Raw genomic sequence first — 71,178 nt, 5'->3', positions numbered from 1 at the left:
GCTGTGGTTGGTTGGCGAGTTCGGTGGAGGGTCTGTGCATTTGCTATAGCAAATGCACCTTGTTGCATTTTAGCCTCGTCGTGTGTGTGTGTGTGTAAGCATCAAACGATTGTCAGAACCCTCTAACATAAAGCACACAACCCAAATACCCTTCAGGTGTAATACCATCTAACATTTTATCAGAGCGCCGGATTGACACGCCGCCATCATGACACTCTCGACACAAGCTTCATGATGGCGCCACGTTTCCTCCATCATCACCATATAGCCAAACTAGACGCTCCCCCGGTTTTGAGGCCTATACCGGTAAACCTGACTACGTGGTGGTTTTGAGGCTCAAACTACCAAATCGTCCTTCTGCACTTGATCACCACATGACCACGATATCGACAGGCAGTCAAAATATGGGTTTAATTATTACATAATCTAGAGAATTGTAATACGAGTTTTCCAGTACAAGCCCCTTGGGCTAAGTTGATACAAATAGATAACAAAGGTGGTAATTAAGCTTTAGGGCCATCCTTCATCTTGAGGAACAGTCCTTCGCAGGTAGACTTGAGTGAAGCACGGGCCACACTCTTCCTTCATCGTCAAGTGTTAATCTCCGAGTTGGATCTTGCAGCTACCAATCTACCCCAAGGAATAGGATAGGTTCACCTCACCATCTGTAAGAATGCTTTAAATGGACTATATGAGAAGTACAAAAATAATTCAAGGACAAGCTGGAGTGCATAAGCAGCAGTGCATCTTCATCCATAACAAAACTCGGGCTGTCATGGTATAATCCCGGGTTCCCAGACTACTCACACCATCCAAATCACCAAGTTTGATGAGGACATGGCATTTTTGGACATGACCATTGATTATAAGGTGAGATCGTTCCTACATGTGCATGGTAATTTCTAATATACTTCACTTGGTTCCACATGTACATGTTATTATTTAATTGTAGGTACAAATGCATCTCAAAGTGCAAGTCCATCAAAATTAAACATTTGGTTCGGCAACCCGATAGTACTTCATTGGGAAGGGGATAACTCTTTCATCTAGAGTGAGTTTGAGGTCAATGGGAACTTGATGGAAATATTATTTTATAAGCTTTCCAATGCATTTGATATCATCTCAATATCACGTCGGGAAGGTCTCCAAATCATCAAGATATGTTATTGCTGTTTCTGGTGGGTGCTACGACATCGTCGCGGGCATGTTATTCACACTTGTGACCCTGACCCAAGTTGGAGAACGCCCCAAATATGTGGAGAGGAGTTTGAAGATGCCCAAGAACGTCCTCCTCCATGGCCACCACCATAGGAGACCTGCAAGGCGGCCCAAGTCAAGTTGGAGGCCCATACCAAATCGACTTCGAGTCCGTTTCGGAATCCAGGAACAGCCCACACTAAAACGGACACCCAGTTCGCATACGGAGTCGGATTTGGGCGCACTTGGTATGGATAGAAATATAATTTGAAGAAGCTTCCAATGGCACCTGTCTCAGGACCAAATTCATCTGGAGTCAACGGGAATCGTCTGAGGAAGTTGATGTCCAGTTTCTGTTCTGGCGTTGCGACGCTATTTTTCGGTCTTTGGGCTGTGTATCGTGTTAGAGAAGGATTTTTCCACGACCCTAGGGTCTTCTTAGTCAGCAGCCGCTGCACTTTTAGGGTTTGGGTTTTGCTTAAGTTATTCTGTCAAGAACAGTTCGCCGCTAGATCGGTTTGTGAGACCCCAACTCATGAGTTTAATCATACATCTGCAATTTGGTTGCATTCTTCCTTATTCTTGCTTGTGTTCTTCGATTCGTAGGCAAGGATTAGCCTTCGTGGCAAGGTCAACCGGGCAGTGCACGGTTGATGACCAAGAGATGACGTGGTGCTTCAATTGCGGGCTCGGGTCTTGTTGATCGAAAGCCAGATCGCTTGTGCCGTGTTGTCGACAATAGTTATCCTCTTAACGGAAGATCGGGAGCCCCTTGTTCCCATCAAAGTTGGTGAGAGAACTTTCACTCCTCGGACCTCAGCTGTCCCAAGAAGGAAATATCCCCAAATCAAGTAACACTATTCTAATAAGAGTAACAGAAAGTGGTGTTGTCAGCGTCACAAGAACGGGGTATCCTTAACCCTGGACAAAATCCAGGCTAATGGGCCCAAGCCGTTGAGCAAGCACCAGGAGGATGGGGGGGGGGCAGTAGCACACAAGGGACGAAATCACCTGTCAACTGGAGGAAGAGGTGCTTCCTTCCCCTCGAAGGAAGCCGGCCGCAGATCATTTACGGATGCCGCGCTGCCGCTACTCCCGAGAAGGGCATGGTTATGGGAGAGCCGTGCCCGCAGACAGTGAAAGAGCCGGCTCGGGGGATAGCTCTCTGAGCCGCATCCCATCGACTGGTGGTGGATGGTGGGGGCGGGACCCGCTCCTGCCACCGCGCGCCATGTATGTCAACATCCTTCTTGATGACATTTTTATTGAAAAATATTCATTTGTTTTCTAAATCTTAACCAAACTTTTTAATTTTTGTTGTCGTACATGGGCACTAAGGGCGGGAATGTGCTGTCGCGGCCAGGGTTCAACTTTTCGTCGGAAACCAGTTTTCCGGTACTGGCCGGTAACGAAAAATTTCCGGAATTCCGGAATTTTCCGGATTTTCCGATCGAAAACGATTTGAAATTCAAATTTCGGTTTTCGACATTTTCCGACCGGATTTCGGTGTTTTCCGACTGGAAAATGTTGTTGGTGATCGGAAATTGTAAAATCAGTGAGGAAAAATTAAAAATTTTACAGCATTTCGTCTAATTTTGTATATATAACAGTTCACAAAGCATAATAAATATTTCACACACCAAATATTAATAGGATTCACCTAAAACATGTATGTCCAATTGTCCATACAAAACACACAATTTAAATCCAATATAATGCAATACCAAGTCCATTGTCCTAGTCATACAAGCCATAGGTTCATTGCAATAATACAATACCAAGTCCATTGTCCACGTTATACAAGCTGATCATATATAGGACATGTTTTGCTAAATAAACCCAACATGTGTAATAGTCACGTGTGGAATATATTATTTTTACGGAATCTATGTGTGTTTAGTCATGTGAGGGATACTTATTAAGAGTTTACATTTTTATTTCATATACGGATCTGTATGTGTTTAGTCATGTGAGGGATATATTGTTTTTACGGAATTTGAATGGATATTTCGTGTTTAAATTATATATACATGTGTAATAGTTCCTTTGCAATACCATATATACCAAAATATTTTTTTACATTGCTAAAACAATGTTTTCCGACCGGAAAGCACCGAAATCCGACCGGAAAGCAATGAAATCCGGTCGGAAAATCTAGTTTTTGTTTTTTATGAATTTTTCGACCGGACCGGCCTAACCGCCGGGCTCCGGTACCGGTTTACCGGTCCGGTTAGGCCGGTTACCGGTCGGAACCGGACAAATGTAATTTTGAATTCAAATTTCTTCGTGGAAGCGGTTCCGACCGGTATACCGGCTGGTTAGACCGGTTTACCGGCCGGTTTGGCCGGTATACCGGCCGGTTGTGCGCTCCGGTTCCCAGCGGCATACCGGTCGGTTACTCCGGTTTACCGGCCGGTTTTTCCGGTATACCGGTGGTTTCCTGCAGTTTTCCGATGCTTAAAAAATGGATCCCCGGTGTGAAATAAAAGGAAATTTCGGCATTAGCTATGCACATTTTAATGTAAATGACCCTACCAAAGCAATAATTTATAATCATGCATACAAATACAATAGTAATAAGCGTGCATACAAATACAGAGTCATACACTTATACACATGAAATGAAAGTTCAACGTAGGAATGGGAAGACCCCCATTTGGGACGCGGTTTGGTATTCGGCGGTGGACATCAAAGCGATACCTCGCACTCTAAGCAGCTCAGCCTTGTAGTGTTGCCAAGTTTGGCCCGTCCACGCCGATGTTGTCTGCCATTACTGAACTAACATAGTATAAAAATGGGGGTCTTCCCATTCGTACACCCATCTCGTCGGTGGCTGCATGCTGATGTCAGGAATGGGGTAGTGAAAAGAGTGCCTGGAATCGCTGTAGGAGGAAGAAGAGTGCTGTGGACTGTCATAGTCCGTCGGTCCACCTGTTCTCCTCTGCGAGTGCGGTATTCCATGGTCGGTGTCCTGAGTAGCATGTGTGAACTGAGTCTCCCCTGCAATCAATCAAATTTCATAATTAGTAGTCAATACTCATAGTCAGAAATATGTGTCTATTTATATGTGCAATGTATACCTGTGAAACGAACACCACGAGCACCACTACCAGCAGTAGCATGAGCACCACTACCACCACCACCAGCATCAGGATCAGCACCGTCACCATCATCACCATCATCGGCCGAGTTGCTATCCTCGGACTCCTGATACGGAGGACTACGCTCACCTTTGCCATCATCAGTCTCGGTGTCGCTGCTCACTGGTTTTGCTGTTCCTTTGCCTTTTCGACGCTTCGGGTCACCCTTCTTAGGCCCCTTCTGCAACTTTCTCTTCCCTAGGTGAGTGTCACCTATATTTTGACGTGCCCAATCGCTGATGGAATCATTCCCCGTAGCCTCACGTAGATCTGACACGTTTATTTGATCTCTGACAATATGGGACGGGAGAGGGATGTCGCCGTCATCATCATCCTCGTCCAGAACTGGAGCCCGGTTAGATCTACCATATTCCATCCATTCCCGCACCGGATTTTTCTCATCATAGAAAGAAAGATGGGCTAGCTGGTCAATGAAATCACCTTCTTCACGCATCAGTGGGCCGGAGACCTCCTCAAGTCGGAGACGAAGGTTGTAGTTGACATAGACAAGCTTATTAAGTTTCTTGTGCGACAACCGATTACGAACCTTTGTATGCAGCAAGGCAAAAGTACTCCAGTTCCGCTCGCATCCACTGGACGAACAACATTATGAAACAAGCCTCATGGCAAGGTACTGCAGTTTTGGAGTACTTGATCCGAACATCATCCACCAGGACGCTGCATGTGCAACCGAGTATGTAAGCAATATTTTCGAATAGAGAAAACAACAATTTCATACAGAATAACTCTTACATGGGGATGTCTTTGGGTCCATCGCCATCCGCATTGCCATATCACTGCTATACTCACCAATTTTCTGCCGAAACATGTCAAACTCCTGCAATGCCTGGACGGCGCTCTGGAGATCCGTCATGAGCTAAAATGTATCCTTAAGTCCACGAAACATTTGTTGAGTTGGATCCATCGTATATGCATACCTCGGATTTAGGACAGCAGCTGCAAAATATAAATCACTTGTCCTGATCAGTGAAGCGGAGGAACTTGTATATTGGTTGAACCGTGTCGATGATATATTTCAATGCATCCCACCACTCCATACTTGCAAAACTTGTGTTGCGGGGATTCTAGGGGTACCCACAGCCGGGTGGCGGAACGCACCCGCCTATTCCCAGTGAGGGAGTACTCGGGGAAGTACTAGGCGATGGGCTGGATCTACGCTGAGAAAGGGGCCTCAAGAACACACGATTTAGAGTGGTTCGGGCCGCCGGAGCGTAATACCCTACGTCCACTGGGAGATGTATTGTTCTTGGTTGTGTGTATGAACCTATCCTCTGCTGGCCTTGGCTCTTGCTCAGCCTGCCTCTTTTTCTAGCGGCGTCCCCCCCCCTTTTATAGATCAAGGGGGAGCGGATACATAGGGCGTTGGTGCCCCGACAGGTGGGCCCAACGTGACTGTGGCTACAGTAGTAGCGAATCTTTACTGCTGCTCTCCTGACTCAGGGGGGTCTTTTCTTGTCCTGTCAACTAGGCGCCCGCTGGAGTAGCGTAGCTTGCGGCGTGGCCTGCTGAGGCTATTATGTAGCGTCATAATGGGCGAAGCTGAGCCGTCGTATCCATCTGGCAGACGCAGTATGGGCGGCGCCAGCGGCTCCTCTGCCTTGGTAATACGCGATCAATAGTATCCCCTGGGTCAATGAAACGCCTCAGCTTCTGTCATATCAATGCAGACGTTCACCTACCGCAATAAATGCAATGGTGGGTGAACGTTGGTATGGAAACCCAACGGCCATGTCTTGCAGACACGTGGCGGCCCCGGACCACCCTGACGCGGGGGGGGGGGTCGATCTCTTCCCTTAGTGAGGGGTCCGGTTACTATACAGGGGGTCCGGGACTCCATGAGGGGTCCGGGACCCCATGAGGGGTCCGGGACCCTGCGGGGGTCCGGTCTCCTTGGGAGGTCCGGAGCCCCGGCTGCTTGCGCACGAGTTCCTGCCTCTTCCGAGACACGTGGTGTCTCCGGACCTCTCCCAACTGTGGAACGGTCCGGGCCGCTGCTGGGAGAACAGGACTCTGGACCGCAGGGGTCCGGCTGTTTGGATGTAGTTAAGTATAACTACAAGATTCTTGCCTGACACAGCTAGAGGGGGTACCCCAGTCCTGGGGTACCGACAGTGGCCCCCGGGCCCACCTCGGGTGAGGTACGAACCCGCAGGTGGGACCACCATCGTGATGAGTTCCTACGCAAGTTGATTGCGTTGGTGTGCTCATGGAGAGAGCGGGCATCCCGGACCCCTGAGGCCGGTATGCCTGTTTCCAGGTTCAGGTACTAGAGTGCTCTCCATTGGGCGACGAAGGTGTAGGCTTAGGGTACGGAACCAAGCTAAGCGGCTACACAAACATCGGATCGCTCAGGGAGTAAGCACCACTTCCCGGACCCGGCTCTTGTCGACCGTGGCGAGCGGTCTCCGCCGGAGCGGGCCACCGGAGTGGACTTGGAGCGACCGTGGCGAGCGGTCTGGAGCGGGCCACCGGAGTGGACTTGGAGCGACCGTGGCGAGCGGTCTCCGCCGGAGCGGGCCACCGGAGTGGACTTGGAGCGACCGTGGCGAGCGGTCTCCGCCGGAGCGGGCCACCGGAGTGGACTTGGAGCGACCGTGGCGAGCGGTCTCCGCCGGAGCGGGCCACCGGAGTGGACTTGGAGCGACCGTGGCGAGCGGTCTCCGCCGGAACGGGCCACCGGAGTGGACTTGGAGCGACCGTGGCGAGCGGTCTCCGCCGGAGCGGGCCACCGGAGTGGACTTGGAGCGACCGTGGCGAGCGGTCTCTGCCGGAGCGGGCCACCGGAGTGGACTTGGAGCGACCGTGGCGAGCGGTCTCCGCCGGAGCGGGCCACCGGAGTGGACTTGGAGCGACCGTTGCTGACAATCCGATGAAGCATGTTACCGGACCTCATAGTAAGGTGCAAAGAAACCAAGCCTTATACTAGAAGAGAGCCCGGGACCTCTAAAGACAGCAGTCTTGGATACTAGAGTACTTGTAACAGGGTAGTGAAGTACGTAAACTTAGGGTACATTACCAGGCTAAGCCACGCGGAGCTTCTCTACCCCAGGATACAAATACCACTTCCCCAGAGCAGGTCCCTAGGGGTCCGGACCGCCTTCCAGCTAGAAGGGGTGTCTTCTCCTGACCACAAGCCAGCAACTTAGCTTGGATTGTTAGCAACAAAGGTAAACTCCGTTCAAGAGGAAAGAATAGTTAAACCAAGGCGAATAAATGTAATCAGGGTGGAGCCTAGGTAAAACCGAGAAAGTAAATCTCCTTTATTATTGTGGTTGTCACGGTATACATCAGAGGTCGGGATTACGAGGTCGGACCTCCACCGCTCCGGACCGTTTTTTTGCCTGTTTGTGTGATAGGGCCAGAGGTCGGGTTTACAAGGTCGGACCTTGACCGCTCTGGACACACACGTAGGCGCCACGTTATTACAAAGGAGGAATTCTCTTAGTCTTTTCTTAGGAGTAACCTACGGCTGCATGCTATACAGCGTGTTCTTCGGAGGTGAAGGCGCCCTGGACGTGCCTGAACCGCATCATCCAGCATCACCTCGGGAGCTCGGGGGACCCCTTCTTGCCTAAGAGCTGTCACATGCTTACATGGCATGAGACAAATTCTTTGGCTTTGAATGGAAGAGGCCCCCTCCCCCTGCCGTCGTCGTTGCCGATGGAAACCAGAGCGCTTGCGCAGCAGATGGACCGGTGCGACGCGTGGAGAAGTGCGGTCGTTCGCCGGCTTGTCCTTGGTGCTAGCGCCAGGGGCCCCCGCGCGAGGAGGCGGGGTCCTGTCTGCAGCAACACCGAGCAACGTTGAGGTGGATCTCCGGCGCTGGAGACGGCAGGACGACACGGTCCACTTCCTCCGGGATGGCCGTCGGCTCCAGGCTCCATGTTGAGAGGAAGCCTTGAGCCGACACCATGCCACCGCAGAGGAGATGTGGCCGTTGCTTGAGAGAAAACCTTGAGCTGACGTAGGGGCAGCAGCGCCCAGCGGCGCCTCCGCTGTGCGCCGCTACGCCGGCTCCGAGGTGTCGCAGTGGTGACGCACAGCAGGCGTCGCTGTCGTGCGCCGCCGCACCGAGGGCGTTGCCGCGCCGGTGCCAAGACAGGTGGAGTGAGTGTGGCCCTGCCTTCCTTCATCCTCTTGTTCGTCGTTGCAGAGGATGAACACGGCCCCAGAAGCCTGAAGATCCAGTCAGCGCCTGTTCCTCCCCACGGACGGCGCCAAAATATTGCGGGGATTCTAGGGGTACCCACAGCCGGGTGGCGGAACGCACCCGCCTATTCCCAGTGAGGGAGTACTCGGGGAAGTACTAGGCGATGGGCTGGATCTATGCTGAGAAAGGGGCCTCAAGAACACACGATTTAGAGTGGTTCGGGCCGCCGGAGCGTAATACCCTACGTCCACTGGGAGATGTATTGTTCTTGGTTGTGTGTATGAACCTATCCTCTGCTGGCCTTGGCTCTTGCTCAGCCTGCCTCTTTTTCTAGCGGCGTCCCCCCCCCTTTTATAGATCAAGGGGGAGCGGATACATAGGGCGTTGGTGCCCCGACAGGTGGGCCCAACGTGACTGTGGCTACAGTAGTAGCGAATCTTTACTGCTGCTCTCCTGACTCAGGGGGGTCTTTTCTTGTCCTGTCAACTAGGCGCCCGTTGGAGTAGCGTAGCTTGCGGCGTGGCCTGCTGAGGCTATTATGTAGCGTCATAATGGGCGAAGCTGAGCCGTCGTATCCATCTGGCAGACGCAGTATGGGCGGCGCCAGCGGCTCCTCTGCCTTGGTAATACGCGATCAATAGTATCCCCTGGGTCAATGAAACGCCTCAGCTTCTGTCATATCAATGCAGACGTTCACCTACCGCAATAAATGCAATGGTGGGTGAACGTTGGTATGGAAACCCAACGGCCATGTCTTGCAGACACGTGGCGGCCCCGGACCACCCTGACGCGGGGGGGGTCGATCTCTTCCCTTAGTGAGGGGTCCGGTTACTATACAGGGGGTCCGGGACTCCATGAGGGGTCCGGGACCCCATGAGGGGTCCGGGACCCTGCGGGGGTCCGGTCTCCTTGGGAGGTCCGGAGCCCCGGCTGCTTGCGCACGAGTTCCTGCCTCTTCCGAGACACGTGGTGTCTCCGGACCTCTCCCAACTGTGGAACGGTCCGGGCCGCTGCTGGGAGAACAGGACTCTGGACCGCAGGGGTCCGGCTGTTTGGATGTAGTTAAGTATAACTACAAGATTCTTGCCTGACACAGCTAGAGGGGGTACCCCAGTCCTGGGGTACCGACAGTGGCCCCCGGGCCCACCTCGGGTGAGGTACGAACCCGCAGGTGGGACCACCATCGTGATGAGTTCCTACGCAAGTTGATTGCGTTGGTGTGCTCATGGAGAGAGCGGGCATCCCGGACCCCTGAGGCCGGTATGCCTGTTTCCAGGTTCAGGTACTAGAGTGCTCTCCATTGGGCGACGAAGGTGTAGGCTTAGGGTACGGAACCAAGCTAAGCGGCTACACAAACATCGGATCGCTCAGGGAGTAAGCACCACTTCCCGGACCCGGCTCTTGTCGACCGTGGCGAGCCTCCTCTCTGTCGAACCACTACCCCCTCCATGCTCATATGCACCTCCTCTCTGTTCCACCCCCCGTCGGAACTCTGGTTCCGCTCTCGATAGATCCATGGCACGCTGCACCTGAGCCTCCTCATCTTCTTCATCACCGGGATAGTTTCCCTCTGCTGCAGCCTTCTCCCGTCTCAACCTCTCTCGGGCCCGGTCAGCAATTGCCTTCTTTGCCGTATCCAACTCACGCTGAAAGAAGTCCCGCACATCAGGTGACACATTCCTGCAATGGATCACCTCTGCCCCGCGCCCAGCCAAATGTTGTTTCAATCTAGTCGCACCACCTCCTCCTTTCTGCGTACGACAATAGTTACATCGCCATCCGGGATAAAGATTTTCACCGTGTTCCCATACAACATCTATGCTTGCCATTGTCTATCTGCATACATGCACAACAAAAATATATCATCTAATATTCTTACTCCTACCTAAGTTATAGTGTCAAAAATCATCTAATACACCTAAATTAAATCTAGCTAAAACCTACTATATAGTGCAAAAAATCATGTAATACAAATAAATCTTCCCTAAATTCTAAATATACCTAAGTCATACACCTAAATCCTAAAACAAAACATCTAAATACACCTAAATCCTAGGAAAAAAATACCTTACCTGACCGCGGCTTACCGCCGCTAATTGGCGGTTTACCGCCTCTCCGGGCCGGTAAACCGGCCTCCTCGGGCGGCTAACCGGACGGGACCGGTAGATCTGCTATCGGTCCGGCTTACCGGTGGGGGAGACCGGTTAGCCGGGAGCTGAGGGCGGCTAGCCGGCGACGGGCGGCGGTCGGCGACTTCTGGCGGCGGACAGGACTCACTGAGGGGGGAGCGGACGAGGGAGACACGAGTGAGCCTTCTGGTTCTCGGACGCCAGGTTAAATGAACGCTGCAACGCGATGGGCCCTTAATGGGCCGCGGCTTTTTTTCTTTTTCTTTTTTATTTAACTTATAAATTCCGCAAACCATACTAAATAAACGAATTTTGGAGAAAATTTGACACCATTAGATTCATCGCACCTTGAAGTATTTTTAGGAATTTTTTGGGAATTTTTCATTTTTTTGAATTCAAATTTAAATTTTGAATTTGGACCGGTTTCATACCGGACCGAACCGGTAACGGGCCGGACCGGTTTGACCGGTAACCGGTCAAACCGGACCGGTTACCGACGGTTCGGTTAACCCTGGCCCTGAGCCGGGCGAGCAAAGGTAAGGTGGGCACTAAGAGCATCTCCAAGAGTTTGCCATATTTTACATGGCATATCTTGTGTTTTGCCAACTTCTAAAAAGATATGCCAAGTAAAAAAAGAGCTTATCTCCAACAGTTTGGCATAATTCACTTGCCAAATTCAGATCTAACTTACATCAGGAACCCTGAGAGAGAAACAAAATTATATTTATGCCCTTCCACCTCTTGAAAACTTAAATCAGGAACCCTTCTCTGTTATTTATTTCTTTTTTCACCCTCCCACCTGACTAGAAACCACGATGCCAACTGCGCGCCGCGCGCGTATATTTATGCTCTGGAGGCTGGTTTTTCCCAAGTTACCAAAAATTGCCAAGTCTTTTGCCAAACTGTTGGAGGAGTATTTTTGATGTTTTTGCCAAAAATCAAAGATGGCAACTCGATTTGCCAAACTGCTGGAGATGCTCTAAGAAGCAGTGCTTGGGGCAAAATGATCTTTTCCACCTAGTTAACACTATATTGCTGGGATGACGACGGAAATGGCATTGAAAGGATGAATCAAAAGTTTTATAGTACTGAAGGGATTTCCAAAAATTTTATGGCATGGAGGAAGACGCAACAATTTTTATGACATTATATTGGAGCAATTGGCTCTAGTTTGAATGTATCTATGTGTAAGAAGAAACTATGCAATCAATCATACATAGTTCAGGAAATTAATTAATATTTAGACAACAAAATTGAAATTTTCTAATAAATTTATGCTTAACCATTATGAAGTTTAGTTAAGGTTTAAAAACTCATTTTTCTAAAACACACCTACCATTGGCTATGCGCTTGAGTTTAAAGCGAGAAGGCGAAATAATCTATCTGAATTCTTTTACGGTGGTTGGGAGAGGTACCTCCCTAAATTAATTGCTTTTGAGAATTTTAATCTGCCAAGGGTACTATAGTCATTTGTCCACATCCAAAACCCTACCCCCACCAGAAAGCGCAGGCACATTCCCGTGCCGCCCCCACGTCCTCCGTGCCATAACCCCTGCTCATCTCCCTCTCCTTCGCCCTCGTCCTCGCAATTGCACGCGACGACGGGATCCACGCCCTCACTGTCAGCCTTCCCATCTGCGCGCCACTAGAGGACATCGCCGTCGGTAGCCTGCCTATCTGCACGGCTGCCTCGCTCGCCCACGCCCTCGCCGACTGGATCCACACCCTCTCCGTCGCCCTCGCCAGCCGCCGTCATAGGACGTCGCCGTCGGTAGCCTGCCTATCCGCAAGGCTGCCTCGTTCTCCCTCGCCGTCGCCCTCGCCGACTGGATCCACACCCTCGCCGTCGGCTTCCCCATCCACACGCCACCAGAGGACGTCGCCGTTGGTAGCCTGCCTGTTCGCAGGGCTGCCTCCCTGCCGTCGCCCTCTCTCCCTCGTTGTCGATAGCCCTACACAGAGGACATCGCCCAGGTGCCCTAGTCGGCTGTTGGCGCCTACCAGTGTCACCACCGAGAAAACAGCGATGACGCCCGCAGACGCCGATTTGGGGTGGCAGGTATTTCATGAACCACGAATAAATCCGCAAGCGCACGGAATACCGCTGTAGCATATTACCCAGGAGTATACTGGGTGTCATTTATATTTCCGCAGGGAAGGCGATGAATGAAGAGATATAGACTAGTTGATGAACTTTATCTAGATTGGATATTCGAATGCATAAACAGGGGTAAGATATATAACATGGTAGGAGGTAGTGTGACACACACAACTACCCTCAAGATAAATAAAAGAAAAAAGATGCTATCGGCCAGGAGCAAGGCAGTAGTTAAAGCTCGAGTCAACTGTGCTAGACTAGCTATATCTATGATATCTTATGGTTAGATCGTCAGAGATTAAACTACACAACAGTGTAACACCCTAATTTTAAATTTCAGTATTTATTAATAAATTAATTGGCTTTATTTAATTTTCTAAGGTTTATTGTGTTTAGTTGGCATTTAATCTAATTTTTGGTTCCTTGTTTAATTAAAATTTATCATAGGTTTAAATTTTTGTTGCATTCATGCTGGTGCATAATTTTTATTTGAGTGTGGTTTGGATTCAAATTCAAATTTGAATTCAAACTTTGTTTGGATTAGGTTTTGAATTGAGAGAGTAAATAGAAAATAGAAAGGAAAATTAGAAAACCCAGTCCGGCCCAAACCTTCAACCCAACCCAACCCGGCCGGCCCACCCCGGCCCAGCTAACTCTCCCTCTCTCTCGCCTCAGCCCGCGCGGAGCGCTCGCCCGCACCACCCGCTGCCACGCCGGGCCCACGCGTCAGACGCTCCTTCTACCTCGCGCAACCGCCGCGCCCATCACGCCGAGATCCCCGGCGAGTTCCCATCTGGGGCACGCCTGCCCAGGATCGCCCGCCTAGTTTAAAACGCGCCCCCCGCGGCCCCTGCTCCCTATCCCGCAAGCCATCGCCGCCCCCCAAAACCCTAACTAGCCGCGCCACGCCTCTGCTCCACCACCGAGCTCCATTCGCCGCCGCCACGCCACTCCGGCGGACCCCAACCCCACCGGAGCCACGCAGAGGCTTTGCCTCAACGCCGTGAAGCTCCCTGGAGCCTCCACACTCGTCCTAGATCCCTGCAGCGCCGGGATTTCGCCGGACCTCTCTCCGGTGAGTTTTCCCCCGCCCGCTCAATTTCTCGCCGCCGGCGCCGTTCGACCCGCGTTGACCCCTGCCCCAACTTTGCAGGAGTCCCACGAGCCGAACCGCAGGATCCCGAAGCCCGGAAGACCACCGCGCCGCCCTGTCCGCGAGCTCCACCCTGACCACGCCGCCGACCAACGTCGCCGCCGACCCTGCATCACGAATCCGCCGTCCCGAGTTTCTGGTGAGCCTCCCCGTGCTCCAATCTTGCCTCCAATCGTTTAGCGCTTCGAATTTATCCCTGGCACGGCGGGAACGACCGACTCCGGCGAGCCCGTCGCCGCAGCGCCGTCTCCACCGCCGAGCCCCACGCTCCGGCCATCCCCGGCCCACGCACGAGGTCCCAGTAGATCACACGTGTTTCCCTCATCCTTTTGCACCAGATCGCGACCCAAACGGGCCCCTGTAGCGGCCGAACGGCCAGCTCCGGCCGAGCGCCGCCGCGGAGCTCTGCTCCGGCGGTGTTCCGCCGCCGGCCGCGCGCCCTCTTGTCCCTGGCCACAGGATCAAGATCCAACGGCCTGAGTCAAGCCCGCCCGAAGTCAAAAAGAAAAGTTACCGGTCAGCGCCCGCGAATTTTCAAAAGAGCCCCTCCGTTTCTTTAGAATCAACCCGCGCTCCTTGCTAGTTCAAAAATATTTACAGATCGGCCCAAAACTTTGCACAGAACCCCCTAAGCTTTCTAGAAATCAAACCCGCCGTCCAAGGCCGCCGGTTTTGCGCGTTAGCCCCTGAAACTAAGGTTTAATTATGTTTAGGCCCTCGGTTTTAGCAGAAAAGTCCCTGGAACCCTGTTTTTATTACAAATAAGCCCCTGAACCTTGTTTTTAGCCTAGATTACGCGTTTTAACTCCGTTTTGGGCGTTCTTTATGTCCACGCGATCATTGTAACGCGTAGAATAGTTTTAGACTAGTTTAGTGTGTTGTTTTTATGTATTGTTGTACTGTTTATTAGTGTTAGCCTTTGTTTGCTTGTATGTTTATGTTGTGAACTGTTTTTGGCCATGTGATCGTGAGTAGACGTTGATCCATCTGAGGAGCCCCAGTATCAGTACCCGGAGCAGCAGCCGTCTTCTGAGCACTTTGAGCAGCAGCCAGAGCAGTACGAGGAAGGCAAGTATAACATGAACAACCCATCACTTTTAAATACAATTTCATACTGCATTTTAATACTGTATGCCTTTAAGGATTTCCTAGCCACTTTATATCCTTTATATATACCTTTGGGTTGCATTTTGGTTAGTTGTGCTAGGTTGCTGCGCTATAACACACTCTGGTCCTTTTAATTAATTTGATTAATGGTTTACTTGAACTTAATTCTGAGAGTGGCACTCTGTGTGGCTTGAGTGGCTCACTTCTCGTTAAAAGATGTTTTTTTTAGAAACATGGTTTAGGGGGCCAGCACGGTGCTTACTGCCTGGTTGGCCACTCTCCATAAGGACCGGTTCATAGAGCGACAACCTGGGACAACAGCGCTACCACAAGGCTAGAATGGGATAGACTTGGCGTAATAATTAGATCTTTTTGGTTTGGAGTAACTTACCTGCGGGGCAAGAGTAGTAAGCTTCAATGGTCCCTGCTCCTCCGGCTTGGTCTGTGCTTGGATTGCGCTCCTGTGCTTGTACCCCCGGAGGTGGGCCCCATCGTCGCCGACCTATCTCTCGCGGTTACGCCTTACCAACGAGATTCTTTTTAAAGGCCTCGTAGTGAGTCGCTGGCCATCTCACCTAAGGAAGTGTGATGAACAACTGGCGTAGCTCACGACTTGTGGGTAAAGATGTGCAACCTCTGCAGAGTGTAAAACTGGTATACTAGCCGTGCTCACGGTTATGAGCGGCCCAGATCCTCCTTTTGATTAGTGAAGTTATTTCCTTCCGACGAGGGAGGTGCTTCTCGGGGTTTACCTTGGTGGCTTGGTCTTGGTTTGGTTCTCAGTAGTATCATGTTTAAACTTGATTAATTACTATGTAACTGGGTTAATGGTAATTCATCAACTAGTAGTAAATAGCTTAAATAAAATCTTGCCAACACTTAAAAGCTAATGCAGTCGAGTTAGCCAGCCTAGAGCCTCATAGTTTGTGTTATACTTGTTGAGTACAAGTTGTGTACTCACCCTTGCCTCTTCTCTACTTTTTCCTCTTGGCTACGCTACTGCTGCTCAGTTCCTGCCGACTCGAGGGAGTTCGTCCAGCGCTACCAGGACTACGAGGACTTCTAGGTGCTTCGTCTCCCAGTCGACGTCCCTGTGGCGCCCTGCTTCAGCTTCAGAGAGCTTTATCGTATTTTGTACTTCGCTTCCGCTGTATCAGACATTTTGTCATTATTGTAATAAATAACATTCGTATTCGCTTTATTATATCTTTTTACGTGATATGTGCTATGATATACTGTTCATTCTGTTGTATATACGTGTGACTTGATCCTGGCACGTATATGATTGCTCGGTTTATGTTCTTTTATAAACCGGGTGTTACAGAGTGGTATCAAAGCCATATCGACTGTAGGACGAAGCCTAGATAGAACTGGTCGAGTTTTAGGACTTCTTCTCTCCAATCCTTGCCTGCTGAAATTATTTTACTATTATACCCCTTGACTTCTTTGACTTTTTACCCGTCTTGCCTTGATTTCTCCCTCTGAAGAATAGTTTCGTAGATTTTGGCCTGAATCAGTCATCTGACCACCATGAGTTAGCTAGGTGACCTATTTAATAATAATACGATAGCACGTTCTGCGACGCGTTGTGTTAGTCGAGTCTTTTGCTAAACTCGGCTAAGTCGTGAAAATTGTCTGCTTGTTATTATGCTACATGTTTGATTTGGATTTTTGAATGATTGCATAGCTTAGTAGTTTAAATTTGTTTAAAGAAAATCACTCAGATGTTAAAGTTAACTAATTAATAAAATGAGTTAGATCGTTGGGGGTAAAACAGTCAACTCTATCCTGTCCACTTTATCATGGCTGAGTCTTTTTCCGCTAAGAGTTATCATATCCATCTGAATTTATTCCTGCAATATCCTTACCCGTGAAATCTTTTGTTCAAATCAGATGGTGAACACCAGGAGCACCGGTTCAGGTTCTGGCCAGCAGCAGGGTCAGAACAACCAGGGTACTGGGATCCCGATGCCTCCACCCTTGACTCCGGAGCAGTACTTCCAGCTCCAGATGCAGATGATGGCTACCCTGAACAACACCGTTCAGGCTCTCCAGCACGCTCACACTCAGCCTCCGCCTCCTCCACCGCCGCAGCCTCGCGACAGGCGTGCTGAGTTCCTGAGGGGTCACCCGCCGACGTTCTCTCACACGTCCGACCCTCTTCAGGCTGACGACTGGCTCCGTGCAGTGGAGCGTCAGCTGGACATCGCCCAGTGCGATGATCGTGAGCGCGTCTTGTACGCAGCAGGACAGCTGCGAGGGGCAGCTTTGGACTGGTGGGAGTCCCACCCAGTTCACGACCGCGAGGCTCTCACCTGGCTCCAGTTCAGGGAGCGTTTCCGCAGCCACAACGTCCCCGCGGGCGTTATGAAGATGAAGCAGAAGGAGTTCCTTGCACTGAAGCAGGTAATCTTAAATATAATCATTCAGCGGTTTCTTTTGAGCTAATGCCCCTTGTTCTATCCTTATGAATCTTGAGTTAATCTTCCGATATCTATCTGTCTTTGTGAATTCAGGGGACTATGTCGGTCACGGAGTATCGTGATCGTTTTCTTCAGCTGGCACGCTACGCCCCTGCCGAGGTTGCGGATGACCGCAAGAAGCAGGAGCACTTCATGGAGGGTCTTGAGGACTACCTCCAGTACGCGCTGCTCAACCTCCGCTTCGACGACTTCAACCATCTGGTTGACAGTGCGCTCAACACTGAGCGTAAGCACCTGGAGATGGAGGACAAGAAGAGGAAGGTTGTCCCCGTTGCTTCCGGCAGCAACACTCGTCCACGACTCCAGCAGCCTCAGCCGTACCAGCAGCAGTACCGGCCTCCTCAGCAGTACCAGCAGAGGCCACCGCAGCAGTACCCGCCTCGACAGCAGCAGGCAGGTCAGGGCCCGAGGTTACCGGCACCTCCGGCTCGTGCTCCACCAGCACCGCAGGCTCCACGTCCGGCAGCTCCTACCGGACAGCAGGCTCAGGGACCTCCTCGCACCTGCTTTCACTGCGGCCAGCCGGGGCACTACGCCAACGCTTGCCCCCGGAAGGCGCAGGCGGGACAGCAGGGGCGCCCAGCTCAGCCCAGGGCGCCAGCACAGGGCAGGGTGAACCACGTGACGGCCGAGTCAGCGGCCGAGGCTCCCAACGTGGTTATTGGTACGTTCATGGTTAATTCATATCCAGCTACAGTGCTTTTTGATACTGGTGCTACGCATTCCTTCATTACTCAGTCTTTTGTCGAGCATCATGGTATTCATACTAGCACATTAAAGAGGTGCCTGTTAGTATCTTCACCGGGAGGACAGTTGAGGTCTCACACTTACTGCCCGAGAGTCAGTATTTCTTTGAGGGGAGTAGAGTTCTGTACTGATCTGATGGTGCTAGACACCAAGGGTATTGATGTCATTCTGGGAATGGAGACTCTGGCCAAATGGGGAGTTCGTATAGATTGTGCTCAGAGGACAGTCTTGTTATCAGCTTCCAGTGGCCAAGAGGTTGTTATCAGTGCAGTAGAGCCTTCTGGATTTCTTCATCAGATGGAGGCTAGACCCACGGACGGTATTCGCGTGGTGTCTGAATTCCCGGATGTCTTTCCGGATGATCTGCCAGGTATGCCGCCTGAACGCGCCATTGAGTTTTGTATTGATCTCTTGCCTGGCACAGCTCCTATTGCAAAGCGGCCCTACCGTATGGCGCCTATAGAGCATGAAGAAGTTAAGAAGACTATTGATGAGTTGCTAGCCAAGGGCTATATCCGTCGCAGCTTCTCTCCTTGGGCTTTTCCGTTGCTGTTAGTAGATAAGAAGGATGGCTCGAAGAGGATGTGTGTGGATTATCGGGAGCTGAATGCAGTTACTATCAAGAACAAGCATCCACTGCCCCGTATTGAGGATCTCTTCGATTTGCTTCGAGGTGCTCGTATATTCTCGAAGATTGATCTTCGTTCGGGTTATTTTCAGCTGAGGATCCGTCCTGGGGATATTCCGAAGACGGCATTCACCTGCAAGTACGGGCTATATGAGTATACAGTCATGTCCTTCGGCTTGACTAATGCCCCGGCTTTCTTCATGCATCTGATGAACATGGTCTTCATGGATTATCTGGATGTCTTCGTGGTGATTTTCATTGATGATATTCTGATCTTCTCTAAGACAGAAGAAGAGCATGAGGAGCATCTGAGACTCGTGTTGCAGAGATTGAGAGAGCATCAGCTGTATGCCAAGTTCAGCAAGTGCGAGTTCTGGATTGACGAGGTTCCATTCCTCGGTCATGTTATCTCTCAGGGAGGCATTGCTGTTGATCCGAGCAAGGTGAAGGATGTGCTCGAGTGGGAGACACCGCAGACAGTGAAGGAAGTCAGATCTTTCTTGGGCTTAGCTGGATATTATCGGAGGTTCATTGAGAATTTCTCCAAGATCGCAAAGCCTTTGACTTCTTTGCTAGAGAAGAATGTGGCTTTTGTATGGACTGATGAGCGTCAGATGGCCTTCGATGAGTTGAAGAAAAGGTTGACTACGGCGCCAGTCCTGACTCTGCCAGACCAGACGAAGAGGTTCACGGTATATTGTGATGCTTCGAAGGATGGTCTTGGGTGTGTTCTGATGCAGGAGGGCAGAGTGATTGCTTATGCTTCACGGCAGTTACGCCGGCATGAGCTGAATTATCCTACTCATGATCTTGAGTTAGCCGCAGTTGTGCATGCTCTGAAGATTTGGAGGCATTACTTGTATGGGCAGCGATGTGATATCTACACTGATCACAAGAGCCTCAAGTATATTTTCACGCAGAATGAGCTGAATATGCGGCAGAGAAGATGGCTAGAGTTGGTCAAGGATTATGATCTGGAGATTCACTACCATCCGGGCAAGGCCAATGTTGTAGCAGATGCTTTGAGCAGAAGGAGTTATGTCAACATGGCTGTTGCTTTCCAGATGTCTCCAGAGTTATGCGAGGAGTTCGAGCAGTTGAGTTTGGGCTTCTTGCATCATACTTCGAGTGCAGCATTCGAGGCAGTACTGACTCTAGAGTCAGAGATCAGGCAGCATCAGAAAGATGATGAGAAGCTGCAGGAGATTCGTGAGTTGCTCAAGAAGGGCAAGGCTCCTCATTTCAGAGAGGATGATCAGGGTACCTTGTGGTACAAGAACCGGATCTGCGTGCCTGATGTGCATGATCTTCGGAAGTTGATTCTGAGTGAGGCCCATGATACAGCTTATTCTATTCATCCGGGCAGCACAAAGATGTATTATGATCTGAAGGAACGTTTCTGGTGGTATGGGATGAAGCGTTCAGTGGCAGAGTACGTGGCTATTTGTGACACCTGTCAGCGTGTCAAGGCTGAGCATCAGAGGCCAGCAGGTCTGTTACAGCCTTTGAAGATTCCAGAGTGGAAATGGGAGGAAATCACGATGGACTTCATTGTTGGATTGCCTCGTACTCAGAAAGGGTACAACTCCATCTGGGTAGTAGTGGATCGTCTGACGAAGGTTGCTCACTTCATTCCAGTGAACACTACTTACTCCGGTGCTAGACTAGCAGAGTTGTACATCTCTCGGATTGTCTGCTTGCATGGTGTGCCCAAGAAGATCATATCTGACAGAGGGTCTCAGTTCACTTCTCGGTTCTGGGAGCAGCTTCATGACTCGTTGGATACGAAGCTGCGATTCAGTACGGCTTATCACCCTCAGACAGATGGACAGACAGAGAGAACCAACCAAGTGTTGGAGGATATGCTGAGAGCTTGTGCTATTCAGTATGGTACTAGTTGGGATAAGTGCCTGTCATTTGCTGAGTTTTCATATAACAACAGCTATCAGGCCAGTCTGAAGAAGTCACCATTTGAGGCATTGTATGGCAGAAAGTGCAGGACTCCTCTCTATTGGGATCAGATCGGTGAGAAGCAGCTCTTTGGTCCTGAGATCATAGATGATGCAGAGCAGATGGTTCAGGCTGTGCGAGAAAATCTGAGGATTGCACAGAGCAGGCAGAAGAGCTATGCAGATGGCAAACGGAGAGACCTGACTTTCAGTGTCGGTGATTATGTGTATCTGAAGGTGTCTCCGATGAGAGGAATCCGCAGATTTAATGTCAAAGGGAAGTTAGCACCTCGGTATGTGGGGCCATTCAAGGTGCTAGAGCGGAAAGGCGAAGTTGCTTATCGCCTGGAGTTACCTCTCAGCCTCTCAGGAATTCATGATGTCTTCCATATATCTCAGCTGAAGAGGTGTTTGCGAGTACCCGAGGAGCAGGCACCCCTGGATGGAGTAGATGTCCAGGAGGACCTGACTTATACTGAGCATCCGGTGAAGATTCTGGAGACATCAGAGAGGGTTACTCGGAACAAGCGCATCAAGATGTGCAGAGTTCAGTGGAGTCACCACAGTGAAGCTGAGGCTACTTGGGAGCGAGAAGATGAGCTGATGAAGACATATCCAGATCTCTTTGCTAGCCAGCCCAGCTAAATCTCGGGACGAGATTTCTTTAAGGGGGTAGGGTCTGTAACACCCTAATTTTAAATTTCAGTATTTATTAATAAATTAATTGGCTTTATTTAATTTTCTAAGGTTTATTGTGTTTAGTTGGCATTTAATCTAATTTTTGGTTCCTTGTTTAATTAAAATTTATCATAGGTTTAAATTTTTGTTGCATTCATGCTGGTGCATAATTTTTATTTGAGTGTGGTTTGGATTCAAATTCAAATTTGAATTCAAACTTTGTTTGGATTAGGTTTTGAATTGAGAGAGTAAATAGAAAATAGAAAGGAAAATTAGAAAACCCAGTCCGGCCCAAACCTTCAACCCAACCCAACCCGGCCGGCCCACCCCGGCCCAGCTAACTCTCCCTCTCTCTCGCCTCAGCCCGCGCGGAGCGCTCGCCCGCACCACCCGCTGCCACGCCGGGCCCACGCGTCAGACGCTCCTTCTACCTCGCGCAACCGCCGCGCCCATCACGCCGAGATCCCCGGCGAGTTCCCATCTGGGGCACGCCTGCCCAGGATCGCCCGCCTAGTTTAAAACGCGCCCCCGCGGCCCCTGCTCCCTATCCCGCAAGCCATCGCCGCCCCCAAAACCCTAACTAGCCGCGCCACGCCTCTGCTCCACCACCGAGCTCCATTCGCCGCCGCCACGCCACTCCGGCGGACCCCAACCCCACCGGAGCCACGCAGAGGCTTTGCCTCAACGCCGTGAAGCTCCCTGGAGCCTCCACACTCGTCCTAGATCCCTGCAGCGCCGGGATTTCGCCGGACCTCTCTCCGGTGAGTTTTCCCCCGCCCGCTCAATTTCTCGCCGCCGGCGCCGTTCGACCCGCGTTGACCCCTGCCCCAACTTTGCAGGAGTCCCACGAGCCGAACCGCAGGATCCCGAAGCCCGGAAGACCACCGCGCCGCCCTGTCCGCGAGCTCCACCCTGACCACGCCGCCGACCAACGTCGCCGCCGACCCTGCATCACGAATCCGCCGTCCCGAGTTTCTGGTGAGCCTCCCCGTGCTCCAATCTTGCCTCCAATCGTTTAGCGCTTCGAATTTATCCCTGGCACGGCGGGAACGACCGACTCCGGCGAGCCCGTCGCCGCAGCGCCGTCTCCACCGCCGAGCCCCACGCTCCGGCCATCCCCGGCCCACGCACGAGGTCCCAGTAGATCACACGTGTTTCCCTCATCCTTTTGCACCAGATCGCGACCCAAACGGGCCCCTGTAGCGGCCGAACGGCCAGCTCCGGCCGAGCGCCGCCGCGGAGCTCTGCTCCGGCGGTGTTCCGCCGCCGGCCGCGCGCCCTCTTGTCCCTGGCCACAGGATCAAGATCCAACGGCCTGAGTCAAGCCCGCCCGAAGTCAAAAAGAAAAGTTACCGGTCAGCGCCCGCGAATTTTCAAAAGAGCCCCTCCGTTTCTTTAGAATCAACCCGCGCTCCTTGCTAGTTCAAAAATATTTACAGATCGGCCCAAAACTTTGCACAGAACCCCCTAAGCTTTCTAGAAATCAAACCCGCCGTCCAAGGCCGCCGGTTTTGCGCGTTAGCCCCTGAAACTAAGGTTTAATTATGTTTAGGCCCTCGGTTTTAGCAGAAAAGTCCCTGGAACCCTGTTTTTATTACAAATAAGCCCCTGAACCTTGTTTTTAGCCTAGATTACGCGTTTTAACTCCGTTTTGGGCGTTCTTTATGTCCACGCGATCGTTGTAACGCGTAGAATAGTTTTAGACTAGTTTAGTGTGTTGTTTTTATGTATTGTTGTACTGTTTATTAGTGTTAGCCTTTGTTTGCTTGTATGTTTATGTTGTGAACTGTTTTTGGCCATGTGATCGTGAGTAGACGTTGATCCATCTGAGGAGCCCCAGTATCAGTACCCGGAGCAGCAGCCGTCTTCTGAGCACTTTGAGCAGCAGCCAGAGCAGTACGAGGAAGGCAAGTATAACATGAACAACCCATCACTTTTAAATACAATTTCATACTGCATTTTAATACTGTATGCCTTTAAGGATTTCCTAGCCACTTTATATCCTTTATATATACCTTTGGGTTGCATTTTGGTTAGTTGTGCTAGGTTGCTGCGCTATAACACACTCTGGTCCTTTTAATTAATTTGATTAATGGTTTACTTGAACTTAATTCTGAGAGTGGCACTCTGTGTGGCTTGAGTGGCTCACTTCTCGTTAAAAGATGTTTTTTTTAGAAACATGGTTTAGGGGGCCAGCACGGTGCTTACTGCCTGGTTGGCCACTCTCCATAAGGACCGGTTCATAGAGCGACAACCTGGGACAACAGCGCTACCACAAGGCTAGAATGGGATAGACTTGGCGTAATAATTAGATCTTTTTGGTTTGGAGTAACTTACCTGCGGGGCAAGAGTAGTAAGCTTCAATGGTCCCTGCTCCTCCGGCTTGGTCTGTGCTTGGATTGCGCTCCTGTGCTTGTACCCCCGGAGGTGGGCCCCATCGTCGCCGACCTATCTCTCGCGGTTACGCCTTACCAACGAGATTCTTTTTAAAGGCCTCGTAGTGAGTCGCTGGCCATCTCACCTAAGGAAGTGTGATGAACAACTGGCGTAGCTCACGACTTGTGGGTAAAGATGTGCAACCTCTGCAGAGTGTAAAACTGGTATACTAGCCGTGCTCACGGTTATGAGCGGCCCAGATCCTCCTTTTGATTAGTGAAGTTATCTCCTTCCGACGAGGGAGGTGCTTCTCGGGGTTTACCTTGGTGGCTTGGTCTTGGTTTGGTTCTCAGTAGTATCATGTTTAAACTTGATTAATTACTATGTAACTGGGTTAATGGTAATTCATCAACTAGTAGTAAATAGCTTAAATAAAATCTTGCCAACACTTAAAAGCTAATGCAGTCGAGTTAGCCAGCCTAGAGCCTCATAGTTTGTGTTATACTTGTTGAGTACAAGTTGTGTACTCACCCTTGCCTCTTCTCTACTTTTTCCTCTTGGCTACGCTACTGCTGCTCAGTTCCTGCCGACTCGAGGGAGTTCGTCCAGCGCTACCAGGACTACGAGGACTTCTAGGTGCTTCGTCTCCCAGTCGACGTCCCTGTGGCGCCCTGCTTCAGCTTCAGAGAGCTTTATCGTATTTTGTACTTCGCTTCCGCTGTATCAGACATTTTGTCATTATTGTAATAAATAACATTCGTATTCGCTTTATTATATCTTTTTACGTGATATGTGCTATGATATACTGTTCATTCTGTTGTATATACGTGTGACTTGATCCTGGCACGTATATGATTGCTCGGTTTATGTTCTTTTATAAACCGGGTGTTACAAACAGGGAGATCGTTATCGAAGTAACGAGAGAAGCCCGTACACCCCCGCGGCTTTATGCACCTCCTACCCCCCATACCGAACATGGAGGATTACTAGGGCTCGAACAGGGTTGTCACCACCTGCCGGCTACCTCTACAAACCGTAGGTATAGTTGACATCCAGCAACTCTTAGCTAATCTAGACACTATGTCTACACTAGTAAGCGATACTCTGGCATCCCGCATGGAGCCCCCACCCTCCGGATGGACAAATATCACACTAGAGCAAACATACGAATACTGGAGCAGTTGATAGAGTTCTAAGGCCGATATGTTAACCATCGCAAGCACAGTGCGATCATGCAATATAAACATCGAATGATAATGCAACCAGATCAACTGATCGCGAACACCTACGCCACGGGCAACCTAGAGGCGATCTTCATCAAGGGGATGAGGGTTTTCTTCCTACACCACGGCGGGGCTCTTCATGCACTGCTGCATGACCTAGAACAGGCTGCACGCGGCGGCCACAAGCCGGCGGCGTACATACTCGCCATGGTCCTGTGGCGAGCAAATAGTGGCGCCGAGGCCGACATCCGGGCCAAGCAGCTCCTAGCGTAGGTGGTGCATGACGACCCGGCGCTCGCCGTCTGCAACGATCACGGGGTTTCGCGTCCACGCGAGCACGCCTTCGACACGCTGTGTATGTACATGTGGCCCAACTTCCAGCAGCCGGCCCCCGTGTCTGGGGCAGTGCCTCGCGCAGCCGTTCACCATTGCGCATCCCCGCGCTGGGGATGGGTCCCTGGATGGTGCGGCGCACCCGCCGGCAACGATGGATGGCTCGACTGGTCCTACTTCTGCAGCGAGGAATGCTGGATCCGTAGCCTCTGCGACGACACCTTCCGCTGGCTCGGGGCTGATCCTTAGGATATAGAGCAACTCTAGTTGTTTTATTTGGTGCATTGTGACTTGAGTTGAATGCAGTTCTTTGTCCTGAATTACTCGACAATGTGACAAAGTGACTTGTTCTGTTACGGACTGGTCTTTTGTGCCTACTTGTGTGTTAGTGCCTGATGTTCTGTTTATTCTGTTACACAATTTGTTCTTCAGTACTAAGTTCCATTGTCGGTCTAGTTTTTCAACCATTAGGCTATTAGATGAAACCATTCTATAAGGTCCATATCATTTTCATGGGCTTGGCAGATATGCGGATGCAACTGTTTTCTCATGCACATATTTGACCGGTGATCACCAGACATACTCACCGGACTGTGCATCACCGGACGGACAAGAGATCCCATCCGGTGAAGGCAACGGTCTCACCGGTGAATGCTATCACGATCAATTACCATGGCACCATGAATTGAAGGAACGCTACAACAAGCACAGCAAGAGATTCAAAGTAAGACTTGCATTACAGCATTTCCCTGAATCACTGGAGATTAAAGTTCTTACATACTATGGCAACAAGTGGGTTTTGCTGCTCATGACATTTACAAGCCACCTAGCCACCGAACGAGTTGTCTTATTGTTGCATACAAATAAGTTTAGAAAATTAGGCAGCTTGGTCTTCCGACCAAAGTGCCGTTACTAGTCTAGTCGTTCCACCATACCATTCTATAAAGGGCCAGATCATTTTCATGGACTTGGCAGATATGCGGTTGCAACTGTTTTTAACATGCATAAATTCGACTGGTGATCACCGGACATAGTCACCGGTCCATAAATCACCGGATGTACCTGTGTCCCATCCGTTGAGGGCAACGGTCTCACCGGTGAAAGCTATCACGATCCATTACCATGGCACCATGAGTTCTATGAACACAACAACAAGCAAAGAAAGAGATGCAAAGTAAGACTCGCATTAGAGCGTTTACCTGAATCACTGGAGATTAAAGTTCTAACATACTATGGCTACATGTCGGTTTTGCTTCTCGGGAAATGTCCCAAACATCACAAGCCACCTAGCCACCGAAGGAGTTGTCTTATTGTTGCATATAAATAAGTTTAGAAAATCAGGCAGCTTGGTCTTCGGACCAAAATGCCGTTACTAGTCTAGACGTTCCACCATACTATTCTATAAGGGCCAGATCATTTTCATGGACTTGGCCGATATGCGGTTGCAACTGTTTTTAACATGCATAAATTCGACTGGTGATCACCGGACATAGTCACCGGTCCATAAATCACCGGACGTACCTGTGTCCCATCCGTTGAGGGCAACGGTCTCACCGGTGAAAGCTATCACGATCCATTACCATAGCACCATGAGTTCTATGAACACAACAACAAGCAAAGCAAGAGATGCAAAGTAAGACTCGCATTAGAGCGTTTACCTGAATCACTGGAGATTAAAGTTCTAACATACTATGGCTACATGTCGGTTTTGCTTCTCGGGAAATGTCCCAAACATCACAAGCCACCTAGCCACCGAAGGAGTTGTCTTATTGTTGCATATAAATAAGTTTAGAAAATCAGGCAGCTTGGTCTTCGGACCAAAATGCCGTTACTAGTCTAGACGTTCCACCATACTATTCTATAAGGGCCAGATCATTTTCATGGACTTGGCCGATATGCGGTTGCAACTGTTTTTAACATGCATAAATTCGACCTGTGAGCACCGGACGTTGTCACCAGTCCGTACAGCACCGGACGTAACTGTGTGTTGACAGCACTTAAGTACCAAATTTAGGCCGTCAATTCCTGCATAACCACATAAAATGTAAACATCAACATAGTGGTAGGGGTTTATTACTAACCATTTCCATGAGTGTTGGTAAATATTTGTATGCAGGTGAAATAAGGGTGAAAACACACTTCATGAGCAGGGAAACGCACTTCTCAGTTCAAGGCAAAAGGCGCAACCAATCAGAGTATGAGATTCATGCTGAAATGGATCAAAACAAGCCCAAATACCCAAGCAAACCAGTGAAGGATAAGCCATGCCCCATGTGATTAGGACAAGGGACACTAGGACAACCCAATTACCAAATTTGGGGGCGGTTGGAGCCCCGGGCAGGCCGGCCGACCCAGCCCATGGGCCCCACCGCCTCAGCCTTGACGCGTGGCAGCTCCTCATTGGCTCCCAAGGTCGGTTCCAAGGGGTAGAGCTGCAATCCTCGGCCCAAAGCACCATGGCTCCCTCCTATATATATGAGGGGAGGGGTTCCATTTGAGACACACCACCAAGTTGGAGTTCACATTCATCCAAGTGCTCTCTCAAGCCTTCTCTTGGTTTAGAAGTGTCTTAGAGTAGGGAGAGGGTAAAGGTACTTAGGAGGGGTGCCGGTCTTCGGCGTTCTTCTCCATTGTTGTACCTCTACGAGAGTGAGGGAGTAGTTCGGGAGAAGTGTCGGGTGTCGGCCCTCTGCTGCCAGCTTGTACCTCTACAGATGCTGCTACATTCTTCGGTATTTAGTAAGTATTCATGGTTTCTATCTCTAGTATTTTACTTGGTATAATTGATGCTAGTAGTGCTTATAGTTGAGTGAGATCAGTTCTCTTACTCGCGGGTTCGTTGCTCTGTATTCGTACAGAGTGCTGTAGTTTGTGTGGCAGAACCGCCAAAATTAATCCGGTTCAAGTGCATTAACCATCACCATTAAAGATGAAATTATTAACTCGCACTTCGAACGGAGAAATCTGACAGTCTGTTGGGTAAAATCCCAATAACACCACTACATTTCCGATCAAAACAACATACCTCACTCGAAGGTGAGCCCAGAGATTACAATAACCATAATTTTATAACACAACTTCAATAGTAAATGTTATTACAAACTGAGTTTTGAGAATTCAAACGAAGTACCTCAGAAGTTTGAAAATAGATAAATTCTTCAAAGTTATAAACAGCGAAAAAGAAAATGATAACTAGTGACGATGTATGACATCATGATGAAGCCCGTACATGACATCAATCTTACCAAGCATTCCAAAGATTACCTGAAAGCAAAGTTAAATGCAAGATTGAGTATGCTAATACTCAGCAAGGCTAACCCGACTAAGGGTATATAATATCCCTTTAACTAGACATGCAAGGCTTGTGAAAGTTCTAGGGTTTCTTTTGCTGAAAAGCAACAAAGAGTAGGTCCTTAATTTCAAGTTTTAGCTTTCAGATTCTAGTTTTATTTATCATTCTAGGTAAGCACCTATCTATACAAACATGGTAGAGAAATTAATTGCATTCAACAAAATTGAGTATCATCTTTGTTTCACTTCTTACTCTATGTGGCAAAGAGATTAAGCAGTCTCAATATCCGCAAGAAACAGACGATTCTGAATCAAATTTCCAACCTTGCAAGGGTAAACCTAACACACACGCTTGGAGCACTGATGAGTCACTCCCAAGCAACTGTTTGCTTCTCATTCCGGTTCATGGATGAGGGCCACTCTCCCCGACTACATAGAGCGTGACCCTCTCTGCAGCCGTGGTTGTTTTTGTGTTGCGCAACATAACTTACTTTCCATTATATTTTCTTTCCTATTTCTAAGAGAGAGTGGGGGGGTATGTCCATTTGTCAGGCCGAGGAGTTACTAGGCTTGCCAGTACCATATTTACGGCATGTGGCTAGTACGTTCAAACGCTTAACCACCGCTACCACACATTACGGCCTTATCAAAATTTAGCTACACAGGCAGGATATAACCATGAATCTCGTAACCAAATCCCGTCCGTAGTCCTTATAGTGATTGCGGAAAGTAATAAATCAACTCCTATAAGCTCACGAGTGACAGGCAATCACTTGGCTTTTACCGGTCCTATTAGCATAGCATCTATTTCGGACTTAGTTCTAGTGTTCAAACAATAGGTACCTAGAATTATGCATCTAAGGTTTTCATTCAACTCCAATACTTAAATGCACAAATAAAAAGTAACAATAAATTGCATAATTTAAAATAATAGGATTATGCTTCAGGGCTTACCTTTAGTGACGTCTATAGAGTTAGTAAGCTTTAGCTCTTCCGAATCTGGGTTCGGGACTTCAGTTAATTCCGCAACGTTGACCTGGGCTTCATGCAGTTCACTCTCTCGGCCTCTGGATTCATGTTTAGGTCTTCGTTATCTTTCGTAACATTGACTTGGGCTTCAAAATTATCCTAGTCTGGTTCCTGGATGAGTTCGTACGTTCCGTCGACTAGCGATATTATTTCTATATGCAATGCAGTAGTCGAAATTAGTGAAATGCTTAAGTATAGCTTTCCTTCACTAAAAAATTATTATCAAATAAAATAAACATTTAAGACCAAGCTTAAAAGTGTTACCTTACTGGGCAATCGTTTATAGAGTAAAAGAGAACATAAAAGACTTCATAAAATAAAGGGTTTTTATTTCAACAAAATAAACAATCTAAACTAGCATTTATGAATTAACCCTAGAACTCAAGAATAAATCAAAAACTCAAGCTAGACAGTACAAAAATTCTCCCAAAAATTACCATAAACTACTTATGATCAGTAGAGCTCCTGGTAAAAAGATGACCCTAAGAAATTAACAAGAACATGCTTTAATAAAATAAATAAGTGCATATGCTAGAAATAAACAAAGCACATGAAATAATAAGCAAAAGTCAAGCATTTGAACCACAAATTTCACACAAGACTATACATGGAAAAAGAATGCTAGGTTTCAAAAAGCAAGTATAACAAAGCTATGGTTAAAAAGATATAAATAAAACACTCATTTGCTAACAATTAAACTAGAGCACACAATATAAGGTTTCATACAAACTTTAGTAGCCAAAGTTATAGAGCTAATTAAGAGGAACACAACAAAATTAATTTGGAATTTTTCTGTTTTTTCTAGGATTTTTCAAAATTCACAAAGTTTAAAAGAAAAGGACTCTGACTATTTGCAGAAAGGACCCTAGAAACAATTTAATCACTGCAATCCAGTCCTCAGAGCCATTGTCAGCGGTGGAAGCTCCTGGCCGGCCAAATTCCGGCGAGGGAAGGCCACGGCAGGAAAAGTTGGGGAAAACAACTAGGAGCTCACCGGGCTTCGATTTGATGTAAGGACGGGAGTTGGAGGAGGTCCAGAGGTGGCTGCCCATGGTGGCCGACGAGCAGCGGCGGCACTGCTCGCCGTCAAGGGGGTTCTGGCGAGGGGGAGCGGAGGGGGTCGGGCCGAGACTCAGTGCGACGAGAGGAAGTTGGCTGTGCTACCAAAAGGGAAAAAGGGAGGCCGAAGGGGCGAGCTCGGCGGTGAGCCCGAGCTCAGCGCAGCAATGGCGAGCGGCGGTGGTGGATGGGTTGGATGCACAGGCCGACTGGAGTTTTTATAGGCCGAGCAGGGAGAGGACGAGTGTGGGAAAAAAGGGGATAAGCTTGCCAAGGCTGTGGGTAGCTCCCAGCGGCGGAGGCGGCCGTCCAGCGGCGGTCCGGCGAGCTGGCGGAACAAGGGCGGCATGGCGTATGTACAGGGGGCTAGCGAAGGCGATGGAGTGGCGGCGGGGTGCTCGTGGGCGACACATGGGGCTCCAAAGGCGGTGCCGAGCAGTTGGCCAGCGGGGAATCCAGCGGCGGTGGCCAAACGGCGGCGAGGGAGGGCGGCGCCCCTGTTTTCCAGTGGACAGAGGAGGAAGAAGGAGATCCAGGGGTGGTTTTGCAATTTCCAAAATCTCAGGGACCAAACTGTAAAGTAAAATTTCCCGCTGATCTAGGGCTCAAATGAAAAAATGTTCAACATGAAAGTTGTGTAGTTTTTTCAAGATCTACAACTTTCATGTTGTGCAAAAATTCACTAGATCAAAGGATTTGAAAATATTTTGAAATCCGCCAAATCTTTTAAAATGCAAAAGAATACAACTTAAGTTTTAAAATTGCAAGGGTAGCTTTAAGCATAAATACATCTTTTTATGAGGGTGAAAGTGAAAAACAAAATGTGCTTTTTAACCCCTAAAAAATTGTAAAATTTTGCCTTTTGCAAAACTATTTTGTAAAAAGGTCTTTGCACTTTTTCAAAATTACAAAAATACCCTTGCTATAGAAATCATGGTTTAAAATTTTTAAATAAACACTAACACAAAAACAATATTTTTAACTGGGTGATTCTAGTCCATAAAACCTGGACTGTCACAGTTTGCTACGACTCGAGATATGTAGTTAGACTGTAGTAGTAATCAATAGCATAGACGTGGTGTCTAGGCTAAGGGTTATCCTTTGTTTACCTTATATCCCACGGTTTGTTAGAGGTAGGCCGTAGGTGGTGACAGCCCTATTGGTACTTCACAATCCTCCATGTTCGGATATAGCGTAGAGCTGTTGGCCGGAGTCGACTGGCAGACCAATTGTAAGCCGGTGCCCGAAGCGAGTATTGTGCCCGAGAGATCGACCTTTAACTCAGCAGTAGCACTATCTTAGGAATCTTCTCTACCCTTCTACCTATCTTGGTGTGTCCTTGGACTGATTAGAATAGGAGTTAGTGCACACACGTTCCCTGTGGATTCGATAACCTTTGGAATACTCTGAGATGAAAGCTACAACGGTATCCGTGCGCTTGCGGATTTATTCGTGACGCTAAAATACCCAACACTGTGTCTCTGTCCGGTGATCTCAACGGTCTCACCGGTGCAAGCTATCATGATCCACTACCATGGCACCATGAATTCTAGGAATGCAACAACAAGCACACAGCAGGCGATGCTATGGCTATAAGTTGGCTTATTATTGCATACAAATAAATTCAGAAAAGTAGGCTATTAGATTTAAGTTATGTTACAAGTTTAGTTCTCCCACCATCTTGTTATTAGATGAAACCAACCAATATGGGACAGACAATTTCATGTACTTGGCGGATATGCGGTTCCAACTGTTTTTACCTTGCAAAAAATCTGTCCGGTGATCACCTGACATGTTTACCGGACTATTACTCACTCTCTGTCCGGTCACTGCAACGGTCTCACCGGTGAGAGCTATCATGAAGCACTACCATGGGGAACCATGAATTCTGGGAATGCAACAACAAGCACATCAGCATGGACCTGTGACTTTATCTGCTGGTCTCACCGGTGTCACCTGCGCAAAGGTGTCATGATCTAGCATAGCACCATGAATTTTAGAAATAAGTCTACATGATGATGACATCTACATGATGATAGCTTCTGCTATACATATTTGGTAACTGATGTTTTCCACTGCATTTTGCAAACCAATTCTTTTAGCATTGAAACAGGCTGCAAGTTGAGCCAACATTTACATCAAAAGATCTGGCACTAAGCCACTAACACAAAAGAGCCACACAAGCTCATTCTCTAACAGAACAAGTCACAATGTCGAATACATCAGAACAAATAATAGTCCTAACAAAGCAAAAAGTACAATGCACATACTAAAACAACTGAAGTAGTTGTTCGCCTTGATCTCCAGTTGCTCCTTTACTTCCATCTTGTTCTTCAATTCATCCTTCTCCTTTTCTAGTTGCACTATCATCTGCCTAAGCTCTCCATTTTCCTCCGAAACCCTCTGAACCTGCTCCTCCTCCTCTGCTTTCTCCTTCCTCAATCCAGACTAGGTAGCCTGATGATCACTCAAACTGGGTAGCCTGCATCACGAAGATCACACAACAAACTCCGCTCATACTGGGTAGCCTGATGATCAATCCAGACATAATTGCCGCAATCCCCAGGCTTCTACACTCAAATTGCACAGCAAATCAGAAAATCAATCGCATAGCAGATCAAAACCAAGGGAAAAATGAAAAGAAAGGATACCAATCCTGAAGGGCATCTGCAGTACCTCTGGCCAGGGGTGTCGTCGCTCCATGATGTCCAGCACGGTGCCTTCCTATTGTAGGGGCACTTCACCACCGGGGAGTAGTCATACGGACCTACTCGGTACGGCACCGGTGCCGTGAACCTCTTCGTGCCCCCGCCTCCTCTTCCTCGGGATGATGACGAGGACCATCGTGACAAGCGCGAGCTTGACGACGCCATGGCCGCAACCTCCCTCACCGGACGACGCCATGGCCGCAACCTCCCTCACCGGACGGCGCCCCCTTCGATGACAAGAATCCTAGGTCCACCACGAACCCTAGGGCCGACCTAGGGATCAACCGCCACGAACCCTAGGGCCGGCCTAGGGATCAACCTTAGTGGGCTTGAACTTTATTAGATCAAACATTCAATCAAAACTGTACTACCAAAACATTATCCCAGTCAATATAGATTGACCACTTTACCCCTGATACAAAAAATTAATCCCAGAATGGAAATTACCCCTTTTATTATTTTTCTCACAGGCTCCACAAGAAAAGGACGTACCTGCTGCATACTGGCCCACCATTTAGTAAGCACCAAGTGCATACTAGTTACCTCTCTTTTGGGTACCTCTAGGTACCTCCTCACTTATCAGCCGTCCGATCGAGCGACGTGAGCCATCCGTTTTACCCCCAACCATTTGAAATTGATTGAATCTATATAGCAGTATCAAATAGTCCTACTACCATGGCGTTGACCCAGTCCCATACTCCCAAATTCCAAATCCTCCACTCTTATCATTCCCATTCAACGAGTGCGCCCCAGACCCTAGGCAACAAGGGGCACCAGATTTATACCAAAGAAAATTTCATTTACGCGGCAGAATCAAAATTTCTCTAGCCATGGTGCCATTGTCACCTTCCCATCTTCCCCTCTTTTTAGGTGTTCAGTTCCCTTGGCACCATCCATTCGCCAGCTCATTCTCTTCCCTCAAAAAATTAGGTTCGCTTCCAGCGGTGAGCAGGGGGGCGACTCCATCAGTGTCGTGTGGTACCACGAGAGCAGCGAATGACATTGATTCGGCCATCACCAAGATGGCTCCTGGGGTATGCCTGGCGGTAGATTTGTAGGTGAAGGGGGGATTTCAGAGCCAAGAACTAGATGGTTGCGAGATGACGATAGGGTTTAGACAGGTTCGGGCCGCTCGGGAGCGTAATACCCTACGTTCTATGTTGTGTGTATTGTATGAGCTTGACGATGAATGATTGGATGGGATGATGTGTTTTCTATGGGTCTCCTCACGGCGCCTTTATAGGCCAGGTGCCATGGGTTACAAGTAAGGGAGGATATCTACTCGGGTTGTTACATGGAATCAGTTCAGTTGAGATCCCTGGATATCCGGAATTGATATCCGCGCCTTGATCATGATCCTCGGAGGAACCTTCCAACGTCCAGCCAAGTGCCTGTCCGCCGGGTAGTCGTGCTGAGTGGTCCTGGCCGAGTAGGTTCCCAGTCAGAAGATAACTACTCGGCTGGGAGGTACCCGGGTGTACCTCCGTCAAGCCCCCGAGTGCTGAAGAGCTTGAGCCGAATCTTGATGGTTGACTTGTGCAAAGTTCTTCGGGACTCATGATGATTGCTGACTCCCTTTAGTCTTCAATAGGATGCGCCCCTGAGCGCACCCGTTGGGTGCAGCCCCCGAGCCTCAGAAGGTTTTGAAGAAGCTTTTTGAGGGTCAATAAAGAAGCCTTGTTTGTCTGAATTCCCGAGTTGCCTAAGCACTCAGTATGCAATGTTGCCTTGTTATTTTCCCAGTCATTCGTCAGACCGGGTCCACCCGACCCTGGAGTCATGGTGCCCAGCCACCGAGCAGAGTGGCCGGCGGAGTCGCGGGGACACACCGAGTGGTTGCGGCTCCCAGCCCTCGAGTAGGGTGGCTGGCGGAGTCACGTAGACACGCCGAGTAGTCACAGCGCCCAGCCCCCAAGCAGGGTGGCTGGCGGAGTCGCAGAGACATGCCGAGTAGTTGCGGCGCCCAGCCCCCGAGCAGGGTGGCTGGCGGAGTCGCGTAGACACACCGAGTGGTTGCGGCACCCAGCCCCCGAACAGGGTGCCTCGTGGAGTCGCGGAGACATGCCGAGTCGTCACGGCGCCCAGCCCCCGAGCAGGGTGGCTGGTGGTGTCACGGAGACACGCTGAGTAGTTGCGGCGCCCAGCCCCCAAGTAGGGTGGCTAGCGGAGTCGCGGAGACACGTCGAGTGGTGGCGGCGCCCAGGTAGTTTGTATTTTTACTGTTGGTCTTTACTGCAATGGGCATAAAGTTACCGTTGGGGCCCGCTCCTTACCGAGTACGACTCGGGCAGTATCGGAAAAGTCGATTCGAATTTCGTGTGATCTTTGGGGTTGCCATTGCATGTGCGCCTGATCCTCTTTAAAAGGGGAAGGGCCTGGCCCACGGAGGGCTACCCGTTCCCTTGCCTTCCTGTTCTCGCCTCCTTGCCTTCTCACTGTCAGTCTTCCTCTCTGTGATTCCGTAGATCCACTCCACTCGCCGCCACCCGAAATGGCCTGCGATTCGCCGAAGTCATCCTCCTCTGCGTCGGGGAGAGCCGGCGGGATGCCACTGCCCTCTGAAGCATGGGCGCCGAGCACCCTCCGGGAGGAGGATATCCAAGATCTGGTGGAGCGCTGCCTCCTACCCAAGAAGGCGATCTCGGGGTGGATGTGCTGCTACGGGGAGGACTTCCCGACGGAGGACCAGACGGAGATGGTTTTCTTCCAGTCCTTCTACGAGAGCCTTGCCCGCGGGGGCCTTCTTCCGCGGGCTCCTTTTCTTCTACGGGCTTGAGGTAACACATCTCAAGCCAAACTCAATCGGCGTAGATCGCGATCTTTATCCACCTGTGCGAGGCGTTCCTGGGAATCGCCCAACACTTCAACCTATGGCGGGCCCTGTACCATCTGAGAAGGTACCCGTTCACCGCCCGCTACAATGTAGCGGGCGGTGCCGCCTTCTCTCTGTGCCAGGGCCAATCGTACCAGGCCCTGGAGCTCCGTTATAGCAACAAGGGATGGGAGAAGGAGTGGTTCGTGGTGTCGAACCCGGTTCCCTGTCTGCCCGCCCACACCAGCCGCGCATCGGAGTCTCGTGCGTGCTGGGAAGAACTGCCGACCGAGGAGGAGATGGTCCAAGTGAATTTTTTTCTCTATGAGATCAACGGCCTGTCAGGTGCCGTGGTGGCCCTGTCCTTCAGTAAGCGGCTGGTGCAGCCGATTCAGGACAGGGTGCACCCCGGCTTCGAGTACTGGGGTTGCCAGGACCCAACCCGGGGGCAGAACCGAAAGGTCTTCTGGGAAGAAGCTTCGAACCGGGTCGCCCGCATGATGCAGGGGGTGATCCGTGACAGAGGGTGCCCCAAGGCACATTGCTTGAAGCGGCCGACCAGAGCCATAAGTTTCCTTCGTCTTTCTGTGTTATTCTGCTTTTTATTCCAAGTTGTTCTGTTTTCGCCTTGGAGTTGTTTTTGCCCTGCTTTCCGTATGCAGCGCACCCGTTGGGTTGTAATCAACTCGGAATGTCTTCTTGCTTGCAGGCCAAAGTCCAAGAATTCTAGTCTCCCGCCCCCTGCCAGAGGGGGATGCAGGGAAGGATGCCGCCGCCCTGGCCAATCTGAAGGAGCCGGGGGCGGCCGATCTGGAAGCGTTGTCGGACTCGTCTGTTGGGGGCAATTCGGATGTTGAAGTTGTGGGGGCCACAGCCCCTCCTAACCCATCCGCGCTGGGACAGAGAAGGAGGAGGCGGGCCATCCATAAGATTTCGGCCTCCAAGGCTGGCATGAGGGGTGCCCTGCCCAAGGGGGGCCCCGCCGCCGCCTCGGGGTCGGGCAGCGAAGAGCCGGGGGCGGAGGACGCCCCCGAACTATTAGGAGAAGGCGCCGGTGCCGGCGCCGACCGCGCGGAAGGAGAGGCGGTGCTGGGGCTGACGCGCATGGGAAGCATCGGGTCTCCTCTGCTCGTGCCCCGGGCACAGCTGCCCGCCGCGCCGTTGAAGATGTCCTTCGTCGGGCGCCGTAGCGGAGGCTAAGTGAAGCTGCAGTTGCGATCTCTGTTGTTTTGCTTTGAATCTTGAATTGCGTCTTGATGCTGCGAAAATTCGCAGGAAGAGGAAGGTGGGGCAGTCCGCTGATGAGACCCGCGGGATCGAGGCGGCCATGTCTCCTCCATCAGAGGGGAGCCCACCACGGATACGAGTTCGCCGGGAGGCGGCACGAGGTGAAGAAGAAGGGGCCGACGAGGCCGGGCGGTCCGCAGCTGACAAGGCCGCACCGATGGAGGTGGTAGAGATGCTGCACTGCATCGCCGCCAAGTCCGCCATCAGAGAACCCATGCCAGGAGCTATTTCCTTATGGCCAGGATCCCGTCCTGCCTGGGGCCGACCGCACGGAGCAGCATGAGGCCGGGTGGGAGGCATATGCCGAGCTGGCGAAGGAGCTCCTCACCATTGCGTGCCATGCAAAGGAGTTGGCCGAGGTGAGTCGTCACACTCCGGCCGTGTTGTTTCCCATGTGATCTGGGCTTCCTTGCTGATTGCCTTGTTCTTGTTAGGCGCTGTCCGGCCTAAGCCAGCGGGCTGCCGAGAGGATACGGGGGGTGCCGATCGTGGATGGCCGTCTCGAGCAGCTCAAGTCTCGGCTGGCCAAGCTGGAAGTGCAGAACTGCCTGCTGGTGAAGCAGCTGGCGGAGACCGAGAAAGCCCTCACGGACGAGAAGCGGGGTAAGGAACGTGCCACACTTTACGCCGACTCCTTTGTGTTCTGGCTAATCGGTACACTTTCAGGGCAGGAGAAGGAGGTCCGCACCCTGAAGCGCGACCTGGCCGCCTGTGAGAAGGCCAATACCGACCTGCAGAAGGGTCAGGAGGCCACAGAGGCAAGGGAGGATGCCACCGAGGGCAAACTACGCCTGGAGCACCAAGCGCACGAAGGTATGGTTCAGAAACCACCCAGTTTTCCTTTGAAATGAACTCACGTGGAGTTGAAGTGAGACCTTGCTGGTAGGTGCGGAGACTCAGCTGGCTGAGGTAGTCGCAGCCCTGGGGCGGCTCACCGGGAAGGTGAATGCCGTCCTCACCGCCTTTGAGCTGGAAGGCACGGCCGCGGCGGAGGAGCTGGAGGCGCAGCTAGAGGCGGCGCTGTTGACATGAGAGTTTACATTTCTTACACGCATCCTTATCCAATAAAGTCCCTAAACTACACTTTACCTTTTAGAATATGCAAGTTGTGTTTTCAAGCTAAAATGCAGGTTACAAGCACACTTTGGCCCGACATAAAATCACAAAAATTATCAGAGCACCGATGCAGGCTCAGATGGACCAAAAGTGATGCAAGAACCTAATTCAGACAAGCCAAGACAGGCCAAGAACACCGTGGACCAGACAAGGAGGCCCAAGACAGCCTACTGGACAAAGCTGGGGTCGGTTGGCCCACCTGGCCCATGGGCCCCACCGCCTCAACTTCGCCACATGTTGCCTCTCCACTGGTTGCTGAAGTCGATTGCAGTAGTCTCACCCCGTGGCTCCCTGCTATAAATACAAGGGGGTAGAGATTAGAACACACACACACACCACACCACACCTCACATCTCTCCTCTCTTGCATTCCTTGCATAGTCTTTAGGCTTAGTGGAGTTTAGGAGAAGTCTAGGAGTCATCGAGTCGCCGGAGTTGCTCGAGAGTTCTAGTATGGATTCATCTCTAGCTCTCTCTTGTAATATTCTGTCATTTGTAATAGAGTTAGACTATGGTTACCGATATCTGCTTGAAGTATATTCTGAGTTATCAGGTATATGCTTCTTGTCATGGTTGCGTTATTATTCAATGCATGCATTGTATGATCGCCCTGTGCTGGAGATGGTTAGTCTTATGTTCTTAGAACTCTATCAACTACTCCAGTATTCATATGATTGCTCCAGTATCCGGAGGGTGGGGGCTCCGCACGGGACACTAGAGTATCCCTTACTAGTGTAGATATGGTGTCTAGATTAGCTAATTGTTGCTGGATGTCAACTATACCCACGGTTTGTAGAGGTAGCCGGCAGGTGGTGACAGCCATGTCCGAGCTCGAGTAATCCTCCACGTTCGGTACGGGAGATAGGAGGTACATAAAGTCGCCGGGGTATACGGGCTCCTCCAGTTGCTTCGATAGCGATCTACCTGTTGTGTAGTTTAATATCTGACGAGCTAACTAATGAGAAAGTGTAGATATAGCTAGCCTAGCACAACTGACTGGAGCTCTGACTTCTACCTTGCTCCTGGCATGAAGCATCTTTTATCTTTCTTTTATCTTTTATTTATCCAAGAGGGTAGTTTGTGTGTGTGTCACACTACCTCCTACCATGTTATTATCTTACCCCTATTTATGTATGAGAATATCCAATCTAGTTAGAGTTCACCAACTAATCTATATATCTTCTCACTCACCGCCTTCCCTGCGGAAATATAAATGACACCCCGGTATACTCCCGGGTAAAATGCTACAGCGGTGTTCCATGCACTTGCAGATTTATTCATGGTTCATAAAATACTGCCACCCCAAATTAGCGTCTGCGGGCATCATCGCTAGTGACGTTGGTAGGCGCCAACAGGCACGCGGGCGGCTGAAGGTCTTCGCCCGGAAGGTTGCCGAGGATGCGTCCCAGTACACCCTGGGACTTGTGAAGTCCCACTACCAGAAGGCCAACCTGGAGCCGGTGGGTGACGGGATGGCGCCGGAGACCTCGGACCTTGCCTGGTCTGACTACCTCATCGACGCCCGGCCGATCGCGGAGCGCGTGGCGGCCGACCTCGACCTATGAATGTAGAAACTAGAGAAAAATAGTCAGCAGATGGCCAATGAACAATATTTATTTTGTATGTAAATAAATTTGCATGTGTTTGTGTTTGATTCCGCAATCCGAGAAGTTGACGAGTTGGCCAAGTAGTTAGGAAAGACGACCCTGTGATGTACCTTTAATTGCCGGCTTGAGAGCTGGTCATCAAGCGCGCGAGCAGTAAGAGGTGACACCGGGTGGTTCCAGGATTAGCAGGGTTGTGCTCGCAACAGCTGGTTGCATTGGGGGTGTCTGCGCTGAGCAGACCTGGGCGGATCGGGCTGGCTGAGCCCAACCCCTGAGTGTGGCAGGCGAGTCGATCTGACCGACGTGCAGCCCCCGAGTGCGCTGAACAAATCGGGGAGAAGAAGGAGAAGCAAGTACAAGTAACTGAAAAACTTTGAACTTTATTAATTACTGATGAGTTGCTTTATTTATCATTCTTCTACGGATAGAAGCGACGAAGGTGCTCGATGTTCCATGGGTTGCCCACATCCGTTCCATCTTTGCGCTGCAGCCTGTAGGTTACTAGGATGACTACGCTGCTCACGATGAAGGGGCCTTCCCATGGGGAAGTTAGCTTGCCTCCGGGGGACTGGACCTGTCGGAGTACCAGGTCGCCGACGTTAAAGTCGCACTGCTGGACATTTTTGTCGTGATAACGATGGAGCTGCTGCTCCTACCGGGCATGCTGGAGGGCTGCTGTTAGACGGTACTCCTCAGCTGAGTCGAGATCTGTTCGCCGAGTTGTTTCGGCCTCGCCTTGGTCGTATTTCTGGGTGTGCGGAGCACCAAAGGCGATATCTGTCAGGAGGATGGCCTTAGAACCGTAGACCATGAAGAAGGGGGAGTAGCCGGTGGCCCAACTTCTCTGCGTGCGCAGCCCCCATACTACTCTGGGTAGTTCTTGGATCCATTTGGAGCTGTATTTTTTCGATCGGGTCGAAAATTTTTGCTTTGAGCCCCTGAAGGATCAAGCCGTTGGCGCGTTCCACCTGGCCGTTGCATCGTGGGTGAGCCACAAAGGCATAGTATATGGCTATGTAGCTTTCCTGGCAGAAGTCCCAGAATTCTGATCCGGTGAAGGAGGAGCCCAAGTCTGTGATAATCCGGTTGGGCACTCCGAACCTGTGCGTTATATCTTTGAAGAACTCAACTGCCTTGGCTACTGACGTGGATGAGACCGGCTTCACCTCGATCCACTTGGTTAATTTGTCGATGGCAACAAATATATGAGTGTAGCCGCCTTGTGCCGCCTTAAGTGATCCCACCGAGTCGAGTCCCCAACAGGCGAATGGCCAGGCTGGAGGGATCGTGCTGCTGCTTTGAGAAGAACTGACACCCTTGGCATCGTCTGATGATGACCTGGGCATCGGCCTGTAGAAGACTGATCTGAAGGCTTTGCCAACCAGGGTTGATGCTCCCGCGTGGTTTTCGCAGATTCCCGAGCGGATCTCACCGAGGAGTCAGACTCCATCTTGCTGGGAGATGCACATGGAAAGTGTTCCCCAGGAGGCCGAGTGCCTGAATAACTCGGTTCCGATGACGACATAGTTTGCGGCTCGGCGGGCGAGTCGCTCGTGCACCTTGTTGTTGATGATGAAGTCGAGTACCGGGGCTCGCCAATCTGGATCGGTGACTAGTACTTCCTGGCCTAGGGCTGGCGCTAGGTCAGGCTTGGTGGGAGGTTCCTCCTCGATCTTGACAGTGGGGGAGTTGAGAGCCTGCACGAAGACTCCAGCTGGGATGAGTGCCCGCTTGGAGCCCAGTTTGAAGAGTACGTCGGCTGCCACGTTGTAGTCCCGGAGGACGTGGTGGAATTCCAGGCCGTAGAAGTGGGCCTCTAGCTTGCGTATCTCCTTGCAGTAGGCGTCCATCTTCTCCTGAGTGCAGTCCCAATCCTTGTTTACTTGCTGGATGACGACTTTGGAGTCGCCGTAGGTGATGAGACTTTTGATGCCAAGGGAGGCCGCGATCCTGAGACCGTGGATGAGGGCCTCGTACTCGGCCGCATTGTTGGTGGCCTTGAAGAGTAGCTGTAGGACATACTTTAGTTGCTCACCTCTCGGGGAGATGAAGAGGATGCCTGCACCGGCGCCGTCGAGGTTGAGGGCACCGTCAAAGTACATGATCCAATGCTCGGGTCATTCATCGGGTGGAGGATCCTGGATCTCTGTCCACTCGGCGATGAAGTCGGCCAGGGCTTGTGACTTGATGGTGGAGCGAGAGAGGAACTCGATGGACAGGGCCCCTAGTTCCACCAACCACTTGACGACCCGGCCGTTGGCGTCTCTATTCTGGAATATGTTGCCGAGTGGGAAGGAGGAGACCACCTTGACGTTGTGTGCATGGAAGTAGGGGCGCAGCTTCCTTGACGTGATGACGATCGCGTAGAGGAGTTTCTGCACCTGGGGATAGCGCAGCTTGGACTCACCGAGTACTTAAATAATAAAGTAGACGGGTCACTGTACGTTGTAGACATGGCCTGGCTCGTCTTGTTCGACGACAAGGGCTGTGCTGACCACGTGCGTGGTTGCCGCGATGTAGAGGAGTAGCGTCTCCCCATCTTCTGGAGCTGTGAGGATGGGCGGAGTTGTGAGGAATTCTTTGAGCTGCTAAAAAGCTACGATAGCTTCCTCGTTCCACTCGAACTTGTCCGACTTCCTGAGAAGTTTGAAGAAGGGCAGGCCTTTGTCGCCGAGCCGGCTGATGAGCCGCTCAGGGCCGCCATGCACCCTGTAAGCTTCATCAGATCCTTCTTGCACCTGGGTGGCTTCATGAACCTGGTAGCGTTGATTGTCGTCGGGTTAGCTTCGATGCCCCGGCTGCTTACGATGAAGCCGAGTAGCTTCCCGGACAGAATGCCAAACACGCACTTGGTGGGGTTTAGCTTCCATTTGAATCTCCTGAGATTTTCAACTGTTTCTTGGAGGTCGGCAATGAACTGATCATTGGACCTTGTTTTGATGACAATGTCATCCATGTAGGCCTCGGCGTTGCGCTCGATCTGCCCCTAGAGGCATTTCTGGATGGCCTTCTGGTGGGTAGCACCTGCGTTCTTGAGGCCGAACATCATGGTGTTGTAGCAGTACGCCCTGAAGGGCATAATGAAGGAGGTCTTCACTTGATCCGACTTCTTCAGGGCAATCTGATGGTAGCCTGAGTAGCAATCAAGAAAAGAGAGGAGTGCGCACCGGGTTGTTGAGTCAACCACCTGGTCGATGCGCGGGAGAGGGAAAGGATCTTTAGGGCAGTGGCTGTTGAGATCTGTATAGTCAACACACATTTGCCATTCGCCATTTTTCTTTTTTACAAGGACTGGTTTTGCCAGCCATTCTGGATGTGTGACTTCTCGGATAAAACCAGTAGCTAGGAGCCGGGTTACTTCTAGCCTAATAGCCTCCTTTCGATCTTGAGCGAAGCGACGCAGCTGTTGCTTGACGGGCCGTGCCTTCTCGTTGAGATCCAAGGAGTGCTCAGCCTCCTCCCTCAGTATGCCTGGCATGTCGGAGGGCTTCCATACAAAGATGTCCCAGTTGGCGCAGAGGAAGGAGGTGAGCGCGAGTTCCTATGTGGAGTCGAGGTCGGCCCCGATCGAGGCGGTCTTGTCGGGGGTGGTTGTCACTGAGGACAATCGCCTTCGTCTGGCTGTCAGGGTGTAGTTGGGACCCTGACGCCGAGTCATTGGAAGGTATCTAGAGCTGATCCTTCGCGAGGGCCTTTGCCGCCTGTGCGACCAAAGCCTAGCTGCTGCTCCTCTCCATGGCTTCGACGGTGTTGATGTTCTCCGTCTCATGGGAGTGAGACGTCTGAATGTCGCCGCGGATGGAGAGGACTCCGTTCGGAGCCGGCATCTTCAGGGGAAGATACGTGTGGTTCGGGATCACTATGAACTTGGCGAGAGCTGGTCTCCCAAGTATGGCGTGGTAGGAGGTCTCGAATGGTGCCACCACGAAGATGATGGACTACGTGTGGTAGTTGTCCCGAATGCCGAAGGTGACCGGGAGGGTGACCTTGCCGACCAGAGTCAAGCCGGCACCCAGGATGATGCCGTAGAAGGCCTGGTCCGATGGGACCAGCTTGGTCATGTCGAAGCCCATGTCCTCTAGTGTCTTGATGAAGATGATGTCGAGGGCGCTACCCCCGTCGATGAGCACCCTGGCCAGACGGATCTGGCAGATCACTGGGTTGACCACGAGTGGGTAAGGACCCGGCCTGGGCAGGTGTACCCACTTGTCGGGTCGGTCAAAGGTGATCGGGATCTCCGACCAGAGGAGGGGCTCGACTGGGTGCCGGAACACCGAGTTGACATCGCGATTGTGTAGCATGATGCTGCGTCGGCAGGACGGTGCACTGGAGCCTCCGAAGATGATGTTGACCACCCTGCTCCTCCTGGAAGGTGCCGGGTGATCTATTGCCTTGTTGATTGTCCTCGTCTCGCCTGGGCATGCGGTTCCTGTGGCCGCGGCCACGGGAGCTTCTGGAGCTACCCGGCCTTTCACGGTCATTGAGCCTAGGTCGCTTAGGCTCTTCTGGGGCGACGCTGTTGGAGAGGGCGTGGCACTCACGCGCCGTGTGGTTGGCATTCTTGTGCCAGGGACATTTGGCGTCAAGGAGCCTGTCGAGCTCCTCCTGTTCAAGGGAGCTGCGCTGCTGGGGCCGATTGGCGACGGCGATGGTGTTGTCGGGGCCGCGCTTGCGCTCGTGAGCCTTCGACGACCCGGGGCGGTCGTGGTTCTTGCTGCGTCGTGGAGGACGATCGCTGCCTGGACGTGCCGAGTCGTCGTCCCTTTGGCGAGGACGGTCAACGGGATCGTGGCGGTCCTTGTGGCGATGGTGTGTGCGCTCGGCGTCCTCCATGTCGGCGTATTTGTTGACGACGGCCATCATGTCGGAGACGGTCTTGGGATTGTTCTCGAACATCTTCCTCCATAGTTCAATACTATGGAGGCCTTGGTGGAAGTGGTAGATCACATCCCTGTCATCAACCTCCGTAATCATTTTACGGTTAGCAAAGTACCTTTTGATGTAGTCACGCAAGGGCTCGGAGGGGAGCTGCGTGACGCTGCCCAGATCCCATCTGGTTTTGGGACCCGAGCAGTGACGAAGGTACATCCGGGTACCTCCCAGCCGAGTAGTTATCTCCCGACTGGGTACCTACTCGGCCAAGACCACTCTGCATGACTATCCGGTGGACAGGCACTCGGCTGGACATCGGAAAGTTCCTCCGAGGATCAGGATAAAGGCGCAGATATGTATTCCGAATATTTAGGGATCTCAACCGACCTGATTCCATGTAACAACCCGAGTAGATATCTTCCCTTACTTGTAACCCACGACACCTGGCCTATAAAGGCGCCGTGAGGAGACCCATAGAATGCATCTCATCTTTAATCATCAAGCTCATACAATACACACAACACAGGATGTAGGGTATTACGCTCCCGAGCGGCCCGAACCTGTCTAAACCCTAGCGTCATCTTGCAACCATCTAGTTCTTGGCTCCGGAATCCCCCCTTCACCTACAAATCAACCGCCGGGCATACCCCTGGTGGACTTGCCGGATAAGCAATCCGACAGTTGGCGCGCCAGGTAGGGGTGATTTCTCAGGAGTCCTTATAGCGAGCCCAATGGCATCAAGATCTGGCGTCTTCTTCTCCCCCAACGTCAGCATCCAGATGGAGGCCGCCGCCGGATTCACCTTTGCCTTCAGTAGTTTCCCGAAAACTACTGTTCCTTGAAACCCACCCTCCAGCCCCTCGATCACCGAGAGCAGCAACTCCACCAGCGTCAGATCCAATCTGACGGCTCAAAGCTCCATCGCCTGTCGAGTTTTCGAACTCGACATCAACGACCCTCCGATCGTTCGCCCCAGGGCAACGCGTCGTCCAGTCATCTCCAATACCGATCTAATCTCCAGAATAGATCATGTTACCAAGTCCCTTGCCAAGTGCATGCAACTCAGCGAGAGTGTGCTGGGTCGTTCAAATGACCCGGCTATCCTTCCGTTTGGGCTCCACAACAACTCCGCAGTTTACTCAGATCAGGTCCGAGTACGTATGGGCAATCAGCGCATCACCGAGCTGGATCAGTCCGACTCGAACCAGATCCAATCTGATCTGCCCTCATCTCCCGAGGCTGGGTATCAGGCTGCTGTCTTTACCCTCCCGCCCAACCGCAGTAACCCCGACGGCCAACGCCAGATCTCAGTCGTCTCGCTGGACTCCGACTCCTTCACCGGCGAGGACGATCAACAGCGGGCACAACGTCTTCACCGCAACGGCCTCCACGCTGATCGTCGGGCCAACGAGGCAGTCATCTTGCAGGCAGAGGAAGATCTCGAAAATGCTGAGCGTCACAACCCCAGGGTTGGATGGAGGCGTCCATCTCCACCAAGGCCCAGGAACCTCGAAAATGAGTTCATCCTGGATTACGACGGCCATCAAGTCTTCGCCACACCATTCGCCAACATGGCCGCCGTCCTCCAGGTATTCTAAGGATTACCCCAAACTCCCGAGATTGCAAAAGCTCGCGCTCGTATCCATGTTGTAGCAACCCAGGCTCAGGGCTTGAGAAGGGAGTACTCTAACCGCCGGGTGCAATCAAGCTCCAACCGCTCGGTGCGTCCCCATCGCCGCGATGAGGAGGTTGACCAGCCAGACCTCCACGATCGCCTCGGCCGCCGAGATCTTCGACCCCGCATCGACAACTATCATCGTGAACAGGACAACACCGAACGGGAACGACGTCGCCGCTATGACGACGAGCATGGTGCACCCAGCCCAAACCGCAACAACCGTGATCGCTGACCCAGCGACGACGACTACGACCTAGCAGATGACTTGTTCGGCTTCTCCGCCTTCTCTGACAGGTTGCGAGCAATCCAGTGGCCCGCAACCTTCAAGCCGGTAGGCATCGAAAAGTTTGATGGTGAATCCGACCCCAAGACATGGCTGCGCACTTATACCATCGCCGTCCGAGCCGCGAATGGCAACAACGACATCATGGCGGCATACTTCCCGATAATGATGAGCCAGCAAGCGCAGAACTGGCTCGAGTCCCTTCCCGACGGCTCGATAATAGCTGGCAGGACCTCTGCACCGCCTTCGTCCAGAACTACCAAGCAGCCTGCCCGGGCCCCAAAACCAGATGGGATCTGGGCAGCGTCACGCAACTTCCTTCCGAGTCCTTGCGTGACTATATCAAAAGGCCGCCATAGCATCGAACTATAGAGGAAGATGTTTGAAAGCAACCCCAAGACTGTCTCTGACATGATGGCCATCGTCAACAAACACGCCAACATGGTGCACGCTGAGCGTGCACACCGCCGCCACAAGGACCGCCGCAAGCCCACTGATCGTCCCCTCCATAGGGACGACGACCCGGCTCGCCCTGGCGGAGATCGCCCTCCATGACATAGCAAGAACCGCGACCGCGCCAAGTCGTCCAAGGCCCGCGATCACAAGCGCGGCCCCGACAACACCGTGGCCGTCGCCGACTGACCCCAGCAGTGCACCTCCCTCAACCAGGAGGAGCTCGACAGTCTCCTTGATGCCAAATGTCCCTAGCACAAGGATGCCAACCACATGGCGCGCGAGTGCCGCGCCTTCTCCAACAGCGTCGCTCCAGAGGAGCCCAAGTGACCCAGGCTCGATGATCGCGAAAGGCCGAGTAGTTCCAGAAGCTCTCGTGGCCGCGGCCGCAGGAACCGCTCGCCCAGGCAAGACGAGGAGAACCAGCAGGGCAACAGGTCACCCGGCACCTTCCAGGAGGAGCAACGAGTGGTCAATATCATCTTCGGAGGCTCCAGCGCGCTGTCCTGCAAGCGCAGCATCAAGCTGCACAACCGCGATGCCAACTCGGTGTTCAGGCACCCGGTCTAGCCCCTCCGCTGGTCAGAAATCCCTATCACATTCGACTGACGTGACCACTGGGTCCACCTGCCTAGGCTGGGTGCCTACCCACTCGTGGTCAACCCAGTGATTCGCCAGATCCATCTGGCCAGGGTACTCATCGAGGGGGCAGCACCCTCAACATCATCTTCGCCACGACTCTGGAGGACATGGGCTTCGATATGACTAAGCTGCTTACTTCATACCAGGCCTTCTACGGCATCATCCCAGGTGCTGGATGTTGACGGTCACTAACGACCAATTTCGACCGTCAACTCCTGCACAAAAAGGGACTAAAATGTGGAATAAATGCTAGGATAGATTTATTTACTAACGGATTCCACAGGTGATGTTCTAGAATGTGTGCAGGTGATTTCCAGCTGATTTTGCAGTATAATGGTATGGTTTAATCCAAGACACGATGTTCCGGCAAATCAGGACGTGACACGTGTCAGAATATGGAGTATAGGGCCCACCAGAGCAAGAAAACAACATGATAAAAGATAAACCCCATGTCATTGACAAGTGGGCCCAGGAAGCGACCCACAGGCCAAAATGCAAGGTCGGTGGGCCCACTGGGAGGCCGGCCGACCAAGTAGGCCGGCCGACCTACCTGTGGGCCCCACCGCCTCAAGTCAGACACGTGGAGGCTTGGCATTGGATGAGGAGGTCGGTTCCAGCTGCTGCACCCCGTGGCTCCCTCCTATAAATACAAGGGGGGGTAGAGGAATGAAGACAAACACACAACACACATCTCACCCTCTCAACTCACCCTTCCTCCCTTGGAGCTTGAGGCCCTCATCCTAGATGCTTAGGTAGACTAGGAGGTGTAGAAGAAGAGGAGGAGAGTGAGGAGGAGTCAGGGGAAGTGCCGGGTTTGTCGGCACTCTTCTCTGCTTGTACCTCGACGGATGCTTATTCGGTTGTAAGTGTTCGAGACTTTCTTTGTTTGTTTATTTGGAATTAGAGTTTAGATCGCAAGTTATCATATCTGCCTTATATTAGTTGATGTGTATGTTAGCGAGTAGCATTTGATCTTAGCTTAAGACCCCGGATAGAAAAGGGTAGTCTTGGCCAGGGCTAAGGTTAGTAGGAAAAGGCGTAGACATGGTGTCTAGGCTGGACTATACCACTCAGTTGTCTGATAGTCCCACAGTTTGTAGAGGTAGCCGGCAGGTGGTGACAGCCCTGTTCGAGCCTTCTAGTAATCCTCCACGTTCGGACATTGGATGGAGCATCATTTAGGAGCTATCGGTTTGTATAAGCTGGTCGACACCTTTAGCTCGAAGTATAACGGCGACGTGATCTCTTCTTGTAGGCACAAATTCTAGATATAGAAAGTCCTCTCTTCTATCTTCTCCACACCGGCGTGTGTGTCCTTGGATGAACCTAAACTTGTAGATAGCGTACTCACATTCCCTATTGGATACGATACCCTGGAATACACTTGGGTGAAAGCTACAGCGGTATCTGTGCGCTTGCGGATTTTATTCGTGACGTTGCAAAATACCAACACTGGCTCAACTCCGGTTGGCACAGTCACCCTCCCCGTCACCTTCGACACCCGGGACAACTACCGCACGGAGTCCATCATCTTCCAGGTGGCCCCGTTCGAGACTTCCTACCATGCTATACTAGGGAGACCAGCGCTCGCCAAGTTCATAGCGATCCACAACCATACATATCTTCTCCTGAAGATGCCGGCTCCAAATGGAGTCCTCTCCATCTGCGGTGACGTCCAGACGTCTCACTCCTGCGAGACGGAGAACATCAACACCGTCGAGGCCTTGGAGAGAAGCAACAACCAAGCCATGGTCGCTCAGGCGGCAAAGGCCCTCATAATGGACCAGCTCCAAAAGCCGTCTGGCAACTCGGTGCCAAGTCCCAGCTGCACCCAGATAGCCAGACGAAGGTGATCGTCCTCAGCGACAACCACCCCGACAAGACAACACTGATCGGGGCCGATCTCGACTCCGCATAGGAACTCGCGCTCAACTCTTTCCATCGCACCAACAGGGACATCTTCGCATGGAAGCCCTCCTACATGCCAGGCGTACCAAGGGAAGAGGCTGAGCACTCCTTGGATCTCAACGAGAAGGCACGACCCATCAAGCAACGGTTGCGCTGCTTCACTCAAGATCGAAAGGAGGCTATTAGGGTAGAGGTAACCCGGCTCCTAGCCGCTGGTTTCATCCGGGAAGTCACACATCTAGAATGGCTGGCAAACCCAGTCCTTGTAAAAAAGAAAAATGGCGAATGGAGAATGTGTGTTGATTACACGGATCTCAACAAGCACTGCCCGAAGGACCCCTTTCCTCTCCCGCGCATTGACCAGGTCGTCGACTCAACAGCTGGGTACGCGCTCCTCTCTTTTCTTGATTGCTACTCAGGATACCATCAGATTGCCCTAAAGAAGTCGGATCAAGAGAAGACATCGTTCATCACGCCCTTTGGGGCATATTGCTACAACACCATGACGTTCGGCCTCAAGAACGCAGGTGCCACCTACCAGAAGGCCATCCAGAAATGCCTCCAGGGGCAGATCGGGCGCAATGTCAAGGCTTACGTGGATGACGTCGTCATCAAAACTAGGCCAATGATCAGTTCATTGCAGACCTACAGGAAACATTTGAAAACCTCAGGAGATTCAAATGGAAGCTAAACCCCACCAAGTGCGTCTTCGGCATCCCAACGGGCAAGCTACTCAGCTTCATCATAAGCAGTCGGGGAATCGAAGCCAATCCAATGAAGATCAATGCTATCAAATTCATGAAGCCACCCAGGTGCAAGAAGGATCTGATGAAGCTCACAGGGTGTATGGCCGCCTTGAGTCGGTTCATCAGCCGACTCGGTGACAGAGGCCTGCCCTTCTTTAAACTTCACAAGAAGTCGGACAAGTTCGAGTGGAACGAGGAAGCTGCCGCAGCCTTTCAATAGCACAATGATTTCCTCACAACTCCCCGTCCTAACAGCTCCAGAAGACGGGGAGATGTTACTCCTCTACATTGCGCCAACTACGCACGTGGTCAGCACCGCCTTGGTAGTCGAACGGGATGAGCCAGGCCACATCTACAAAGTACAACGACCTGTCTACTTCATTAGTGAAGTACACGGCGAGTCCAAGCTGCGCTACCCCCAGGTGCAGAAACTTCTTTACGTGATCCTCATCACGTCAAGGATGCTGCGCCACTACTTCCAGGCACACAACGTCAAGGTGATCTCCTCCTTTCCCCTCGGCGACATACTCCACAACAGAGATGCCAACGGCCAAGTTGTCAAGTGGTTGGTGGAGCTGGGAGCCCTGTCCATGGAGTTCCACCCTCGCTCCACCATCAAGTCATAAGCCCTGGCCGACTTCATTGCCGAGTGGACAGAGATTCAGGACCCTCCACCTGAACAGCGACCCGAGAACTGGGTCATGTACTTCGACGGCGCCCTCAACCTCGACAGCGCCTGGGCAGGCATCCTGTTCATCTCCTCAAGGGGTGAGCAGCAAAAGTATGTCCTGCAGCTACTCTTCAAGGCCACAACCAATGCGGTCGAGTACGAGGCCCACATCCAAGGTCTCAGGATCGCGGCCTCACTCGGCATTAAGAGGCTACTCGCCTACGGCGACTCCAAAGTCGTCATCCAACAAGTCAACAAGGATTGGGACTGCACTCAGGAGAAGATGGATGCCTACTACAAGGAGATACGTAAGCTCGAGGCCCACTTCTACGTCCTGGAATTCCATCACGTCCTCCAGGACTACAACGTGGCAGCCGACGTACTCTCTAAGCTGGGCTCCAAGTGGGCACTCGTCCCAGCCGGTGTCTTCGTGCATTCTCTCAATTCCCCTACTGTCAAAATCGAGGAGGAACCTCCCACCAAGCCTGACCTAGCGCCAGCCCTCGGCCAGGAAGTACTAGTCGCCGATCCAAATTGGCGAGCCCCGATACTCGACTTCATCATCAACAACAAGTCCTACCCGAAGGACAAGGAGCATGAGCGACTCGCCCGCCGTGCCACAAGCTATGTCGTTATCGGAACCGAGCTGTTCAGGCACTCGACCTCTTCAGGAACCCTTTCCAAGTGCATCTCCCAGCCAGACGGAGTCCGACTCCTTGGCGAGATCCACTCGAGAATTTGCAGAAACCATGCAGGAACATCAACCATGGTTGGTAAAGCCTTCAGATCAGGCTTCTACTGGCCGAAGGCCCTGGCCGATGCCTAGGGCATCATCAGACGATGCCCTGGATGCCAGTTCTTCTCAAAGTAGCAACACATCCTGGCTCAGGCTCTGCGGACGATCCCTCCATCCTGGCCATTCGCCTGTTGGGGACTCGACTCGGTAGGACCAATCAAGGTAGCACAAGGCGGCTACACTCATATATTCATTGCCATCGACAAATTCACCAAGTGAATCGAGGTCAAGCCAGTCTCATCCACGTCAGCAGCTAAGGCAGCCGAGTTCATCGAAGAAATAACGCACAGATTCGGAGTGCCCAATCGGATCATCATAGATCTGGGCACCTCCATCACTGGATCAGAATTCTGGGACTTCTGCTAGGAGAGCTGCATCGATGTGTACTACGCCTCCGTGGCTCATCCCAGGTGCAATGGCTAGGAGGAGCGTGCCAACAGCTTGATCCTCCAGGGGCTCAAAGCCTGGATTTTCGACCCGATCGAAAAGTACAGCTCCAAGTGGATCCAAGAACTACCCGGAGTAGTATGGGGGCTGCGCTCGCAGAGAAGTCGGGCCACCGGCTACTCCCCCTTCTTCATGGTCTACGGTTCTGAGGCTATCCTTCCGACGGATATTGCCTTTGGTGCCCCGTACACCCAGAACTACGACGAAGACGAGGTCGACACAACTCGGTGAACAGACCTCAACTCGGTCGAGGAGCACCGTCTAACGGCAACCCTCCAGCACGCTCGGTACGAACAACAGCTACGTTGTTATCACGACAAAAATGTCTAGCAGCCCCACTTCAATGTCGGCGACCTGGTATTCCGACGGGTCCAGTCCCCCGGAGGCAAGCTAACTCCCCCATGGGAGGGACCTTTCATCGTGAGCAGTGTTGTTGTCCCAGGAACCTACAAACTGCAGCGCGAGGACGGAACAGACGTGGGCAATCCATGGAACATTGAACACCTTCGTCGCTTCTATCTGTAGAAGAAAAAAAAACAAAGCTATGTACCTTACTCATCTGTCATTAATAAAGTATAAAGTCTTCAATTACTTGTAGTTATTTCTCCCTCATCCCGACCTGTTCAGCACACTCGGGGGCTGTGCATCGGTCAGTCTGACTCGTCCTTTACACTCGGGGGCTGGGCTCGGCCAGTCCGATCCACCTAAGTCTGTCCAGTGCAGACACCCCCAATGTAACCAGTCGTTGCGGGCACAACCCTGCTAGTCATGGAACCACCCCGCGTCACCTACTGCCCGCGCGCTTGATGACCAGCTCTCAACCCAGCAAGTAAAGGCACATCGCAGGGTCATCTCATCCTAACTACCTGGCCAACTCAGCAACGACTTGGATTACAGACCCAACACAAGAACATGAAAATTTATCTACATACAAAATAAATATTATTTTTTGGCCACCTACTGACCATTTTTCCTCAGCTTCTATAATCACAGGTTCAGGTCGGCCGCCACGTGCTCCGCGATCGGCCGGGAGTCGGCGAGGAAGTCGGCCCAGGTGAGGACCGAGGTCTCCGGCGCCATCCCGTCACCCACCGGCTCGAAGTTGGCCTCCAGGAAGTGGGACTTCACGAGTCCCAGGGTGTACTGGGATGCATCCTCGGAGACCCCCCTGTCGAAGATGCCGAGCCGCCCGCGCGCCGCTTCCAGCCGTGCCTCCAGCTCCTCCGCGGCGGCCGTGCCTTCCGGCTCAAAGGCGGCGAGGACGGCGCTCACCTTGCCGGTAAGCTGCCCTAGGGTCGCGATCGCCGCAGCCAGCCGAGCCTCCGCACTTGATAGCACGATTTCATTTCAACTCCCTGTGAGTTCGTCCCAAAAGTAAACGGAGTGGTTCCAGGACCATACCTTTGCGTGCCTGGCACTCCAGGCGGAGCTTGCCTTCCGTGGCACCTTCCCTGGCCTCCGCGACATCCCGAGCTTTCTGCAGCTCAGAGTTGGCCTTCTCACAGGCCGCTAGGTCACGCTTCAGAGTGCGGACCTCCTTCTCCAGCCCTGAGAGGGTATCGATCAGCCTGAATACAAACGAGTCAGCATAAAGCGTGGTACGCTCCTGTACCGGCGGGTGCGCACGTCAAGGTTGGGGTCGCGGACTCACGGAGCACGAGCTCCACGAGAAGTCGAATCAAGACGTCTCTTTCACCTCGCGAAAGAAAGGAGCCGAGGGGCGACGCCGCCGCCGCCACCATTTGCGGCCCCCGTTCCCTCGCCTCTGGCCTCGCTGTCGGTGGTGACGAGGAGCGGGGGTCCGTCTTTTCAATAGATCGTCTGTCTTCGTAGGGTCTTAGTCGAGTCCACCTAGGTCTAGAGTTTGCTCGCCGTCTATGTTCGGCAGTGGAGTCAGGTTTTGCCAGAGTAGTGTGGCTCCTCTGCGGCTTGCTTTTCCTGGCGACGCCGGCGATTCAGAAGCCACGGTGGCGCAGCGGAATAATTTCTCCCAGCCTCTTCTGTTCTCCGATGGTGATCTACTCCGACATCAACGGAGAGGCTCGGGAGACCTGTCCAGGAGTCGAGGGCTGGCACATCATCGTCTTCTTCAGGTGATGATGTTGTTGATCCTGTTAATCTCGAGGAAGATGATCTTTGGTGAAAATCTGACCTTTGCTCGGATTGCCGGCGGTGGAATCGAAGGATGCGTCGTGGGTACGGGAGTTAGCCAATGCGCCTGGGAGGCAGTATACTCAGCTGATTCTCCTAGAAGTAAGCCCTCCTCTACGGCCTCCACCTTGTGGAGATTGGCTCTGGTGCCCGACGACGATTGGAAACGGCTTTGGCGGCGGTGACGAACGAATCTCTGAAGTCTTCGAGGAAGATGAACAGGAGCTTTGGACTTCTTTGTAATTTTCCGTTTCTTTAGGATCCTGTTTGTGAAATGGCTGGTGTAATACGCTAAGATCAATACATTTTCCTTCTCAAAAAAAAAGCGTGGTACGCTCCTTACCCCGCTTCTCTTCCGCGAGGGCCTTCCCCGTCTCCGCCCGCTGCTTCTCCAGCAGGCGATTCTGCGCCTCCAACTCGGCTAGCCGGGACTCGAGCTACTCGAGTCGGCCGTCCGCGGTCGGCGCCCCCCCCCCCCCCCCCCCCCCCCCCGCATCCTCTCGGCGGCCTGCTGGCTCAGGCCGGCAAGTGCCTAACAAGAACAGGGCAGCCAGCTTAAAGTCCAGCACAACATGAACAACTACATAGGTAAGGGATGTCATCCTACCTCGGCCAATTCCGCCACGACCTGGAGTTCCTCTGCCAACTTGGCTGGATCATCCCCCTCGGCTTCCTGCTGCTTTACCACGATGGCTCCGGGCAGGGCAGGATTCTGGAGAGCGGGAAACAACTCCTGGCTCGGGTTCTCCTGTGGCGGATACGACGGCGGCACAGGTGGCGCCTCCGCCACCCCCACTGGTGCGGCCTTCACGGCCGCAAATCGCTCGGTATCCCCCGCCTCCGCCTCGCTCAACACCTCCCAGCGAACATGGGACTGTGGCGGGCTCTCCACCGATGGAGGAGATGTAGACGCCTCAACCCGGCATGCCTCATCAGCAGACTCCCCTGCCTTCCTCGTCCTACGAAGCCAACAAATTTCGTAGCGTCAAGCCTAAAATTGTGATCCACAACAAAATGGATCGCAACTGCAACCACACTAACCCTCCGCTACGGCGAGCGGTAAAAGACAGCTTATAGCGGCGCGGCGGGCTGTTGCGGTTAGGGCATGAACAGAGGAGACCCGATCTCCCCTATGCGCGTCATCCCCGCTGCCGCTTCCCCTTCTGTGCGCCCAGCACCGGTGCCGTCTCCGGACAATTTTGGGGCATCTTCTGCCCCCGTCTCATCGCTACCCGACCTCGAGGTGGCAGCAGAGCCCCCCTTGGGCAGGGTACCCCTCAAGCCGGCCTTGGAGGCCGAGATCTTTCGGACAGCACGCCTTCTCCGCCTCGACGCAGACGGAGGGATGGTGCCACCTACAAGTTCAACGTTCGAGTCACCTGCAACGGACGAATCGGACGACACCTTTAGATCTGCTGCCTCCGGCTTCTTCAGATCGGACGGGGCGGCCGCGTCCTTCCCCGCATCCCCCTCAGGCAGAGGAGCGGGAGACCAGAATTCCAGAACTTTAGCCTGCATGCATGAAGACATTCATAGTTGGTTACAACCCAATGGGTGCGCTGCATATGGAGAAGCAGGGCAAAAACAACTCCAAGGCAAAGACAGAACAACTCAGAACGGAAAATAGAACAGTACGGAAAAGCGAAGAAGACTTACGGCTCTGGTCGGTCGCTTCAAGCAGTGTGCCTTCGGGCACCCACGGTCACGTATCGGCCCCAGCATCATTCGGGCAACCCGGTTCGCAGCTTTGTCCTGGGGAACCTTTCGGTTTTGCCCCCGGGATGGGTCCTGACGACCCCAGTACTCAAAGCCGGGGTGCACCTTGTCCTGAATCGGCTGAACCAGCCATTTATTGAAGGACAGGGCCACCACGGTGCCTGTCAGCCCCTGGGTCGATAGGCTGGCGATCTCGTTGAGGAGGAGGTTCACATGTACCATCTCCTCCATGGTACGGGTGGGCAGACAAGGAGCCGGGTTCGACACCACGAACCACTCCTTATGCTACCCCTTGTTGCTGTCACGTAGCTCCAGGGCCAGGTACGATCGGTCCTGGCGCAGCGAAAATGCGGCGCCGCCCACCACATCGCGGCGAGCAGCGGACGAGTACCCCGTCAGATGGTACAGGGCCGCCACAGGTTGAAATGCGGGGCAATTCCCAGGAATGCCTCGCACAAGTGAATAAAGATCGCAGTCTGTGCGATGGAGTTCGGCTTGAGATGAGTTACCTCAAGCCCGTAGAAGAAAAGAAGCCGGCGGAAGAAGGCCCCACGGGCAAGGCGAAACCCTTCTCGTAGAAGGACCGGAAGACTACCGTTTCCGTCCAGTCCTCCGTCGAGAAGTCCTCCCCGAAGCAGCATTTCCACCCCGAGATCTCCTTCTCGGGGAGGAGCCCACGCTCTACCAGGTCCTGGATGTCCTCCTCTTGGAGGGTGCTCGGCGCCCACGCCTCTGAGGGCGGTGGCACGTCGGCAGCGCTCCCCGATGCCGAGGAGGACGACTTCGATGATTTGCTGGCCATTTCAGGTGGCGGCGGGCGAATCGGATCTATGCGAATGCGAAGAGGGCGACTAGCGGTGGGAAGGCGAAAAGGCAACAGCAAGAAGGCAAGGGAATGGCTGACCCTCTGTGGGCTGGGCCCTTCCCCTTATAAGGAAAATCAGACATGCGTGCAACGACAACCCCGAAGATCGCGCGGAATTTGAATCGGCTTTCCAGAAACTGCCTAAGTTGTACTCAGCAAGGAGCGGGCCCCCCAATGGTAACTTTCTGCCCATTGCAGTAAAGACCAAACAGTAAAAATACAGACTACCTGGGCGCCGCTACCACTCGGCGTGTCTCCGCGACTCCGCCAGCGAACCTGCTTGGGGGCTGGGCACTGCTACCACTCAGCGTGTCTCCGCAACTCTGCCAGCGACCCTGCTCGGGGGTTGGGCACCGCTACCACTCGGCGCGTCTCCGCGACTCCGTCAGTGACCCTGCTCAGGGGCTGGGCACCGGTACCACTCGGCGTGTCTCCACGACTCCGCCAGCGACCCTGCTCGGGGGCTGGGTGCTGCTACCACTCGGCGCGTCTCCACGACTCCGCCAGCGACCCTGCTCGGGGGCTGGGCGCCGCTACCACTCGGCGTGTCTCCTCGACTCCGCCAGCGACCCTTGATAAGGACATCCTCCACTATTACCCGCTGGCAAAGATGCAACAAAAAAATGGGCCAAGTGGCCCGGTTGTAGTCGGGCGGCGACCGTGTGAACCTCATAATCCCACCTTGCTTAGCTTGGGTGGAGGAAGCCACCTTAAAAGGGAGAGCCACCTTTCCCTAATCCGACTAGTCTTTTAGGGAGATTGGGCCTTTCCCCGAGTGGGTGCGCCGGAGTGCAGTGCTAAGATTACCGAGGCACAACAAGAGGCCCTTGTGGCGTTGTAGGCCGAATCGGTGCGTCGTAATTTCGGATGCCAGTGCTAAAATTGTGGGATTCGGGGAATTCAGATCGGTGTGTCGGGCTTTTCATCCAACCCCACCTGGGCCAGATGCATCATTTGGTATCAGAGTTGGGCCCTTGTTTAAGGGGGTGAGAATGATGAGGACATCCTCCACTATTACCCGCTAGCAAAGATGCAACAAAAAAATGGGCCAAGTGGCCCGGTTGTAGTCGGGCGGCGACCGTGTGAGCCTCATAATCCCACCCTGCTTAGCTTGGGAGGAAGAAGCCACCTTAAAAGGGAGAGCCATCCTTCCCCTATCAGACTAGTCTTTTAGGGAGATTGGACCTTTCCCCGAGTGGGTGTGCCGGAGTGCGGTGCTAAGATTGCAGAGGCACAACAAGAGACCCTAGTGGTGTTGTAGGCCGGATCAGTGCGTCGTAATTTTGGATGCCGGTGTTAAAATTACGGGATTCGGGAAATCCGGATCGGTTTGTCGGGCTTTTCATCCAACCCCACCTGGGCCGGATGCATCAACCCTGCTCGGGGGCTGGGCGCCGCTACCACTCGGCGTGTCTCCGCGACTCCGCCAGTGACCCTGCTCGGGGGCTAGGCGCCACGACTCCAGAGTCGGGTAGATCCGGTCTGGCAAATGGTCGAGAAAATGACAAGGCAGCCTGACGTACTGGGTGCTCAGGCAACTCGGGAATTCAGGAAAATAAAGCTTCTTTGTTGACCCTCGAAAAGCTTCTTCGAAACCTTCCGAGGCTCGGGGGCTGCACCCAACGGGTGCGCCCAGGGGCGCATCCCGTTGAAGACTGAAGGGAGTTAGACATCATCATGAGTCCCGAAGAACTTTGCACAAGTCAACCATCAAGATTCAGGCTCAAGCTCTTCAGCACTCGGGGGCTTGACGAAGGTACATCTGGGTACCTCCCAGCCGAGTAGTTATCTCCCGACTGGGTACCTACTCGGCCAAGACCACTCTGCACGACTACCCGGCGGACAGGCACTCGGCTGGACATCGGAAGGTTCCTCCGAGGATCAGGATCAAGGTGCGGATATGTATTCCGGATATTTAGGGATCTCAACCGACCTGATTCCGTGTAACAACCCGAGTAGATATCTTCCCTTACCTGTAACCCACAGCACCTGGCCTATAAAGGCACCGTGAGGGGACCCATAGAACGCATCTCATCTTTCATCATCAAGCGGTAGGGTATTACGCTCCCGAGCGGCCCGAACCTGTCTAAACCCTAGCGTCATCTCGCAACCATCTAGTTTTTGGCTCCGGAATCCCCCCTTCACCTACAAATCTATCGCCGGGCATACCCCTGGTGGACTTGCCGGATAAGCAATCCGACAGGCAGGCTGCCTGGTAGTATTGGACGAAGGCGGTGCAAAGATCCTGCCAGCTGTTGATCAAGCCGGCAGAGAGAGATTCCAGCCAGTTGAGCACCTGGCGGGTCATCATCACCGGGATGTAGGCCGCCATGATGTCATTGTTGCCGTTGGCAGCTCGAACGGCGATGGCGTAGGTGCGCAGCCATGTCTTGGGGTTGGATTCACCGTCGAATTTCTCGATGCCGACCGGCTTGAAGGTCGCGGGCCACTGGATGGCTCGCAACCTGTCGAAGAAGGTGGAGAAGTCGTGAAGGTCATCCGCCGGGTCGTAGTCGTTGCCGCGGGGTTGGCGATCGCGGTTGTTGCGGTTGGCGCCGGGTGCGCCATGTTCTTCATCGTAGCGGCGACGTCGCTCCTGCTCGGCGGCGTCCCGCTCGCGATGGTGGTTGTTGATGCGGGGTCGAAGATCACTGCGGTCGAGGCGGGCACGGAGATCCGGCTAGCCGACCTCCTCCTCGTGGCGATGAGGGCGTACCGAGCGGTTGGAGCTCGACTGTGCCCAGTAGTTGGAGTACTCCTTCCTCAGGCCTTGAGCCTAGGTTGCTGTAATGTGGAGACGAGCACGGGCCTTTGCAATCTCAGGAGTTTGAGGAAGACCCTCGAATACCTGGAGTATAGCAGCCATATTGGCCGATGGCGTGGCAAAGACTTCGTGGCCGTCGTAGTCCAGGACGAACTCGTGTTCGAGGTTCCTCGGCCTCGGTGGAGATGGACGCCTCTGCCCAACCCGGGGGTTGTGGTGCTCGGCGTTCTCAAGATCTTCTTCGCCTCGTTGGATGACTTCCTCGTTGGCCCGGTGATCTACGCGAAGGGCATTGCGGTGAAGGCACCCTGCCCGCTGTTGGTTGTCCTCGCCGCTGAAGGACTCGGAGTCCAGCGAGACGACCGAGATTTGGCGCCGGGCGTTGGGGTTGTTGCGGTTGGGCGGGAGGGTTAAGACCGCGACCTGATATTCGGCCTCAGGGGATGAGGGCAGACCAGATCGGATCTGCTCCAAGTCGGACTGATCCAACTCGATGATGCGCAGGTTGCCCATACATACGCGGACCTGATCCGAGTACACCGCAGAGTTGTTGTGGAGCCCGTGTGGTACGATGGCCGAGTCGCCAGGACGACCCAGCACGCTCTCGCGAGTTGTATGCACTCGGCGATGGATCTGGTAACGCGATCTATTCCGGAGATTAGATCGGTATTGGAGATGACAGGGCGACGCGTTGCCCTGGGGCGAATGATCAGAGGATCGTTGATGTCGAGTTCGGAAACTCGACGAACAATGGAGCTTTGAGTCGTCAGATTGGATCTGACGCTTGTGGAATTGCCGCTCTCGGTGCTCGAGTGGCTGGTGGGTGGGTTCCGGGGAACCGTAGTTTTCAGGAAACTACCGAAGGTGAAGGCGAATCCGGTGGCGGCCTTCATCTGGATGCTGAGGTTGGCGGAGAAGAAGACGCCGGATCTTGATGCCACCAAAGTGGAAAATAGATCCAATCCCTCATCAAAGTGTACTAGGCCAATGTACCTCGATCCCTCTATGATGAACAAGCCGCCATCGAAGAAAATGACACCTCCCATGGAGGAAATCTAGTACAAAATAGAAAGCCAAATAGAAAACATGTGAAACGACAAACCAAACCCTAGCCTAATTATTCTTGAGGAAAGGAAAAAAATGAAAACCTAATGAAGCAGTAGATCTACTGGAGAGGGCGGAGCCCCGCTCCTCCTTGCCACCGGCTAGAAGGCCAATGGTGAGGAGAAGCGAGGGCCCGAGGCTGCGGTGACGGCGGGAGCGAGGTGTGAGGCGGAAGGGTACGCCCGAGTCGCCGTGCAAGGCAACGTGAGCGAAGGGGTCGGCGCGTTACCTGGTGGGGGGATAGTACAAGTTTTATGAAATAAATTTTTAGTTATGTAGTTACATTGAAATTACATAATTCATACCGTGTTAGAATTCAGTGTACCTCTTATTGTTTTATTTAATTAAGTATAGAATTAGTAGTTCTCTTGATTTGCCTGCTATAATTTTATCTGCTTCATATGTACTTACCATCTAAGTTAATCAATGTGTAAAAACTCCACTTACTGACTATGAACGCTTGAGGGCTCAAAATATGATGAAGAACAATCAAATGTTTCAAAGGCTTGGGCTTTCTACATTAGCAACAATGATTAACAGTACAACTGCAATGAGCACGGATGATGTTTTGTATTTTGTATTTTGAAATACAAAATACCGTAATACACTTGTTTTTGTATTTTGTATTCTTTATTCTTCTCTATTTTATTTCCTTCCTTCCCTTCTCTCCCCATCTTATCCTCTTTTTTTTTCTACGTTGGTCAGTCACCTCCCCCGATCCGCATCCACCCCCGCCTCCCGCACTCATCGCCGTCCTCCATCCGCCAGCCATCGGTCGCGCTCCTCGGGGTCCATCACAGCTCAGCACCATGCCGGCCACGGGCCGCACCTGTCTCGGCAGCACCTGCCGCACGCTGCCTTGGGGCTTGCCTCCTCAAGCGCTCAGCACCCTTGCTGTGCTCTCTGCTCCACCACATCCATTCCCTTCTCCTTCCTATGTCGCTCCATCCCCACCCAAACCCAAGAGGAGATAGGATCAAATGGAAGCTATAACAACCCAGCCATGGCCCCACATATGCTGCAGTAGTAATCGAGCAGATACACCATGATGGGGAAAAGGTCGGAAGGCCGACATTGAAACGCCATCATGGACACATAAACTATAGAAGACTTAAGACTTACCACTGGTACAAAACACCCTTCACTATCGGGTCAAAATCAGAATCACCGCTGGTTTTGGCCAGCCGTTGGATTAGGGTCCTCGGTGGTGAAGGGGTGGAACATCACAGTCGGGTCTAGCGGTGGTGCCGATTTTTTTTTAAAAAAAAAACTGCACGTCGGCTGCCGAATACTGCATGGCATTCAGAAAAGTAATTCAGAGTATGAGCTAGTTCAAAATTGGTAACATTGAGAAACAAAAGCTCACAGGGTAGAGCCAGATATATGGACAGTGTAAATTAGAGTTTTTTAACTTCTAATGAAAGTTCCTCCTGCTTATAAATATCAGGATATGTCATCTTTGCAGACAGCCCTATGACCCTAGCAGTTTGAATAGTTAGTACAACAAAACGGGGAATGGGCGCATCGCATGTCTTGAAAGTTGTGGACAGACCCATTGTGTCATTGTCAAATCTGACATGAACTTGTCGAGTTTCCTGGCATGTTTCTTTGACTTTTGGAAACATGTGGAAGCTACATGTTTTTCAAGACATCTGACATGAACTTGTTGAGTTTCCTGGCATGTTTCTTTGACTTTTGGAAAAATGTGGAAGCTACATGTTTTTCAAGACATGCCACTAAGTTGGGCCTGTCTTCAATATATATGCCATGTCACTTCCCAACATGTCATTTTTTTCCTGTTCCCAAAAAAAAACATGTCATCTTTTCCAAGTGCACTAAAAATTTGCAAGACCACATAGTATTTTACTAGTATATATATCAGCATTTTCAATTACTTCATCACGTGAACTATACAAAGACCAAATAACAGATCCATGAAATGAAATGTTCACTGATTATTTGGCTAGTATGAATCGATCGGTTATTTAGGTGCACTAGATAGCGCACTTCAATTTACATAATCATGTTTTGAGGGACGCACTCATAGGTTCAATAAAACACAGTTCAAAGCGCGCACGACTTATGTTAATTCTTAACTCTACATCTTTTCTGGTCTAAAAAATACCTGATCCGTCTTTGAATGATGCATTAATAATGGCGCTACCTTTAGGCAAGGAATGGAAATTCCAATGGATTTCCATAAATTAATTATGAAACTAGACACACATGAATCGAAATCTGGATGAGCTTGTTATCTGCGTTCGTGAACTTTCACAAGTCTACAAGGCCCTCCGTTATGTACCCACCCATATTGACGTATAGCAGAGTAGTTCGCGCAAGCTAAGATGACTATCCTCTCTGGTCGTTTGTATTGTGTTTCGGAAAAAAAAAACATATCCGGATTCCTGCGTTACAGATGGATAACGGCAAGATAATTATAAACTAGAGTAGTTCATATCTGCCGCATCTTACCTTCCATGAGTTCTGTGAGATTGCATGTGTGTAGTTATGGGGAAGAAATACTCCGTTCTAAATTATAGGTAGTTTGACTTTTTTAACCTCAAATTTGGCAAGTATTTTATTTAAAAATTTATGCAGAATATCACTTCTTTTATTGTAGTTTGCTTTATCCACTAGTAGAAAACAAGCCAAAAGTCCACACAGAAGTACTAGTTTGGAGAAGGGCCGGTACCTATGCTAGCATTGGTACCGGGTCTTCTTTTAAGCTGGTACTTCTGGGATGGATGGAAGCCTAAGGAGATCCTTTAGTACCAGGTGATAACACCATCCGGTACCAAAGGCTAGACATAGGTACCAGGTGTATTAGTAACGGGTAGTTTTATCACCCGATATTTATGTCTAGCCTTTCGTATCAGTGGTGTTACCACCCGGTATCTAAATGTGCTCCACGCGAGTTACTTCAAAACGAAAATATCTCCCTTTCAATCACAATTGTTGCTGAGGTGAGATGGTAAGGGAGCTACACGCGTGAAAAATTGTGTGACTTTCATATATTTTTTTGACTTTCAACCGGCACCTATGGCCCTTTCTCTATTAGTGATCAACACAAATTCTTCAAAAATGACTTAGATTTGACTATATTTGGAAAAAAAATTCTTTGAATAAGACGAGTGATCAAAGTTGGGTTAAGAAAAAGTCAAAGGACCTATAATTTGAAACGGACGGTGAAAAATCGAAAAAAGGAAAGTGCGAGTGTATGTGTATAGAAGGAAAGTGTAAGTGTATGCATGCTCGCAGGTCGTTTGTGGTTTGGCATTTTTGATTAACTAGGCGTATAGCCCGCGCATTTGCATGGCTAGTATTGAAAATTAAAAAATTTGCATGTCGTTGTGTCCTTACTTAAAGGTTATACTATTTTTTTACCATACATCATCATGTTCATTATCATTAATTATGTCTTATTGTTGATTAAAACAATTCAACTATGATCTACCTATAATAACAATTTGATTTGTTGAGCTTTAATAATATTATGCAGATAATTATTCTTATTTTCGTTTTATTTTGATTGATTGTTGTTAGCTTTAGGTTTTATTAATAGTATATATTTGTAACTGATACATGGCTAAGTGGTATTTTATATTTAATTTTTTATAATGGCATTGGTGGGTGATTTTTAATTAAGCACATGGTTATTTGAGGATAATTTTTATCGTAATGGCAGTGGTGGGTAATTTTTATTTTTTTATTTTTCTCCAATTAATGTGGGAATTTCTAGGCCTTGAGAGCGAATGTGGAGATTCTTATTTTTATTTTACTAGGTCCGTGCCCTTGCGTTGCTACGGGTGATAAAAATAATTTTGCCTGTGCTCGTGACAATTCTTAGCCTAAACTGTGAAAAAGCCTTCGCATTTTAGTTGCTTCCGTGCTTGTTAGCAAACAATGTGAAATTATATGGGCAAGAATAATAGTGAGAAGAATGACTCATCTGACTTTCTTACTTTGAGGTTACAGGAAGTAGGAAGTTACAGAACTAAAATCATATGGCTTGAGACTCCCGTATAATTTGGTTGCCAATAATTTCGATCATTTTTTAGTGCATACCGCAGGTAATGAGATCTAAAGTTTAAATTGGAAGGCACCAGATCGGCAGATCAACATTACCCCACCTTTAGGCTACTATATCATATGCAGACAAAAAGTCCATTGAGTATGAATATGTCAAGCATGGCGTCTTCTTTGACATTCTCATTTTGTCTGGTCCAGGCTCATAAGCTAGTTGATGCAAAATTCAGTTGCCAAAGAGAAGAAACATGGGTTGGAACATTATAACCTGAATCGAACAATAATTTCAGAAAGTGTTGATATCTCTGCATTTTCTTTAGTAATTTAGGAAAAAAAAATTCTACATCACAGTCTGAGTGAATATAATGAGAAAGAGGAATACGAAAACCTTAACTGAATGACCGAACGTCCATTTAAGTTAAACTTGACATGTGGCTACTGTATAAAAATGCTCCCATGTCCATCAGAATTACATAAATATTCATTTGTTTCAAACACATTACCACAAGGGGAAAGTACTGTTAGTTAACTGAGATATGTGATTCACATATAAGAAGGTGCAGAGCCAAGCATAAGATGCACGATATGAGCAACAAGATCAAGCTGTGCCTCTATGAGATTGAAATATTGAATACAAATACCGTGATCTGCATCAAATTTAGAAAATTGGGGGAATTGATCGTATCAATTGTGTGTGTGTGTGTGTGTTGTAACTGATCCCAGAAGCTAGCTATTTCAGACTTCTGTTTCCCTATTCTACCAGATCATATTCGCTTTTGTTGACCACATATTGTAAAGATGGCATGAGAGTGACTACAGATAAGCAGCCCCATTCAAATAAAAGTTATCAGAACCTAATATGCTGAACAAATAGAATAGAAATGTTCTCCGCAGAAATGATCCTGACCAGAAGAGTGACTTCATGTATGCACATCGTACCTTGTCTGCCCATTCATATTTGTGCTTGCCATTGCACACGAGGAGGAACCACGTATCAAATATGATGTCATTTCTTCTTAAGACTTCACCTCAGCCTCTGAAAAACAGACGGCATCACCTGTTGGCATCCTAGTGGCCTCTGAAAGTATGAATTGTTTCGTCTACCTTGTCATGGACCCACTGTCACATACTTTAGATCTATCCTGACAATAACTCGACCAATTTGACAAACCTGAAGTTACAGGAAAGGAAAATAACTTAGTTACTATTTCAGAACATCTGCACTTACTAATAAAGTTATAAATACAACAAAAAGTGCCATGCTAGTATATAGAACGAAATATGTTCATTCAATAACTTTACAATGCCGATTGGGTTAGAGCAGGAGTAAATAAAGATTGACAACTGTGGATATAGATCACAGTCATTCGATTCTAAAGTGAATTAGACATGAGAGCTAACATCCAAAACAACAAATTGCTTTTGCTATAATTAATTATCTGTTTTCTAAGCACACTGAAATGCACTTCAGCATGTTGTAACAAAAAAACTAATCCATCTCAAAAGTCTTGTTTTCTGCATTTCTCTTTCTAAACAACTACAGTATATATGGATGATCCTGAGAAGGTCCAAACAAAATAAGGTTATCGACTTCTAGAACATTTTTTGAACTTTTGGATCAAACTTTATAATGAAAACAGCCTCCAGTTATTTGAGAATCTGTATAGTGCTAGTGCATTAATGCTGTGACATATAGTTATACTGAAAAATATTTCTCATAAATATTAACAAGAGATATTTCTAGCATTACCATCATTGAGAAAAAAAAAACTATTCTGACCTGTAAACTGAACGTCCTTACTCTGAAAGAAATTCTATTTAACATAAAGATCTGAGATGAGGTTCTAACGCTATGCTATGAAATGCTTTCCATGGCCATTGTGAATGCAAACAAATTATGATGTTCAGGTAGATACGGGAAAAAAAAACTCATGATATCATTCGTGCTAGTGTGCTCCACACAGTTTGCCTGAAAATATGGAAAAATTTCCTTATGTCCAATGATCAAAGAACACAGAACGTATCAATTTAGTTCTAGAGTACAGAGAATACCTACAAAGCCTAGGTGGAGTACTTTGCAATAATCTCATAAGCCGATTTGGAGTTGAATAGAATAGCTGAAGTTCTTAACCAGCTTGATTGTTGTGATCGGAACGTAATATATATGTTTATATGATACAAGCCTACAAGGTGAATTAATTTTACCGGCAAGCGCCCTCACTTGAGCGAGACGAGTGAGAAGCTTGACGAAATCCCCGATTAACAGACTTGAGCGAGACGAGTGAGAAGCTCGACGAACTCCCGATTAACAGAGGAGTACAAGGACCCCCTTTCCGGCCAGCACGGGGATCCATTATTCCCTGCGGGCGAAGGCCTCCTATCCTCGGGGATCTCCCAGTAGCAGAAGTCGCGGACGGGGCATGCGTACCGTGTGAGGATGGTGTCGATGGCGGCCGGGGGTGCAGCGGCTGCTGCGGAGCCCCAGAAGAAGCCGATGCCGGGTGTTGACTCCTAGCGACGGCACCACGAGCAGCAGAGCGAGCAGGTGCGCACGGTGTCGCGGACGTGGCGGCCGCTCGACGATCCGCGCGGCATCTATGCACGGCAAGCCATCAATCCATCGACCTGCAGCTCTGCGCGTGGCAGGGATGCCTCCGTGTGGCGTCGAGCGAGGCGAGGCTAGGCGATCCGCTCACGGCGGAGAGCGCGGGCATGATGGCTGCGACTGCACGGGAGTACAGGAGAGGCTAGAGGAGGAGGCGAGAGCGCCAGAAGGGGGAGGCAGGGGGACGGGGAGGCATGGGCGCGCGGGGCGGCGGCGCAGTCAGGGGCGGCGGATCGGCGGGAAGGAAGGGGGCGGGATCGCGGGGATCGCACGGAGCCGCTCGTTTGATCGGACGGATAGAATATCTTGTATGGCAGAGCCACTGCGGGAGGGGTAAGGGTCGCACCAAAGTTTTTTCTGAGTTCTTTTTAGTAGTAGAGATTTTGATTGATTGTTGTTAGCTTTAATTTTTATTAATAGTATATATTTATAACTGATACATGGTTAAATGGTATTTTATATTTAATTTTTTATAATGACATTGGTGGGTGATTTTTAATTAGATATAGGGATATTTTAGGTTAATTTTTTTCGTAATAGCAGTGGTGGGTAATTTTTATTTTTTTATTTTTTTCGATTAACGTGAAAATTTCTAAGCTTTGAGAGCAATGTGGAGGCTTTATTTGTTGACCAAATAATAAGATAATAGATATAAAATAGCCACCAACGATCGTTTCAAAGTCATATCACGTGCTTGGAAAATTTTGGTCGATCGCCACGTATATATGATTGTAACGTGGAATTCAAGTTAGCTGAATAATATAACGGGTTCAGTTACGTTTATATAGGTGATGAGCCACATGCCACATGGCATGGTCAAGGCTTAATTATAAAAGGCCCTTAATCCTCTCGGTTCATTCCCAAGCAAAACTGCAAAGGAAAAAATTCGACAAGCTAAGCCACCCCCATCATGGAGATGGAGCTCAAGTACAGCAACGCTCCTCTTGGTCTTCCTCATCTCCTTGCCAATTCTTGTGACCTCGCTGAGGCGCAAATCAACTCTGACCTCCAAGAAGAGGAGGCCTCCAGGCCCATGGAACCTCCCCTTGATTGGAAGCCTCCTCCACTTCTTCAAGTCGCATCCACAAGTTGTTCTTCGGGACCTAGCCAGCAAGTATGGCCCTGTGATGTTTCTCCGGATCGGCCAGATCGACACCGTCGTGATATCCTCGCCGGCAGCAGCGAGGAGGTTCTCCGCGAGAAGGATACCTTCTTCGAGTCGAGGCCCAGCATCGTGCTTTCGGAGTACTTCTGCTACGGAGGCCTTGATGTCGTGTTCTCGCCATATGGCGCTTATTGGCGGACGCTACGCAAGCTCTGCACGGTGGAGCTCCTCAGTGCAAAGATGGTGCGGCAGTTCGCACCCATCAGGGATAACGAGACGTCCTCATTAGAAATATCCAAGCTGCTGGCCGAGATGGTGAGCCGGTCAATCTCGCGAGGCAGCTCTTATCCTGCTCCAACTCAATCACGGCCAAGGCGGCTTTCGGCCAGGTTTGCACCAGCGAGCTCCGGGACCAGTTCCTGTCGACGATGGCTGTGGGGTTAAGCTTTAGTGGGGGCTTCACCGTCGGGGATGTCTTTCCATCGCTGCGCTTCATTGACGTCATCACTGGGCTCAGGCGAAGGATGTGGCGAGCACGCATGCAGGTAGATGAAGTCTTTGACAAGATCATTGCCCGATCTGAGGCGCAGCAAGGTGATTCCCTGTTGAGCGTCCTCGTTCGGATCAGGGATGAGGGGGAGCTGGAATTCCCCATCGGCACAATAAACATCAAGGTAATTATATTGGTAATAATTTACTCATGAAGATTCGCACTACATGCAGTTTCTTTTTTTAAAATAAATCATTATTGCTCATGTAGCGGCATGGCATATTATTTAGGATATGTTCACCGGAGGGACAGAGACGACATCGTCAGCTGTAGAGTAGATCATGTCAGACCTCATGAGGAATCCAGATGTAATGGCCAAGGCTCAAGCAGAGGTGCGACGAGTATTCGATAGCGTGAGCCCACATGACCACGAGGCCAAGATGGAGGAGCTACACTACATTAAAATGGTGATCAAAGAGAGCATGAGGCTGAACCTAGTGTTGCCATTGCTGGCCCCCCATCTCTGTCGGGAGACTTGCGAGGTAGGTGGGTTCCAAGTCACGAAGGGCACCAGGGTCATGATCAACATATGGGCTATGGCAAGGAGCCCCGATTATTGGTATGACGCAGAGAAGTTCAAGCTGGAGAGGTTTGAGGATGGCATGCTTGACTTCAAAGGCTCCCGGTTCGAGTACTTGCCATTTGGGGCAGGGAGGAGAAGATGCCCTGGTGATACCTTCGGGCTGGCTATGCTGGAGCTCATTATTGCACGCCTTCTCTACTACATTGACTGGAGTCTCCCAGTTGGAATGCAGCCCAATGACATTGACATGGAAATGGTCGTTACCGCAATAGCCAGGAGAAAGAACCAGCTGCACCTAGTGGCATCACCATATAAGGTGGTTCTCATTCAATGCTGATCGATGGGATACACTACTACATAACTCAGTTTGGTGCCATTTCGGGACTAAAGGCGCCACCGTTTATGGCACCTAAGACTGAAGCCTACCTTTAGTCCCGCTTTGTAATACCTACCTTTAGTCCCGTATAAGGTGTTCGCTGAGTGATCTCATCCATCCACATGGTAGAGCTAGGTTTCTAGTGTGGGTATTGCCGTGTCGACAGGGAGGCCCATGGAAGTGCAGCTTCTTCTTCAATGAGATAGTTAACATCGATATTAGGCTCTAGAGCCGCTTGTGATCTCTACTGCTAGCTCATTACAAAAAGCCACTTGCCGTTTAACTTCATCCACTATTCTTGCATCGTGTTTGCACCCAAAAGTGGCACGACTGGGACAACCGGTCAGAGCTATCCCTAAAACTGGTCAGACCAGTTTGGTCATGTTTCTCAAAAGGCAAAATGTATCTCACCATCGCATAGCACCTGTCGAGACAATCAAACTGCATATATGCATATATAGAACGTCCGATTTGGACTTTTAATGATGGACTTATGACCTCGGGAAGACTTGACCCCGACTAGACCGGTCAAACCGCTTGGGTCGGATGTTAGCGCCTACCAACATCACCACTTATTA

General features: G+C 51.0%; 3 protein-coding genes, 1 long non-coding RNA gene and 1 pseudogene across 6 annotated transcripts; 2 read left to right on the top strand and 3 right to left on the bottom strand.

Annotated features, from left to right (window-relative positions):
* Positions 1-41,759: 41,759 nt before the first annotated feature.
* LOC120695275 (uncharacterized protein Mb2253c-like) lies at positions 41,760-42,422 on the bottom strand. Its single transcript, XM_039978565.1, has one exon. It carries the CDS (start codon positions 42,420-42,422, stop codon positions 41,760-41,762), a length of 663 nt encoding a protein of 220 aa, XP_039834499.1.
* Positions 42,423-44,258: 1,836 nt separating this feature from the next.
* LOC120695274 lies at positions 44,259-45,408 on the bottom strand. The gene is made up of 2 exons (XM_039978563.1): positions 44,676-45,408; positions 44,259-44,578 (listed from the first exon to the last, which is right to left on the bottom strand). Exons 1-2 carry the CDS (start codon positions 45,406-45,408, stop codon positions 44,259-44,261), a joined length of 1,053 nt encoding a protein of 350 aa, XP_039834497.1.
* A 2,947-nt stretch (positions 45,409-48,355) lies between these two features.
* Positions 48,356-50,101, top strand: LOC120695273. The gene is made up of 2 exons (XM_039978562.1): positions 48,356-48,416; positions 49,725-50,101. Exons 1-2 carry the CDS (start codon positions 48,356-48,358, stop codon positions 50,099-50,101), a joined length of 438 nt encoding a protein of 145 aa, XP_039834496.1.
* Positions 50,102-65,890: 15,789 nt separating this feature from the next.
* On the bottom strand, positions 65,891-68,348 carry LOC120675791. 3 transcript variants are annotated; one of them, XR_005675489.1, is made up of 2 exons: positions 67,494-68,348; positions 65,891-66,612 (listed from the first exon to the last, which is right to left on the bottom strand). It is a non-coding gene; the product is annotated as an uncharacterized LOC120675791 (long non-coding RNA). The 3 variants fall into 3 exon arrangements; XR_005675493.1 differs by having other exon boundaries at positions 67,663-68,345; XR_005675488.1 differs by having other exon boundaries at positions 67,647-68,344.
* Positions 68,349-68,929: 581 nt separating this feature from the next.
* Positions 68,930-70,841, top strand: LOC120675784 (annotated as a pseudogene).
* Positions 70,842-71,178: the final 337 nt, after the last annotated feature.

The sequence above is a fragment of the Panicum virgatum genome, chromosome 2K, assembly GCF_016808335.1.
Source record: "Panicum virgatum strain AP13 chromosome 2K, P.virgatum_v5, whole genome shotgun sequence".
Taxonomy (NCBI): Eukaryota; Viridiplantae; Streptophyta; class Magnoliopsida; order Poales; family Poaceae; genus Panicum; species Panicum virgatum.
Note: the sequence above shows the minus strand (reverse complement) of the source record. Positions and strands in the feature narration are given on the sequence as shown.

What these genes read in the sequence shown, in the direction of transcription:
- LOC120695275 (XM_039978565.1), bottom strand. Translation starts at nt 42,422, where the DNA reads ATGTACTTTGACGGTGCCCTCAACCTCGACGGCGCCGGTGCAGGCATC.
- LOC120695274 (XM_039978563.1), bottom strand. Translation starts at nt 45,408, where the DNA reads ATGTACCTTCGTCACTGCTCGGGTCCCAAAACCAGATGGGATCTGGGC. An exon ending in CACCTTCCAGGAGGAGCAGG is followed by an intron (nt 44,579 to 44,675) that starts GTGGTCAACATC and finishes TCCGGCACCCAG; the next exon opens with TCGAGCCCCTCCTCTGGTCG.
- LOC120695273 (XM_039978562.1), top strand. Translation starts at nt 48,356, where the DNA reads ATGGGCTTCGATATGACTAAGCTGCTTACTTCATACCAGGCCTTCTAC. An exon ending in CTTCTACGGCATCATCCCAG is followed by an intron (nt 48,417 to 49,724) that starts GTGCTGGATGTT and finishes CGGTTGGCACAG; the next exon opens with TCACCCTCCCCGTCACCTTC.